This window comes from Aulonocara sp. 'chitande type north' Nkhata Bay, linkage group LG15, assembly GCF_057382095.1.
Source record: "Aulonocara sp. 'chitande type north' Nkhata Bay isolate Kocher_YH1m ecotype deep benthic linkage group LG15, A_spYH_male_GT1.1, whole genome shotgun sequence".
In the NCBI taxonomy this organism is placed as follows: domain Eukaryota; kingdom Metazoa; phylum Chordata; class Actinopteri; order Cichliformes; family Cichlidae; genus Aulonocara; species Aulonocara sp. 'chitande type north' Nkhata Bay.
Genome location: NC_141358.1, coordinates 14303940 through 14364575, shown reverse-complemented (window position 1 = coordinate 14364575; position 60636 = coordinate 14303940). Strand labels below are relative to the sequence as shown.

Below are 60636 nucleotides of genomic sequence, written 5' to 3'. Positions count from 1 at the left end.
AGACAGAATGGATTAGACCTGCAAGTACGAAAAATTATTTTAGCATCTGGGCAACATGATGAACTATTACATTATGTATGATGAGTGCCAGTTGGCTTTAGGCTGTTCTAAAAGATTTATTCCAGTGGAGCCCACTCACTCCACATGCACTTGTGAGATAAAGACGGACCTATTCTGGTATAGTTCAAATGGTCTCTTAAAATACGCTGTAGTCAGATGTGATACTGCTGACGGAAAGATGGCTTCAGTGCAACTATAACAACTATTTTTTTAGTGCTGTTCGGCAGTTTAAGAAAAAAAGTACTAATACTACCAAATACTAAACCTTATTGTTTTTAATCCTTTTTCTTTCAAATTGATTGATTTACTTTTAAAGACCTGGTCAAGATAGCATCTGTACATCACTACTGTTTCTGACGCACTTTCTATATCAAAGTAAGTCTGAATAGTTTTTAATGACGGACATCAATGAACAACATAAATCAACAGAGCTACTCATTGAAATGCTGTTAATGTATTATATTATTGTTATTAAAGGGTTTCTTTTAATGCATCACCTTGAGATTTTAAACATACTGTATATGGACAATCAATAATTATCACAAATGGGAATAAAACCATTGTTTCTGTATCGTTCAGATTATTCTGGCATGTGTTATAACAGTTGTAATTAAAGGCTCATGAAAACGTAAAGCCTTCCACTTAAAACTGTATTTATAAATCTACAGAACAACCATATATACTGGATGATGTGGTGCTGATTTATACAGCAACACTTTGTGTGGTATGATACAAAGAGAGATCTTTTAATGTGTACACAAATGTTTACACACACGCCTATGACAATGATCAAGAAGCAAATTAGAATTAATCACGAAGGATACAGCATGCACTTTCCTCGAATGAAATCCCAGTTGTCATGACACCAGTTTCCTGTCCACATTAGTATTTGGATTTTGTCACTCGCAACAACACACGTAGACACTGCTTCCATTACTGCATGTGAATGGAAATATTATCCAGGGTTCACTGTGAAGAGAAAAACACAAGAAAGGAAATGAGAAATCCCAGGTTGCTTACACAAAATCCACACCTACATTTGCTAGCTAAATGTGTGAAGACCAATTCCTCAAAAGTTGGGATTCTGTATGATCTAAATAAAAACAGAATGGAAGGATTGGCAAATCTCATAAAGTCCTATTTTATTCCCAAAAGGACAGAGAAAAGATATCAAATGCTTAACATGAAAAAATATTAGTTCACTTTGATGTAACATTGCAACAAAGGGCTGGAAAAGTAAAAGAAAGGAACATTTTACAACTAATTAGATTAGCTGGTAACAATTAACATAAAATGAGCACCTTAGACAGGCATTTCTCAGAAGTAAAAATGGGCAGAGATGCAAAATAATCCACTCACAAAATATGGAATAATTTCAGGACAATGGCGTAAGACTTTGAATATGTCATCTTCTGTATTACATAATATTATCAAAGGATTCTGAAAATCCAGAGAAAAGTCTGTGCGCAAGGGACAAAGCTAAAAATCAATATTGTGCAGCCATGATCTCGAAAGGCATATATACCCATCCAGAAGGCGTCGTTTTCAGGATGCCTCACATATTTCAGCGAGACACTACAGTTCAAGCCAACAAATGGAAATTTGGCACATCATGAAACATAAAAAAAGAAGACATAGGACTTTTGAGCAGCTAGAATTTTAAATGAGACAAGAATGGGACAACATTCCTCTCCCAAAAGTCCAGCATCTCAGTTCCCACATTTATAGACTATTGTTAAAAGAAGAGATGGTACACAGTTGTAAAGATGTTCCAATCCAAAGATTTTTTTAGACCCATTTCTGCCATCAAATGAACTTAAAAAAAAGTACATTCCTCATTTTAAACATCTGATATACTTTCTCTGTTATATTGTAAATAAAATATCGGCTCATGAGATTTGCAGATCATTGCATCCTGTCTTTATTGACATTTTACTCAGCATCCCAACTTTTTTGGAATTCAGGTTGTACATAAAAATCACTCAAAAACCCCAGAGGAATCTTTATTTGTTTAAGTTAAGCTCTCCCTGTAGTCCTGAGTGAGCACGCTGACCTTTGCAGGGTACAATAACGTTCTCTTTTTTATCCAGGTGGTCCTTGTGGAACTTGGTGCGGCAGCAGCGGCATTCGAGCGCTGGCGGAGGCTTAAATAAGTCCCACAAAGGCCGGCTGCAGACCTCACAGCTGGATGGAAAATGATAGAGTGCGAGGATAAACTCATGGCCCCTGTGGTTGATGTAGGAGCCGCGATCGCCATGCGGCACAGGTTCCAATGGAGTGTCCTGTTCACGCCTGATGTCGTCTTCACTGTTATACTGGATCAGGGGAGACAAGAAGGCAAATGCAACACTTACGATTTACTTGAAGCAGATGGGTAAACTGAAGATTGGATAGCTGATGAGTCTTGAAAGTCTATGACAGAAAGGAAAGCATTGATGGTCCCAACTCATTACCTTTATCTTTGGAATTTCTCTGGCATCTGCACGGTACACATCACTTTGACTTATAGATCTGACACGAACCAGCTTACTGAAACAGGGAGAGAGATGGAGAAGTTAAGTCTAGTGCTAGCCTAGCAAGATATTTACTTTAGGTATAGAATGATTTAAAAATATTGTAAAGAAAATGCCATTAATTGGCAAATCAAGCCAGTTGAGATTATTTATTTCATTACCAACTGAATCATAAATCTTTTCAACATGATTAACTAAAACCAAAAATTTCCAAACAGTTCCTAGATGAGAGTAATCAGAAGTAAATGTTAGAGAAAGGTTAACATTTTGAATGAATTGAAGGACAAAACATTTTATATGGATGTAATTTTCCCAGATTCCTTTTACAACAAATATAAGAGCAACTTACATTCATGCGTTCATATCATATTTCTATTCAAGTAACTGTTGCGTAACTCTTGGGTTACAGGAGGAAAATGTGCATATACATAGACGGACACATCATATTCTATCCTGTGGGAAAGTGAAAAATTACTCATCTTCCAACGACTTTGTGCAGTTATAAGCAGTTTCATGGCCTTTATTGCAGCAGATTTTATCTACAGCCGTTTCTATTATATTCCACCAAAACCTGCACAGCTTTGACTTTGCTATAACTCTTCATGCTCCATACATAAGATGGAAAAGATGATGACAGGTTCACCTGCTTTGGTTGATAGAAGCGGACCCTTAAAAAAACAAAAAGGGTATTTCCTGCAATGCTGAGGTCTGAAAAGTAGAAACAATTAAAATTTGGGATAATGCTCTACATTTTAGACAAAGTTGCATTTGGTAAAACTGTACTGGATGGATTGTGAATGTTTTTGTGTAAAACCTATGGAAATTAAAACCCATTTGCAGATTCCAAAGCTTTTCCCGTTGAGCCTTGCTAATTTTCATTTGTTCAGTATTTTGCATCATGAGGTACACAAAGTACTTCTCATTTAGTCAACATTTTTGAACGTTGCTTTTAATGACTCACTCATTGTCCGGGGTCATGAAAAGGTTTGCTTTCTCTCGATCCAGCTCAGTGTTATAGAACAGGAGCTTTTTACTGCTCACCACCACATACTGTAGTGAGACACCTATACTGGTGTAATACAAATGGTCACTTTAAATACACTCATAGCTGTAGCATAACATAATTATTTGGTACTGTTTTGTTGTTTACCAATATGATACAGAATAAACTGCTTTTTCATTAATATTAACACTAACAACTCAAAAATAGTCACATGTTAGATATGGGTTGAGAGACCATGTACTAGCCCTTGTTTCCATGTTTTGTTTCATACACCACGTTAATTGATATAAATCATTTCCTTTTAGACCCGATCAGGCAGAGGCTGTATATCGCCAATGCTTTAGATGCACTCTCTACAAATTTCAAAAACGTAAATAATAGGCATGCACAACAAACAAATACGATCACCAGAGGCACTAATTGAAATGCTTAAGTCTTGATTTTTTACATTTTTTTTAATGTATCACCCCAAAAATTCTACACATGGGATTTTAAACATATATGAACAATCAGTAATTGTCATGAAGCGCAAGAAAAACAACAACATTGTTTCAGTTGAGTTCACATTGATCTCTCGCATGTTATAACAGATGTACTTATAAAGGCTCATTTTTAACTCAAAAAGAAGCCATAAAACCGTTTTAATACATTTACAGGACAACCATATATAGTGTGTGATGTGGTCATAGAAACAAAACAATCATATATACTATTAGCTTCACGTTATGTGCTACGATACACAGATATAGATATTTATCGTATATACAAATGTTCAAACACATGCGTAATCTTTTTACAAACGCAAAGAGAAAAAGAAAATAAAGTCTTGTCATAATTATGATTATTAAAAAGAAAAAAGGGCAGTTTAATCGTGAAGATTGTCGCATCTTTTCACTGGATGAGTCACTGTAATGGGAAGACTGTCCTGATTCTCCTTTTGTTAAAATGACCAAAAAAATAAATCCTTTTTCTCATGACGTCAGCCAGTTTTCTGTCTGTATTAGTGTTTTTTTAGGGCTTTTTGTGGTTTTTTTTTTTTTGACAGTCTTCTCTGAAAAAACATAACACACGTAGGCACCGCTTCCAGACCACCATTACTCCACACGGATGAAAATATTAGCCAGGGTTAACTGTGAAGATAGAGGAAAATACAAAAAAGAAGATGAGAAAAACCTGGTATGCTACCAACAGTATGGCAGGACTTCAAAGGCACGCCCACACAAAATCCACACATAGACTAATAAACAAGGAAGCTACCCAGTAACCACACAATGAAAGTGTAGATGCAGGGAAAAAAGCAGGCAGACACAGTTATATTTATTAGTGTGCATGTTTGCCCAAAGAAAAATAGAAGTAGAAGAAATGGTTTAATATTACAGGGAAGACGCCCATTCGTAGACATATAACAGCCGGAAAACACGTGTTGCTACTCACTTTACTTCTATTCTTTTTAAGCTAAAGAGCCTCAATTAGTGTGATTAGCAACAGTTGTGTTTACTTGCTATTTCATGTCAAAATGGCTGCTGTGAAAGGGGTTAGGCTAACTATAGCAATTAGTATAAAGGAAAGAAACAGGGACAAACAACTAGCACCCGTCTCACTTGAATATAACCTACTAATAAATATTGATCCCACAAATTATGAGAATTGCTGATTTGCACATTAACTGACATTCAAAAGAAATAATCTGAGGTTCATGTTAAGCTAACTAGCCACTTTTTGTCATCTTAAAAGCAAGACTTAAAAGAAAAACTTTATATTATTTCATGGATTTACTCCTTCCAAACATGTCGAACCAGAATTTTCCCTAATATTTCTGATTTTTTGGTGATATTAACTGAAGCATTTTGTAACTTCGGGATTAAACAGCGAGGTGAGTTGCATTTAGCTGTAAACTTGGAAAGCACACAAAAGCATGCCTCAATACGTTAAAGCCACACATCTCATGCAGAGGTCCAGTTACCCTCTGTCCCTCCTCTTTAACTTTCTTCAGAAGAACATATCATCATCATCATCATGATTATCGTCATCATCCAATGCCCAACTCCAGTCTTTGAGGTCAAACTCAAACAGTCTGAAACATCAAGTATGAGGGGTTCAAGGAGCCTTTAGTGGTCAAAGAGCCTTTAGTGATCTATGGAGTTTGGAAAGAAAAGTGTCCGGACTTCTTTAGTTTCTTGAAGACATTTCGCCTCTCATCCGAGAAGCTTCTTCAGTTTTAAGAGCAATTGGTGGTGAGGCCCAGATTTTTAAGCCCAATTGGAAGTGTCTATCAGGACCTTCCTTAGGGACACTCTCAAAAGGGAGAGTCCTATTGGGAGAGGCGAAACGCCTTCAAGAAACTTAAAGAAGTCCAAACGCTTTTCTTTCCAAGCTCCTTAGACTATGATGACCTAGATGGCTGTGTACCTTAACAGACAGCCTTTAGTGATGCGTTAATATGCTAGACAACACATGCCACTGTCAGAAGGGGGCACCAGTGGGATGGTTAGTGGTTCACCAGGTACTTTACGCTGCTTTCTATGAAGAGTGGGTTAATAGGCACGGCAGCGATGCAGGTGGAGAGGGTCACCAAGCTATGCTACTTACAGTCTCCCAGCATGAGAGACGTTAGAAATGGTGGGGTCAGAGGTGAAGAGATCGGGGGTCAGTGGAGGATGATACGGAGCATGGGGCCAGTGCTGAAGGACAAAAGCAAGTTAGGGTGTGGCTGAAAGTTGAAACTACTAACTGCATTAATGTTCTCATAAAACAAGACAGATACAGTTAATTAGTCCCACAAAAGGTTTGATGCCATTTTCTACTCAGTTAAGTCACTGCTGATGCTCGGTGAGGTGCTGTGTGCGAGCATTAATGCTGCATCATTAATGCAGATGGGAAGGTTCAGAAGTCAGTTTAAAGCAAAATATTGTACATCAGCCAGAGCTTTGGGTTTGTTTCAACTATGCAGAAGCTAGACAATGTAGTTAAGAAACAGCGTTTAAGACCTTTACCTGCATTTACCTGCATGAAAAAAATAAGGTATTTTTCATGCTAACAAAAGCTCAGAAAAGGTTCAGACAATTGAAAGTGAGAAGAGAATAAGGCCAAGAAAGCACAAATCAAAACACAAAAGATCTCCTGATGAGCACTAGATTAGTCAAGTAAAATAACAAGCAGCATCTGCTGCATATTTATTTCATTTAAATTACAAATGCTCATATTATTTTTATTGCATAAATATTTGAACAAATTGCATTTTTATACTTCTGTTGTTAGTTTCTTAAAACATCAATGTTGGTGAAGTTTCTTAAACATGCTCAGTTTTATTATTATAATAATAAAAACTGAAAACATTTTTCCTAGATGACTGTGAAGGGGATACCCCCATACAGTATGTAAAATTAAAGCTTATAGTTAAGAATAAAGTAACATTTCCAAACTTGTTTTTGTGGGTTTCTCACCTTGGCTTCCCCGATGACGGTTGCTGCCGGGTGGATTGGATCTTTACAGCGCCTCGATGGGACATGCGAGGAGAGGACTTGGGCGAAGGTCGTGGGGATACTTGTGGAGAGGAATGGGGTATTTTTTCAGGGGAATTGCGTGCCACAGGGGGAGGACTCAGTGTCGGGTGTTTCGGGATGCGCTTAAGGAGGTGACTGACCCAGTGCTTCTGCTCCGTCTGAGAGCTGGTCAGGAGGAGTAGTTCTTTGGCCGTGGAGATGTCATAATTCACTGTTAATAAGATTTAAAAAAAAAGATTAAGAGAGAGATATTTCCTTTTTATGACCAAGATTAGATTTTGCAGCTTTTCATACATCCACTTTAGCTTTGATCTTTTTTAGACATGTAGACATGTGAGAATGAATATTGGATGCAGTAGATGGGACATTAAATGGGTTTAACCATTTAAGTTTTGTGTGATATCTGATTGCACTCTAGTGTCTTCTGCGTGTTGTGCACTCCACCCAGGCAGCCTGTGTGAGGTGGATTATATCCTGATGTGTGTGAGAACAAGAAAGAACAGCTTTGGACCCACCCACCTCCCCCACCCCAATATCAAGTCTATGATGTATACATAAATCTATTACATGATGGTGCCATTCTAATCTTGTGTTTTTGTGCGTTTTCTTTATTTTGAATCGTGACAGCAATTCATTTTAATATTTTGGGGCTGTTTGTTAACCAGGTGTTTGAACCCAGATGCATGTACTATGTACAGATTCTTGGGTAATTTTAGTGCAACCGTAAAAATCAAGTTTCCTGTTAAATCCTGAGTGAGCATGCTGACCTTTGCAGGGTATGATAACTTCTTTTTTATCCAGGTGGTCTTTATGGAACTTGGTGTGGCAGCGACGACACTCGAGCGCTGGTGGAGGCTTGAAGACGTTCCACAAAGGCCGGGTGCAGACCTCACAGTTGGATGGGAAATGGTAGAGGGTGACGATGAACTCGTGGCCCTTGTGGCTGATGTATGAGGCGCGATCACCAGAGTTTGTGGGTTCAGCTCCAGCATCCTGCTCACGCTTGCTCTCACCTTCATTGTCATATAGGATCTGGAGAGACAGAAGGCGGCAAATGCAGTTAAAACTAGAGATGGCACGATACCACTTTTTTATGTCCGATACCGATACCGATATCATAAATTTGGATATCTGCCGATACCGATATGAATCCGATATAGTGTTTTTTAATCAACAAAACTGTTTTTTAAAATATCTTGCTGCATTTTGCAAGTCTGCAAGTTCATACTCAAGTTTAAAACAACAACTACACTAAAGCTATTCTGTTATACCTGTGTACAAAAAAAATATTTCATAGTTCAGCAATACTGATCAATCTAATAAACTTAGACCTACACCATCCTCCCTATTCTGGTATTTTAAAGAGTACTTAGCGTAAATATTAAGCAACCTAACTAATAGGGTTCCAACTCCCAGCAACAACAAAAATAAATAAATAAAAAATAGGGAACCACCCCTCACGCGCCACCTCATGATGCTTAATCGACGTAATCAACCTTAATTTGATGCAGCGTGAAAAAAAATGCACAGAAATCAATTATTTTTCAAGAAATATTAAATAGATTCAACATCTTTCTTCAACAAAATTGCAGACTGCACAGTAATATATATATATACAGTAATTGACTTCTATTCATTTTACATCAAATTAAAACTTTGGGTGTCAGATAATTATTTATTAAAAGCTAGACATTTTAAATGAGAATAAGAAAGAAAAGTATGTCTTTGTGCCCCCTTTTCCCTGTTAATGCCCTATCGGCCCCCCTGGGTAAACTTTGCTAGATCCGCCCCTGCACAGTTACCAGCCGTCAGCTACGTAGAAAAAGATCCTCCAGTAGAAAGTAATATTAAATAAATTCTAACAACAGCTTATCAAGCTTAAACGTGCTGCTGTTGTTCAACCGCTGGTTTCCTCTTTCTGGTGCAAAGTGGGCCAAAAACAAAGACGGACTCGCGACAGAAAAGCCGATCAGCTGATCATTTAAGCAGTTTCATGATTGAAGTAGCAGCCGGAGAGCGAGAGGCAGTCGCTCGTTAAGCTTAACGCAGGAATGCTTTACAAACATTCAGAGATGGACTTACACACTTGCTTTACTTCTCTCGGGGATAACTTTGTCGGAGATGAAATGCCAGGTTGCTAGCGAAGCTCCAAATGCTATCCAGACCACCGACAGGTCCCGCATGCCACAGCCGCTCTATCACGTGATGCATACTGCTCCGACTGCTAACGTTCTGAGGTGAGTTACGGCGTGTTGCAAGTTTTGTGAGGTGCTTTCGTGATATTTAATGGATCGGATTACATTTTTTATTTTTCTCCGATATCCGATCCAGTCATTTAGGTCAGTATCGGACCGATACCGATACGTAATATCGGATCGGTCCATCTCTAGTTAAAACTTAAAGTTACAGAGGAAGTTTTGTCTTGAAGGTCCGTGAAAGCAAGAAAATAAAGAGAAGGAAACGGGGACGGTCTCAACTCATTACCTGGAAAATCCTTGGAATTTCTCTGACATCTGCACGGTACACATCAGTCTGAGTTACAGGCCGGACATGAAACAGCTTACTGAAAGAGTGAGAGAGATGCAGAAATTAAGTCTAATGCCCACCCAGTATGAGAAACCTACTTTATATAGAGTGATTCAAATTTATTAAAGAAAAGAAGACTTGAAATGCAACAACAGATCAGTTTTGGTTGTTTTTATTGTCTTGCATTATTATCAAATCCCATTGTTTACAACGGCTTTAGCTTATTCCCATGTTGCTGTTTGCCATTGCAAAGATTGATTATTCCCAGAGGATGAATCCAACACCCGGCAACATTCATCATTTTTAGTTTTACCTTAACTTCCAGACAAGGCATACAGTGGGGGAAAAAAGTATTTAGTCAGCCACCGATTGTGCAAGTTCCCCCACTTAAAATGATGACAGAGGTCAGTAATTTGCACCAGAGGTACACTTCAACTGTGAGAGACAGAATGTGAAAAAAAAAATCCATGAATTTACAAATCCTACCATGTGAATTCATGGATTTTTTTTTCACATTCTGTCTCTCACAGTTGAAGTGTACCTCTGGTGCAAATTACTGACCTCTGTCATCATTTTAGGTGGGGGAACTTGCACAATCGGTGGCTGACTAAATACTTTTTTGCCCCACTGTAAAGTAGGACAGTATTGAGAGATGTGTTGTAACTGTGGCATTTAACCCTCTGATAACTGAAACTCAAAGGTTTGTGCTGACTTCCACCTGCTCTGTGTAGTTTTGTGGTCTTTATTTGAGCTGATTTTTTCTATGGTCATTTCTATTATTTTCCACCAAAAATCTGCATAGCTTTGACTTTGCGGTGAGTCACCATGCTCTCTGTGGAGCATTTGATGGAAAAGATGGTGACTTAAAATGTAAAATGATTTTTTATTTTTTTAAATTTGGACAAACAAAAGAAAAAAAACATGTTCTGAGTCAAATTCAGTGTTATATTTTAGATGATCTCAGTTATTTGGGATTCAGATATTTATTTTAGTATGATATTGCAAAGCACTATTGGCTAACAATGATTGGTGCTGCTCTCCCAAAGTGTGAGATTTGACAAAGGTTACAGTTATGATGATCTAGAACTCTAGACCTGGCTTGAAAAAGGTTTTACAGCCTTAAAACATCTATAATAATCGCGGGTTATTTTTAGAACGTTAATCCCGCGATAAACGAGGGACCACTGTATTTACTAATGTGTTCCATGTTTAAAAGGTGCTTTTAATGACTCACTCAAGGTCCAGGGTCATGAAAGGGTTAGCTTGCTCTCGATCCACCTCGCTGTTATAGAACAGGATCTTCTTACTGCTCACGACCACATACTGTAAAGGAAATGGAAAACAATAAACAATATAAAAATATATGGGGAAATTATTATTATTTTTTTTAAATGCAAGAAATATTGGTGGATTCATTACTTTTTTGTCCCAACCAAATCGCTTGGTGTTCTTGGTAGGAAGTGAGATCCAGCCCTCCAGCCTGGAGTCTAATGAGTGGAGGAAAAACAGGAAGGTGTTAACATACAAAAACACAAAAACCTTTAATTGTGCGAGTCACTTAAAAGCAAATATTGACAGTCTCATGCTTTGGTGGCACTTTCTTTAAGAAGAAAGGAAATTCTTCCTCAGTAATACAAAAGGGCAAGGCACAGGATGTCCTATTCTCTGGTTTGAGACTATTACGTGAGAACTACAAGATTTCTAAGAAACTGCAATTCCAAAACATAACAAGTGCATAGTAGAGATATAAAAAGAACGAAAGTAACTTAATTATTAGTAGAAATCCACACACAACTTCACTCTCCAAATCTTTTGTAGTGGAATAAATTTCAGCAAAGCCGTGCTGCATCAAGCTGTGTGTGTTTGCACAGCTACACACAGGGATTAGCTACAGGTTCGCGGTGTTAGGCAAGGGTTTGGAGTTATTTTATTCCAAACTCACTCAAATTAGAGAAGAAAATGAACCCCCCATCCATAATTTTATGGATAAATATTGTAAAAAGCTCTTTCAAAAAAAATTTGCTTTGCTTTAGTTTCAATCCACATCCTGGCTTTGAACTGCCATGCAGGGTCACCTCTAGGTTCAGGTTCGGTTTCAGGCTCAGAGGACGGTTCATAGGTAAGGGCCAGGGGAGTTTGGCCCCGCTCCTGACGCCCATCATGCTCTTCTTCGTCCTCAGAGTCAGAGCCAAAGAGAGCGTGAGCCGAGCGAAGGTTTGGCCGAGTGTCGATGCAGACGGATTTGTGTGTGCGCTGGTAGGTGAAGGACATTGATTCTGAGGTGTGAGAGTGAGTAATGCGCACTGCACCGGACCATGAAGAGAGAAGTTAAGGTGAAATAAAAGGGATGAAAAGGAAGAGGCATAATGAGGAAAAAGAAAGGACTGGAAGAAAGGTATAAAGAAGTGCTTTCGGGCCCTGAATATAAATGTTAAAGAAAATCTTTGCGATGATGACAGCAGGATGAAGGGTCTACCTGGGTATCCTTCTAAATCCAAGTCGTTGCCACTGCTGATGCTGGTGGAGTCCAGAGAGTGAATGCTGAGGGATGTGATCTGGGATCGCAGCTGCTCAATGTCGCTCTCTTTACTGTCCAGCGTCATCTGAAGATCTAGACGCATCTGGTTCTCTTCTGCCATCAGCTAAATAAACAAACAGCTTGTTAGCTGAACTCACTTTCTCACTTCTAATGCAGAATATTGGGGAAATAATTAGAAACACAGAAACGATGGATATTTTCTTCCAAGAATATAAAGTGCATATTTTTTCAGTTTGATCTACATGGAGAAATGTTTTCCCCTATACAATTTCATAGCATCTTAAATGAAGTTAAAAAAAAAAACCCAAAACATATCAAGCTGCAATTCCTTGAATGGCCACCTGAAGCTGACTTGAAAAGAGCCCATCTGCAGAATGAAAGTGCCCAACTTTCCAGCAGAAATAAAGATGATTAGAGATTAGTAGTTAAACTTCCACAGTTTTAAAATAAATACACTAATGGACACCAGTGCTACTCCTCAGCCTCCTAGTGGATGCACTTAAGATATCAATTTGAAAGTCCTACATCACCTCGTTCTTGACTTACTGTATTCACAAAGTTGGGTGTCCATGCCACCGCCGACAATACCCATCAACACTGACAGTACTGCTCACAAAGTCGCTAAATGGAGCTCTTGTCTGTGTTTGGGGCTGTCGGTAGCCTTGGAAGCATTTTAAATGCAATTAATCAGCCAAATATTTTGGTCTCCGTGTGTGTGGTTAACTGAACAAAAAAACAAAAACAAAACTGTCCAAGAAGTCTGTGATCCACCGAGTATTATTTGGGAATTTACCACTATGAATTGGCCATCCCTACCAACCCTCAAACACTTTTCATTCAAATATGGCCATTTCTGGCTTCAAAAAACCAAGATGCTGAGGGAAATAATAGAAAAATTGAGGCTTTTAAACAAAAGTAAACAAACCAATAGATAGTAATAAAGCTTCATCCATCTTCTATGCACTCTCAGCTCAGGTCCTGTAGAAAGCACTCCAAATCTCTAGCTGACACTAAATATTGAGAAATTCTAGAAAATCCCAAGTCTTTTCCCCCCCAGTATCTCTGTCTGTCCGTCTCCTTCTCTACAGTAAGAATTTTAATTGGTAATCAACATTCAGCCTCTCTCAGTATCTCACTGATTCTTTCTGGCAAATGTATCTGCTTATACGCCGTGCATTTATTTTCTGGGAGTGTGGGCGTACTGACCGCCTCCATTTCAGCCAGCTGGTTCTGGTATTTTACGATGGCGGTGCTGAATTTCTCCTTCTCTGCTTTCAGCTCCAGCTGCAGTTTCCTGTTCTCCTTCTCCTTCTTGTGCACCTCGGTGTCAGTGCCTTGGTGGCCTCCCCGCACCTTCTCCCTCCTGTTCATCACCTCAGCCAGTTTGTTCACAGCCTGAGAGAAAAAAAAATTAATCATGTAATATATACTTTTACAGAGATCTATTTATGATAAATACAAGCCTGGTAAATTCAACAGGAAAGCCTGCAGCAATATGTTATATGTTTCAGTAACTTTTACCCAGAGTTCAACACAACCAAGAGTAGCATGCAAAAAATAAAGTGTAGCAGACTTTCCAGACCTGTGCAGGCACCCAGACACACACCTGAATTTTTAGCGTTCTTTCGTTGCACAGCTGCTTATCAAAGGACTCTTTGAAATAGTTCTCTTCATCTTTTGCTTTCTGGAGTTCTATAAAAATAGCAAATCAAAACTCATACATGTTTCTTAACACAATGTTTCAGAAATTTGGTTAACAATTTACAGGACAAATACTCTGTTTTTCGATAAACACAACAGTGGCTACTTTTCTGACAATTTTACATCTTTATCTGCGTAAATAATGCCAACTTTTAACACACATTCTATAACTTGGAGGAAATGACTTCTTGATAGAAATTTGTTTTATCGGTTGCTCATTACAGAAGAGTGACGCTCACTTTGTTGCATTTCTTTCAGCTGGTTGTTGAGTTCTTCCTTCTCACTGGCCAGGTTGGCTACATCCACCGTCAGCGTACGATTGGACTCTTCCAGCTGTGAAGGTGGATAGAGCAGAGGTGAGGCGATGTTATCAGTGGATACTCTGCATAGCAGTCAGGTGACAAGAATACTTTAACTCATTTCAAAACAAAATGTACTTTGAGCTTTCCAGAATGAATAAAAGGGAACAAAGCCAAGCCAAACATTAGTGACTCTTATTGTTCTTAATAGTTTATGTGGTTGCAAAAATGATGGTCTTGAGGGTAAATTGCTACTGACATAACTAAATATTTTCCAGGGCATTAAAGATACCTTGCAGAGTTTCTAGCTACAACCAGTGGTATACAGAAGTGTCAAGATTTTCTGAGAAGGTGATAAGTTACAAAAAAATGTAGCAACAGCAGGCAGGGACTTCATCCAAACAGCTAACAAACATTTTTTGGCTCGAACAAACAAAACTTGAGCCGATCTTACCGAGCTGATGGTGGCCTCCTTATCGCTGAGCTCCTGCTGGTGCCTCATCATCATGTCGCTGATCTCTAGCTCCTTCATGATCTTTTCTTTCTCCAGATTGGAGAACTGGTCCTCAACGACAGAACGAGCCAACTTCTCAGCGTCTGCTTTGGTCAAGCTTTCTTCCAGCCGGGTTGTCAGTGACTTCCTGCAGAGGGAAAGAGAGCATGAATTACCATTATCTTATTAATTACCAGAGCTGTATAAATCCTAGAAAGACAGGAAGATCCCTGCTGTTATTACCTAAAAATCAACAGCCTGTAGTGCTACCATGCACTGATATTTCTGGGACTTTTTTGTCTCTGCTGAATTTGAAAGCATTATATGTCCACAATAATGTTTGGCTCGAGTGCATCTGGGACAGCTGCTAATCTGGTTCAGCTTCATTCAGTCTGTGAAAGGTCGTGTCCTTCTGTTTGGCTGAGATTAATTTGAACAAGGGAAATGACACTAATGTGAGAAGACTGCTATATTCTTCAAGTACAGATAAAATGAATTTTGTAGAGTTGAGATACATATATTTAACTGCCACTTTAAAAACTGCAAGTTTGAATGGTTCGTTTTTTGCTGCTTATGTCAATTTCCATACTAATCTGGTGATTAAGTGTTTACAGTGTTTTTATACTGAATGCAGAGTCGGCTTATCAAAGCACAACAGCCACAGTTACCTTTCTTCCTGGTATTCTGCCAGTTGCTGCTGCACCTCTTCGTACAGCTTATTCTTCTCATCACGCTCATCCGTCAGCTCACGGATCTGCGTCTTGTAAAGGGTCTTTGATAAAGAAATCATGTAGACCCAATCAGTTATTAGATTACACTTACAGAGTAAACGTGTGAGGAGCTAGGGAAAGCCAATTCACTTAAATGTACAACTGAAGTGATTTGGCTGTCACTGCTGTTTGCAGATAGCATGCACAAAAAGGAAAAGAAAAGAAAGAGTTACTGTGAAACAGTGCTGTGCCTCCAGTTGGTCCTTCAGTTCCTTCAGCTGGCCATCAGCCTCCTGCTTTTCCCTGAAACAGGACCAGAAATCTGTCAGTCATTGCTGCAGGCCAACTGAACACCAGAGCCAAAGCAATCCCTTTAAATCAGAGGAAATGAATGAGACTTGCCAACAACATTAAAAAGTCACTAATACTCTTGCTATATTTGTATATGCATATTATGCTCATTAGATATCATGGGTGCAGTCCAATACTCATACTACCTACTTAGTTAGCCAGAAAAAGATTTAGTATGTTCGAGTACACTGTATTTTAAAAGTACCAAGTTGTGCAATTGCATGTGGTTGCATTCTGCATAAAGCGAGCCATCATGCTTTTCAGGGCATTTTGATGCACAATCCTCTGCAATGTAGACGTGTCAAAAGTAGTATGAAGACTGTATGTGCTATTAAATACTTCCTAAGGGCAGCTGCAGTATATACTGAAATTAAAATGAACAAGTATGCAGGATATGGACATGTGTCTGACCTCCGTAGTTCCTGGTTCTGTTTCTCCAGCATCTGCTTCATGTCTAACAGTTGGTTGAGTTCCTGTTTGAGCTGTTTCTCAGAAGACTGGAGCACAGACACCTGCTGGTTTTGCATCTTCAGTTCACTCTGGCTCATACTCCGCTTGTGCATCTCCTCCTCCAGACGTGAGGTCAGGTGCAACACCTGTAAAGACACAAGCAGGGATGCAAAGCAGTGGTTAATCCTACTAGTAGCTGGTTAGACACAGAGGGTATAGCTTCAGAACAAGTGAGCACCACTTTGTACAAAATGCTTGAAAATAAAATCAAATGCTCATTACAAGAGGCCGTTGGTCACCCACCTAGCTTTCCTCATTCATCACCACAGAATGTAGATATTAAGTCTGTGATAATGTTTTTTTTGTTCAGTCAAAGCCATGACCAGGTGCAGAATATGATTTTACCCCCAAATGAATTTTTCTTCAGTGAGTAAAATCACAATGTGAAATTTCAACAGTCTAGAAAGTTTACGTCAAGCAGTGTGATGATTATTATATACATAGTACACATACTGTAACGATGATAATACCAACTGAATGCATTGCAAGGCACGATTTCTTTCCATGGCACACCTTCCTTGTTGTAGTCATGATCACTGCACACAATGGAACCAGATTTTCTCCTTCATTTGCTACTTTGTTGACTTTTATCTATTCTGTTCAGGTTTGCTTTGTTTTTCCACAGCAATGGATTAGTTTACCTAATCCATTGCTGAGTGGATTAGGTAAACACCCTAATTTACTTTAATTTTAACAAGTGTGCGAAAAAGTACTGTTGGATTTATGAAAAGTGGGAAAGAAAACTTCAGGTTTAGTAAAAGGTTTTGAGATGCTCGCTGTGACACAAGTTAGAAAAAAATGTTTAAATCCTGAAATATTAAATGATAATGATAATAAGAAGAAGAAATAAATAAATAGCATCTGGGTTAGTGCCAGGAAATGACAGTGTAAGTGATGATATCCAGAAATGATGGAAGTCGTTTCCATTTAGTATTTTATTTTATTTTTTGAGGATTTTATGGCTTATGGACTTGGAAAACTGTAAATAATGACCCAAAAGTGGTGTGGTAGTAATAGAAACCAAACAATAATATTATTAATAACAATAAGGGTTACAATGATAAGTAGTAGTAGTAGCAGCAGTATTCATTTTAAAGACTTATGATTAAAACTCCTAGAACAGCCAGGCCATTTGTTTGTATGCATGATCAGAAATACATGTAAATTTGTTCATGCTACAAAAAAAACAAAAAAAACCTTCAGATCTAAAAATATTAAAACTGATTTGTGTATGAAAGATTTGTGAGCTCGATTCATGAACAGATTTGTGCGTACACGCCGTTAGTAAATGAGAGCTGTTGTGAGGTTGTTGTTTTAGAGATTGCTAAAATGGGTAACATTGAAACTCTTAATATTTGATGTAGGATCATTTCTTCAAAACAATGTCTAAAGTTACTACTTTGTCGTTCATGTTTCATTTGGGACAAACCTCTTCAGAAAGTTTCTCCTTCTGTGCCTGAAATTCATCCAGCTTGTTCTCCGCCTGCTTGTAATCACAGTCCAGCATGGAGTAGTCCTTTTTTAGCTGCAGCAGCTTTCCCTCCACCTGCACCTTCAAGCTGCGCTCCTCCTGCAGGGTGCACTCCATCTCTGAACCGAAGGAAATCGCAAGGAAAGACATCAGCAGGACAATCTACACTGCACTCGACACTGGAGTATTGCCAGATCATTGCTGTCTTTCAGTAAACTTGCTTGTGGCATGAATTAAATGGACTAGCATGAGAGGGACAATCAGCAACAAATCTAAACATCAGTCTGTTCCGAGTTTTCTGTCAACCTGCTGGGAATGAACTAGAATTATTTGTCAGTAATGTTTAACATCAATCGACCCTTCATTTGTTTCTTCAACAGCTTTTAAAAGCAGCAGAAGTCACCTTTTCCCTTTCATGACTGGCTTTTGCTTAAGGCAATCCCTTACTTTGGTTAGGTGAGTTAAATACGGTGTAAACCATCACTTTTACATTTGAGAGTACTCTCCAATCAACATTCCCTCTTCCTCCCTCCCACTTCCTCACCTTTTAAGGCCTCGGACTTTGCCTCCTCTATGGATTGGTCGGTCTTCTTTTTATCAGCAAGCTTGGCTTTGGTGGCCTTGTGCTCTACCTCCTCCTGCTCCAGACTCTGCTGCAGGGACTTCAGCTTGAACGTAAGGTCGATCTCTTGGTTGCTCTTTTTCTAAAGGGTCAAAAATGGATATTGGAGTCGTAGTGTCTTATTTAATGAACAAAAGGAGGAATACTTCTCCCTTCAATTTGGAAATTTGTAATGAGTAATCAAAAACAACCTTCTCAAGCTCACTGAGCTTCTCCTGTAGCTCCTTTTTTTCAGTCTGGACCTTGGAAAGAGATGACTTCACTTCTTTCACCTCTTCTTCCAGCCCTGAGATGCGTCCTGTAATGGAGCAATGGGAATTGTTTAAAAGAATGAATAACATTTATTACATGTATTCTTTTTATTTGTCAAGATGCTACCATAATGAGGCTCTATACGATGTGACAGTGTTGAGCCAAACGTGTCGTAAATTAAAAACTGTGCCTGAACTGTTCAGCTTCAGACATTACATAATATCCCAGCCCACATACATCTTTAAATATGCAGAAAACATTGCACTCAGTGTTTCTTTTCCCTGACTCCACCCACACAGAGATTCTGACATGGGGTGGGGGGGATCATCAGGCATCACAACAAACAGGTAACACTGTGGTCTACGTACATCCCCTCTGACCTCAGCCAGTGGCCTCTCTGCCAGGAGTGAGCATGCTTAAGTTTCCACAAAAGGTTCTGGCTTGGGTTTTCCTTTGGCTTTTACGGCCACTTGCTTCACTCTCAGGCTTTTGAGCAGATGTTTCCACCTATGATCAGACATTTCCCAGTGCCCGATCCAGAAAAGTGATTCACATCTAATGTTGAGCCTTCAACTCCAACTTGCATAACATCTTTTTTTCCTGCTGTTTACTGCAGCCACTTTTAGGGAGTATAAAGATCACACTGATTACCTGTGGTTAGGGTGAGTAAATCAGTATTTCACTGCAGAGGTATTCATTCGATGACCTTTAACTATCTGACAAAACAAATCAAAGCTTGATGATGAGGTAACTGCTGAAAAAAAGATTAACTATAGCTTAACATAATTTTACTTCTGAACATTGCTAATGAAGGCTGTAGTTTACCTACAACTGGCTACCAACAAGAGAGTCCAAACAGAACTCACATAACCTTTAAATCTGTTTACGACTATGTTAATACCTCTTGCTGTCAGAGTGTAATAGAGAGCCACGTCTCACCCTGTAGGTCATTAATAGTTTCTGTCCCCATGTTGCGGCCTCTCCTCTCCTCCTCCAGTTCGGCCTGCAGCCCCCTCAGCTGCTTCTCCAGCTCCATCTTGCTGTTTTCAAGCTGGCTGCACTTTTCCTGCATCTCCCCGAGGCTAACCTCCAGGCTCTGGGCTTGTTTCTGCACCTCCGCCTGACTCTTCTTTAACCGCGCTACAGCCTCTTGCTCAGCCTGAAGCACAGCATTGACGTCCTCAAGCTACGGATATTAAGGGAAGGAAAATAAATAACGAGAAGATGAAATTGTTTTTATGCTGAAGGCATTCAGAATTAGGGATTACCAATTTGGTATGTTTTTATTAACATGAATAAAAACACATATTAAACACAGAAAAAAAAAAGTGCAGTGATACGGAAAATTGAAAATAAGAGAAAGACAACACCATGTTAGGTGACTTTAAAAAGCTTCCCTCACTTGTTTTTGCAGCTGGATGTTCTTCTCATTTGAGATGTGTGAATTCTGGTTCTTCTTCCTCAGATCCTCTAGCTGGTCCCTCAGGTTGTTCACTGATGAGTAAAAACAAAGTCATTTTTAGTTAGTGTAGTATAAAAAATTTCATCCATCCATACGATATTATAATACTGTCAATCCACAACTATGAATATTTCTGAGCCTGACATATAAATACACAATTTGACTTGCCTGAGTCGAATATAAAATCAAATGACAACCAAAATTATGGAAAGATATTTCACAAGTTATACATCTGATGTTTAGATTTGGTGCTGTGCAATAATCTTGAGCAACTCCTTAGATTTTAGTAGGAAAATGGGTGCAACATGTACAGTTTGTACACTTCTAACAAGCTTGAAAGTCAGTGCTCGGCGTGACGACTTTTATTCTTCAAAGCAGCCTGAACTCCCTTAGACAAACTTTCTTATAGTTTAAGTAGTCTTCAGGAATATTTCTCAAGACTTATGAAGGATGTTAGAAATTCTTCTGTGGATGTTGGCTGCCTTTCGTTGCTGTGATGCATCACGTTTTTGGTTAAAAGCTCTTTGCTTTGCACTTTGTTTGTGCAGAAATATTATTTTATTCATTTTATATTTGGAATTTTTCATAGATTTAACTAAAGAAACGAAAAACATATGCGTTTTGGATTTTGTGGCTGCTCGTAACAAAGTGGCAACTTAAGATTGTGAATCATCAGGCTTAAAGAACCAGTGTTACGTAGCTTAAACGAAAAAACAAAGCAAAATGAACAAATGGTCGGGTACAAGGACTGGACTGAAGACGAGCAAAAAAAAAGAACAAAAAAAAGAAGAAGAAACGACAAAAAAAAACAAACTTCAAAACTTCTGCTCAAAATCACTTTAAATAAAATAAGAAGTCCTCCTTTGAAGCTCCTTTTAAGCAAAATGTAAAGAAATGAAGGACAGCTGAAGACTTTTGCACAGCACTCTACATTTGTTCATAGGTGCTCACACTCGTTCTCCAGGCTGCGTTTCCTGTCAGTTTCGATCTCCACCTTGCGCAGATTCTCAGCACTCTGGTGCTGCAGCAGAGCTCTCTCTCTCTCCAGCTGCCTCAGTGAGGCCTCGACTTTCTGCCTGCTGTTCATCTGATGAGAGAGGAATTCGCACACAGTACGAGTGGAAACAAACTCTGACCTTCTTTATCCCATCAGGTACATGGTTGAAATGCACCCGCTCTTACCTCCTTGTCTAATTCTTTGGCGAGTTTGTCTAAACGGTTGGTAGCATTTCTGGGTGGTGGAAAAAAAGATTAAAATTTTTCACAATTAGTTAAAAATTGTCTTTTCAAAAATGTATTTATACATTGAAATTCTTCTTGCTTTTTTTTTTTTTTTTCTCTGCCGCTTTTGGATTTCCTTTAACGTCTCCTAATATTGGGATTTCTAAAAGCAGCTTTGAGGATGGGATGTCACTTCCTGTTTTACAAAACACTTCTATATATCTGGAAGGAAGTGACACACCATATAAAAAAACTCTTCAGGGAAACCAGTTATCCTTTGGTGATGTCTAATTTAAAAACCTTTTAACCAAGACATTTAATAAGCTGACTGAACGCTGATTAACATATAGCTAATTTTTGCTATATAACTTTGCACTGTCCACTTTTTGCTGTAACAAAACAAATTGCCAACGTGTGGGACTAATAAAGGTTATCTTATCTTATCAAACAGGATCATATGTTTTATCTTACCTGCACTTTTGCTCCAGCTCATCTTTGGCCTGCATCTCATTGTCGAGCTTCTCTTCCAGTTGGGAAACCTTTTTCTGCAGCTGCTCAAATTGACAGATGAGTAAATACAAAAATAGCATTATTTGATTTTCATTTTCACCTCTCCCCCCCAAACAAACAAAACAGAAAACTACCTCTTTCTTATTGTCTGAACAATTCTCCTTGTCCTCTGAGATTTCCTCACAGTCCTCTGAATCTTTTGCAGAACTGCTTTTACTTCCCTTTAGCAGCCTGAGAACGAGAGATGGACGGTCAATAACCATGAATGCTTGTAACTGAGTCAACGTCAGGTGGATTTCCAACTCTGACAGCATCACACACCATCATCAGGTCCACATTTCTACAAGCACGAGATACATTTTGTCCCAACCAGATCCATTAAAAGACATTTTTTGTCCAGTGTTACGTGACATTAGAGAGCTTAGAAAGCACTTACAGTGATACCTATAAGCCTAATCCTGAAACCATACACAGTGGAAAAAGCAATAAAGTGTTGAGATCTTTTTGGTGTCTTGGCAGAAATCTTCCAACCCACGCACTTTTTGCCAACTGTTAACCATCTCGGTGGGCTTGTAGTGGTGGGAATTATTGAGTGACTCGGCCACAGGGGCTGAATAACAACTTAACTATGTAAAGCCTTTTTATGACACCAGTTTTTGCAGAGTGAATTTTTAAAATAAAAATACCTGTGCTTAACAACACAGACAAATTAAGGGTGATTTTAGAAAAGGTACACACTAATACGCAATTAGACTGAAGGTACGAGTACGCACTCACATACAACGCATTCACCTTTTACATGAGAAAAAAAAAAATCAAGATCGGAAGGAGACACATGCTAGAGTACTCTTAGTGTCGGCCGTGAGGTTGGATAACTGGTTTTGTCAGAAAGGGCATCCAGCATAAAATCTTTGCTAAATTAAACAAGCAGATTCATCCGCTGTTGTAACCTTTCTGGAAATATGTAAGAATTATAATTAGCCTGATCATTTTATACTGCTTACAAATAGCTTTCAATTAAGTCTACAGCATTACTGCTCAAACCTTTTCAGCTCCCCTCGGTTAAATGTAACCAGAGATGGGCAGTAATGTGCTATCCAATTCCTTTTTTCAAGTAAAGATTAAAGTAAGGGATTGTTATTGCAAAAAAGTAATTCGATTACTGCTACTTTCCCGTAAGCACGCTGCGTTACTGTGTTACTAAACCGTGATTTTGTTTGTGAGAGTGTCTCATGACGTATGAACGTGCGACGTCTGTGGCAGCAACAGACGTGTGTAGATAAACAATGGATAATATGGAGTGCGGGAGAGAGTACGAAAGCTTGGAAGTACTGACATTACTTTGAGTTTTAATCTGTACAAAGTGACAAAAACATTAGAGTACGCTGTACACTCTGCGTGGGAAGAAAACTTTTTTCCACAGAGAAAAATTAAACTTTAAATCTGAGCAGGCACCTAGCAAGCCGCCACGGGAATGTGAAATTCACAGGGAAACCCCCGGATCCCCCCACTGACATGACCGCTGCGACACCGGACAAACCTCCACCGGCCCCACTCCTGCTAAACAGGTGACAATAGATTAAATCTTTGACTTTATTTGTCTTTTGCCGTGTTTTACTATTTGAAAGAGCGAGTGTGAACACATATGCAGGAATATGTAGAAAATAGGTTTAAATGTTCAACAAATTTCTTCAGATTTAATTTTTTCTTGATGCAATGTGCATAAAGTTAAAAGATTTAAACTAATAAAACAATTTTTAATAAGGGACTTTTTCATTTGATTCAATTTATATGATGGATTATGCAGAAAAAATAAAATTGGGCTGAAAGGTCTGCTTTATAATGTTTTCAGGTTGTGTATCATGCTAAGTAATAAAGTAACTAATTACTTTTAAAAACACGTAATCAGTAAAGTAATAGGATTACTTTCTTGGAAAAGTAATCAGTAATTAATAACTACTATTTTCAAGTAACTTGACCAACACTGATTGTAACACATGAGCCATTTAATTGAGCTGTTTTACTGCAGAAGCAGCTCCTGTGGTATTTGGGAATAGCTGCACTGTTGTGTAGCCAGATGGAAGCGACGTTGGTCAAGAAAATGACTGGTGATAAGGGGCACCGGCTGGTTAACCACAGAACAAATTTCAAGGCTCAGTCTCCCACGCACATGACTGGCTTAGCTGTTGTTAACGCTACGAAAAATGATCACTAATGATGTTGCAAAGAGAGAGAATGATATCTTATTCTGGTGGAGAACGCGTTCAGCATACCTGCTGTCTGGGTTTATTTTGAAAATGTGCATGTGAGCATAGATGACTCATGTACAGAAGACCAAATGTACCTACGGGTACAGAAAAGGTAACCTGAAGCTCATCTAACTGACTAGGTCCAGAAGCGTGGATGAGCAGCTGTGATAAAGACAGGTTTGTTTCTTTATCTTTTGAAGTTGAGTTATTTTGTGAAGTTTCTATTTTGTTTTTGATTCTTTGCTTATTGAGACTTGACTTTGTGTGATTATGGCAGATCTTTAAAGGGTATAAATTAATCTATTGAAACGGATTGTGAGCACAGCGTTTCATGTATGACGATTAGAAAACTGTGGGCGTTTTTGATCTTCACAACCAACTTGCCTTAGCCATTTATAAAGTGAATTTTATCCAGATAATATGTCTTGAACAATAAACGCTTCCATTTTTAACACAATAGCTTTGTTTGGGTGATTGCTGCCTTAACGGCGGTTGAACCTGCAAGTGTTGTTTCATTCTATTTTTTGCTGAACAAAAACAGGGTTTACAAAGCAGGATTCATCACAGGCGACAAGGGCAGTTAAAGAGGCTGTCAGAACAAGGCAGCAGTGTGGAGTTTTAACAGGCCTGCAGTGTCTGACTGGTGAGGCATGGGCGTGAAGCTGTCTTTTTCTCTCATATTTTAAGCACAGTGTTGTTCTAAAAGCCCGTTGCAAAATATCTACACACGTTGAGCTTTGTAGCACAAAAATCTCAATTTATAAAAAAGAAAAGAAAGGAAAACTAAAAGGAACGCAAACATGAACATATCAAATACTTAAGAACAAAAGCAGAGTTAAAGTAAAATAAAAATATGAGATTCAAACACTTACTGATCCTCCTTGAAGTAGGTGAAACCAATAAATGGTAGCTGGTTGCCAACAAAGGCTTTGGGTGGAGGAAAGGTCTCAACATCTCCTTTCTCAACCTCTATGTCATCGAAGTTACTGGTGTCTATGTCACCTTTCAGCTCTGGCACAACTGGGGCCACAGCTGGAAGACAGGAAGAGAGGGAAAGAGTCATGAAGCGAAAAAGGGGAACGAAGGAGGTGCAAACCAGGAGGGTTAAAGCAAAGAGAAAACTGCTGTTTTACATAAAATCAGACTGAAAACAATCCTGTGCTTGGGGATTTAAAATTAAAATACATCAAAGACATTTGAGTACAATTTTTTTTTTCAGCAATTTGAATAAATGCATGTCCATTTTGGCTTTGGTTACTTTAGGAGTCTGCAGGTTGGCGTGAGCCTGACACCACTCCTTTTCCCGTACAGTGCTTGCTTTGTGCCCCATACACAGCACCTTTCACAAGCCATGCCAAGAGAGAAGGTTCCTTTTGCGCTCTCTTTTCACAAGACTGACTCTAAAAGTCTGCAGACAAAAATGTGTTAAAGGGCCAATCAGATAAAACTAAGCAAGCCCTCGAGCCTAAAAATAGATCCTAATTAGAAAAAAAAAAAAAAGCAGCGATTTTGGATGAAGTTCTTCAGACCAGCGCAGTTCTGGCTCTGAGTAAAGAGCTTATTACTGCGGGTCAAGACAGCCCCCAGTGTGACAAATGTGACTCAAAGATGGTGCAGAAAACACAGAGAGAAATCAAGCGCAGGGATGAAACAAATGAGGGGGAAATAAAAAGAAGAGATAGAAAAAAAAAAAAGCCAAAATGTGGTGAGACAGAAAGAGACTCAGGGCGCTCAATGGAGGCCCTTGTGGCATAACTTCCCAGAATGCTCTCTGATAGCGGGTGACTAATGACAGGCAGCCACGGCCACAGAGAGAGTGAGAGAGCGGGAGCAACCCTCCAAACTGGGACGCCCCTCTCATTAGACCGGTCCACACAGGCCGCACAGCCTGCCCCACCCGCCGCTAAGGGGGGTGCTGCCTCCAGTCGCATCCATCCATCCATTCATTCATTCATCCTGCCAAGCATCCATCCAACGACCCGTGGTGCTGGTTTCGTTGCCTTCAACCCTGTGCTTAATAAACATGAAGACAACTCAAATGATAAAGCGCCGAAATCAGGGCCCAGACGCTGCGGGAAGTAATATCACCCTTAGACACAAAGGGCCGAGAGGGATGTGCAGCTCAGCGGGACTTCACAATGGAAGCAAGGTCGTGTTTGGAGTGGTTGCATGAGCGTGCACATGCAAACATGAAGAGAGGCGAGCAGCAGAGCAATGGTTTCGTGTTCCAGATTGCCAGGCTGTGATCAGAAGTTCTGCCTTAATCGGAGCCAGGTGAGGCTGAGACAGGGCGAGGCAACGAAAAAGAGTCTGAATGTACTTACGTACAGACACAGAGGTCCAGCTCATACTTCTAATATATCCCTTTCTTATTTTTTTCTCCTTCTTGTTTCTTTTGTCCTTCCTGATACAAACAGTCTAAACCTAAATTTAAAAAAAAGAAAAGAAAAAATATACTAAAGTACAAACATTGGTACTGATTTAACAATTATAGTATTAAATAGCTAAGATTTTTTCTCTTTATTCTTTTCCTAATACACCTGTGAGTAAATAATTCTGTTATATTATCTATCTATCTATCTATCTATCTATCTATCTATCTATCTATCTATCTATCTATCTATCTATCACCTTAAGCTACAACATAGTGTTCCTTTTATCCAGTCACATGTGGTGCAGGACTTCAATATGTTCAGTACACTCACCAATTTATGATTTTAGACTGGTACCCATACGTAGCTGATTATTCTGCATAATTTTCTCTCCTGCTCTGCAAAGCACCCTGTCATATACTGTCAGATATGAATGGCGAGCATATGGAGAGCATGTGTACCATACAAGTAGGCTTAATGACTCAGGAGCTGGAAATAAAATTCGAACTCAGACTGAAGCAAAACAGAACTGCAGAGGAATGGGCTGGAGATGATAAGAGAAGCAAAACAATGGGAACGGCAACAAACCGTGAAAAAGAAAAACATTTGCACATTACCAGAAATGGAAATGTATGATGCTCCTGCATTGTGGCATAATATAGAGAGAAGTTTTAAAGACAAGTATATGGATACACTTACTGTCACGGATGTTGTCAAAGGTCCACTGGTTGTTCTTAAAGAAGGGGTGACATTTTATCTCGTCCACTCCGGTGCGGCCCAGACGAACCTTCCTGCACACAGCGACAGGAACAAGCAGTCAGACGGTGAGCAGGTTTGCCTAAGTGTGACACAGTGCAACGCAGTACAGCACACCCCTTTCCTCCTCTCCACCCACCATCACAAACATGTCATCCCAAACACATGGAACTTAGCGGCGTGACCACTCTGCACTGACCACACTGACCAGCATGGAGAGCCACCAGACCGCTGTTGGACAATGGATACGCCTGAAAACCTCTTCAGTCCAAGTTCCAAGCAGTAAAGACAGGACGACTGGATACCAGGCAGGAACATCAACAATTCTGACTCAAGAACTCCTAGATCTTCCCTCCTTCTCTTCTCTCTCTCTCACTGAATCTATACACACACTCATTTTCCCTCTTGCCTCATCCCCTCGCCTCCCTCCTCCACCTCTGGGTACAGGGTTGGAGGGGTGGGGCAGTTTGGGCTTGCCACGTGTGGGACATTCCAGATCCAGCCAAGGGGAAGAGAGGGCAGAGGTGGGGAGGAAAAAAAAAAAAAGAAAAAAAAAAAAAAAAGGAGCGACTTTAAAACCTCTGCATGAAAAAGTGACATGCAGCCAAATCAGGGTTACAAGCCATGTCTCGATGCCCAGAAAACTGCAAAGGAGAAAGTTACAGACGAAAAGGGAGAACCAAGAAATGGAAAGTGGGACAGAGAAAAGGTGGAGGAAGACATTTACGAATGAAGCGATGAAAAACACATGGTGAGAAAAGAGAGATGAAAAATTCCAAAACGAGCAGGGTGGTTGTGCTTACTCATGTGATTCAGCATAATGAGGAGACAGTGATGGAGCATGTAGGTTAAGTGGTGAATGCAGTCAGTAGTCAGTGTTCAAGGTGTGTGTGTGTGTCAGTCGTACACACATGCGAGATTCTGTCTGTGGTGAGAGAGCAGTGAGTGAGAAGGTAAATAAACTGAGTGAGGAAAAATGAAAGGCTGCTCTGTACTGAAGCAGAAAGGGCCTGTGTTCGAGCCCTGTCGTGGGCAGAGTTACTAATGTAAACAGGAAGTGGTTTCTTCAAGGGGAGGGGACACTATTCGGAAACATGACCCATATGCCCATTCATCCAACTTTTACCTTTACAACTAATTTGTAAGGTATCTTAATCAGTCTTCAAGCAACTTAAAGAAGTCCAGACGCTTTTCTTTCCAAGCTCCTTAGACATGCCTCTCAGTTACTTTGTGAGTCATGGGCAGACATCCCTGTGGTTAACAATATATGTCCGGCAGGAAATCTAAAGTGCAGGATCAATCCAAGGAAACAAAGAACAATACCACGATGATGTGTATTTGCAGGCAAATATACGTCTATGTTTTTTATCACTTAGTGCTTTCCTTTGTCTTCCGCTCACCCCACAGGCAGCCACGGCAAACAGCTGCTTCTCCCTGAACTTGGTTCTGTGAGGATTCTTTCTGACAAATTGTGTTCTTCCTTCCTACTGTCGTCGAGTGCTTCCTCATAGGGGATTGCCCGATTGTTGGGGTTATTTCTCTAAACACTGTGTGCTAATCAGACTTCTTGGTGGTCGTTGCATTACATTCAGAATCGCCTGTGCTTTTGCTAGTGTTGCTGACATATGGTTCACCTCATTGCTTAAAGGCTTTTTATTACAGTGTTGTATTTATCTCTAATGTAAATTCATAAACCTTGTTAACAAGGTTATATGTACTATGCACTATTTGATCAGTTCTATGCTTTACTAACATTTCAGCCTGCTAATTAATGACAGGATTTATTTTTTTTAAAGGACAGATATCCAAAAAAGCCCCAAATTATCGAGTATTATTTGTATATAAAAGCTTGAAATAGTCCTTAATATAGTATTTTCCCTTTTTACTAACAAATTCTTGTTACATTACAAAAACAAGGGCTTACAGTATAATCTATGGTTTCATATACAAACCTGTCAGTAAGGAAGGCACAGATGAGATCTTTGGCATTTTGAGACATCTCTACATCATCTGGGAATACGAGCGAGTTCTGGTGGTTCATAATCTTTCCGTACGTTCCGATAAGGGACTCGGCATAGAAAGGAGTTTCACCTAGAAGAAGAATGAGAGGTCAAATTCTCAAAACACAGATCCGAGAGCTTGAGCAAAAACTTACATTTTTATAATTACTAACATAAAGGAAGTTACATAATATCCAAACAGCAAGAAAACATAACGTAATGTTGAGTTGACCTCTCATTATCTGGTAACAGTCAGAACAGCCTGGGCTGAATTATACATGTAATGGGAATTAAATCATGTTTGCTTTCTTAATAAAAGCTTAACTGAATGAACAGTACATAACTTACCAACTAGCAATTCAAAGAGAAATACTCCTACAGACCACCAGTCACACTCCCGGCCATAGTAGTCATCACCCCCCTGAGACTGGAGAACCTCGGGGGAGATGTAGTCTGGTGTGCCTACAGCTGTGTCACATTTCACCATACCTGTCTGCAGAAAGATGAATTTACAACATAACACACAGGAAAGCAATAATAAAAGATTGGAAAGGACTTTGGACAGAAAGCAGAAAAAAAGTTTAAAAAAAAAAGCAAAAGCAAAATCATAGTGTGGATCAATGAGCTTGTGAAACTAGCTTAAAATTGTTTTACTATATTTTCTTTCAAAATCTTTAGATGTTGGGACAACAACTATGCAAAAAATTCTTTAAAAAATCTTTACCATGTGGACCACAAACGAAATGTGTTTTAAGACCATTTCAAGTTTCTTTACCAGACTGAGACTAGGGAAGGAATTGCATGACATGCTCTGTCTACTGGCAGATATTCAGAGAGCTCAAATGAGTGAAATGAGCTATTTTGAAATTGCTGTGGTGAAAACAAAAGGATGAAAAACACTTCCTGTCCCACAGCAGCAGAGGCGGGACTGCCGCCTCACTCGAGACTAGTTGTTTAGCACATAACTTCTGTGGCCTTTCAAAACAACATGATGTAAGAGCTTCACTTCACCATCTGAACACCTGGTGGTGCACTGAAGCTCTGAATAATCAAAATGTCATTTTCCTCTTCTTTCAACTAACTCAGAAGGTTTGTGACACAACTAGAAACTCGACATACCGAGTCCATCTTCATGCATGTGCCAAAATCAGCCAGTTTGAGGTGTCCGTGTTGGTCCAGCAGCATGTTGTCAGGCTTAATGTCACGGTGGATGAAGCCCATCGAGTGGATGGCGTCTAGCCCCAGCACTACTTCTGCCGTGTAGAAGCGAGCCCATTTCTCAGGGATGTCGTAGTTCATGGTGAGTGTGACCAGGTCTCCTCCGGGCATGAATTCCATCACCATATAAAGGTGCCGATCATCTTGGAAAGCACAGCATAGCTACAAAACAGTAACGAGTAATTACAATATCATTGATTACTTTTTTATCTCAAACTTAATGCTGATATGGTGCCAGGTTATTACTGAGGTGTATAAACAGAAGGTACTGCTTTGTGATGTAAACATAAATATCATCTGTGCTGTCTTAATATATTATTTGATTACTCATGATGAATGTTTTATCTCCGGGTCTTTAAGGCAGCATTAAATTGGATCTCATTTAACAAGCACGCTGTCTGCTTTTACCTCATCCGATATAACAAGACTCTTACTATATATTGGTTCTATTGGTCTATTCCACAAATCATTTGTTTCATTTTCTTATCATAAAAATATTCTTGCATCCCTACCCAACTGTTTTACTGTTCATTTATTTTAATATAATCTCCATATGCCATTTCTAAACACTCGGACCATCTGATTACACCGCTTGTTTTGACAAAGTGCTTGCCATCTGTACCTACTATCAGTACCTAGTGCATGCAATAACAATAATTCCAAATAAATTATTAAATGTTTTAGAGCTTGGTGGTGCGCGAATGTAATTATTTGATTACCATCTACAGAAACAACCAGTAACAACCTAGTTTATATTTGACACACACAAAAAAATATATCAATATCAACCTATAACAATGTTCTACAGAAAGTTTCAGCATTATGATTCTATGATACCAGTTTTAAAATGCATAAATATAGCACGCTGTAAATGTGTGAACTTCCTTTATTGCAGCATCACTAAGTAGAGACACAAAACAGTATGACCGGTTTTCCCACATGCTGCGTAGGGGTGTTACCAGTCAGCGCTGTATTGACTACGTCACACGGAGGAGCTCATTATCCTGACATCAAGCCAGGGATCGGTTGAGAATAAGCCAAAAACGGGCTATGGGCCTGTAACGGACCATTTTAAATGGCTTTATGTTTATTATTGTAGTGTATTTACCATACAGAATGCTTCAATAAATGCCGGTTAAAGCTAGAGCTTTAACCGGCATTTATGAATGGCACAGTGAACTGTGTTCACAGTCAGTGATTTCTGAAGGTGTTCCTGCGTCCATGTACTTATTTCCATGACCGAATGAGGCCAGTTTTTAATGCAATGTAGTCCGAAGGCCTGAAGATCACGGCCATCAATTACAGGTCTGCAGCTTTCTCTCTCGTGCACAGAGATTTCTCCAGATACGCTATAAATATAAATCCTGATAACATATTTAAAGTATTCACAATTTTTTCATTGAGAAACGTTATCCTAAAATTGTTGCACAGTTGGTAGATGCAGTATGTTTTTGTAGATTGGTGAACTTTTGTCCATCTTTCAGAGAAACTCGGTTCTTTTTATCATGTTATTGAGCCGTTGTTAATTAAACTAATTAGCTGCACACTGTTTCTTTTCAGCATCACTTAATTTCCCAGCCTTTTGCTGCCCTCTCACAACTTTTTTTGAGATGTGTTACTGCCATTCAAAATGGGCTACTGTTTTTCATGAAACGCTAAAACTTTTCAGTTTAAACATTTGGTGTGTTTTCTGTCTTCTACTGTGAACAAAATATATCTATGAAAACCTCTGTGGCTGAAAGGAGTTAAAACTTCTGTTCTATATGTTCTCCAGTGCTACATCTTATGAATATTTGTAGAAAAAAAACAAAAAACACACCTGGACGACCCAGGGGCTGTTGGAGAAGGCCATGATGTGTCTCTCCTCCCAGAAGAAGGCCGAATCTGACCTTTTGATCATCTCAAACTTGCTGAGCTGCTTCATGGCATAAACCTTCTTAGAGGCCTTGTGACGGACCTGCAGGGGAGGACGTGACAAAAAAGGAGAGATGTGAGAATGTAAATAGTGATATGTCAACAAGGACAATATGGACAAGATGGTAAGAAGGTCACAGTGACTAAGATAACGCAGGAGATGAAGAGAAACAGACACAGAGATAGGAAGCCATAATTGTAGGACACACCCATAGAAAGACATGTTTACACAAGATTTCAAACACAAACATACCATGTCCCCCATCCACACCCCCACACCAGACATCTCTCACACACTGAGCCTGTCCAGGCTTGTTTCCACCCAAGAGACTCAGCAGATACCAGATTCTACCAGCATAAGATGCAGATATATGGGAAACTGAAAGTTAGGGAGAGTAAGAAATGTACTGATTGGCTTAAACTTGGAGTCAGGCACGTTGGCAATTTAAAATAAAATCAAAAACAAAAAATCAAGTTATATATAAAAAAAAAATCAAAAAAAAAAAATCACACATTTGGTATTTTTAAAGACTGTTGCTCCCTCTAGTGGTTCAAATATTTCTGGTAGCTGCTGGATTTAGGAACAACTGGAGAAATTCTACCTTTATATCACACTGCTTTGCTCTTCCACAGAACGCAGTTTAAAATTAAATAGCGCAAGTCAACAGACAACCTCTTATTGATCCCTTGAACTCACCAGCTGCACTTGTCCATAAGCTCCTTTTCCGATCAGCTTGACTTTCTCAAAGTCATCAAGCTTCATCTGAAGTTCTCGCAGCTCACTCACTAAGTCTTTATCTGCAGATGAGACACATACACGAGATTAGACAAAGATAAAGCTGATTTTATCTAACACTTTCCCAGTCTAATGAAATCTACTGCAGTAGTTTTGGAGAAAACATGTTATACATGTTGAACAAATTAACATAAAAGTAGATTTTTAAGAAATGAAATGTCACATTTAGCTATAGTCACTACATTCTGCCAGGTTTTCTAGGTTGAATGTGACTGCACCACCTTAAATAAAAAAATTATTGGGGGGGGACAAGGCTATGCAACAAGACCACATATCAATTACTAAGGTTTTGGCAGGAAAAATCTGTTAATCTCCCCAAAAATGTTAATTTGAATAGCAACACCAGGGAAATCTTTCATATACCTCTCTTTTTACCTTCTTAAAGAAACAGTGCACATGTTATATCGCAAATCTGATGCTGGACAACAGGGGAAGTCTTGCACAATCTAAAAAGTCATGGTTTTCATCACTAAGACACACAAATGCAAAACGCACACGAGAACTTACATCTGTTCAGAAAGGACTCTATGTTTTTGTTTTTCCGTAAGGGGGGGTAATTCAAGTCATTGACCAGTGCATTCATGGAATCCTGAAGGACAAGAAAGAGAAGAAGTTTTTATTAGAAATGAAAATTAACATTTAGAAATAGTGGTTAATTAACAACAACCAAAAAAAAAAAAAATCTATGTCAGTGTACAGTGGAAACACCAGTATCATTCAAAAATGGGAATATTCCTTAAGTTGAGCTGAATATTCACAGAAAATTAATGAAATTTAAATAATTTCTTTATCATTATATTGTCAAGACAATTCATGAAAGTCGGGAAGCTCCGACATTGTGCTGGCTAATAAAAGCAAACATCTTTAATGAAGTAAAGATGGCGGTAAGAACACTCCAAAATGTAAACAAGTGGGGAAACAAAATCAGACCGCTAAACCAAAACAAACACAAAAGAACAATGGAGGCTGGACAAGGAGACAAAACATGTCGTGCAACAACAAATAAAATTAGACGCGTGTTCATGTTTCGGTCGCTTCCATAAACACACAGACCCGCCATCAGGCCCACCGACACCAGCTCCAGTAAAGCTGTGGCACTGTCAGAGTTAAAGCTGGAGCCTCAGCAGTGTCATCAGTGCTTAAATCGGGGGTGTTGTGTTTCAAGTTGAACCAAAATGTGCCTGTGATCCACATGCATCAGGATGGCAGGGCAGAGCTGGGTGGGGGTAGGGTGTGGGTGTGTGTGTGGGGCGGTGAGGCGGGGTAGGTCAGAGTGTGCTATGATCTCTGTTCCCTAATAAAACAGGGGTCGTGTTGAGTCATCCAGCATGTCAGCGAGTGTAGGGGCTGTATCTGGTTGTCTGTTTGTTCTAGGACATATGAGTGAGTGGAAAGGGGCATGTGGAACAATTCTGCACCTTTAAATAGCAGCGGTGAGGAGCGATCTCCCCCACCACACATGGGTGGAAATAGACCTAAAGGCTCAGAAGCTATTGTGGGACGAACAGCTTATGGACCTGGATTCAGGCTGAGAGCTCGAGGATAGGTGATCATTTTACAAAAGATCAACTGGTGTAATGGTCGTCGTTATCGCAGCACTATGGGAACTTTGTTTTAAAGAGTTTCAGTGATGGTAATATGCAAATACAGTCTAATGTTAGCAGTTTCAAACAATGGACGCCAAAGACTGGTGTAACCCATTTAGGTATCAGACCAAATTCGTTTGGATATAAAAAGCCATCACGTCATTGTGTTATCCTGTTAGACATCAATTTAGATAACATCAAATTAGACATTTGATCACTGAGTGTTTTTGTTATCAGACGCTGTTTAATTCTAGAAAATCACTCTGTGTGATGTAAAGTGAAGTAAAGGGGTTAAGATTTAAATGCTTCCCCTCTTATTTTAGTCTCAGATCAGTGAAAGGCGAAAATGATTAGACCCAGCATGTTTGTCTTTCACTGGAATCTCGACAAATCTGAACATGATTCTCTAGTTTAGTCTTCATGGCTTGTTCTCGCCTCCTGAGAGAGCACCTTCCACCCACTTCAGTGTGAGCTGATACTGTCAACATAGTCAAGCGTCAACAATGGCTTAATCAAGTTGCTCAGGATGCATCAAAATGTACTCGGCCCATCCAGATCCAGCCTCCACCAGACACAAAACAGACATGCCTTCAACTGTTCTACTGATCCCAGATTTAAGGGTTTTTTGTTCTTATATACGGGGTGTCTGATCCATACACGTTTTTAAATCTTTACTAGGGAGCTGTCACATAGATCTGATTCCATCACTACAAACACTATCAGTCATTTCATGGTTAAGAGAGTAAACAAAAAAAGCACATTTACTGGAATATTCAGTGAATATGTTATAAAAATAAGTATGTGATATGTAAATATGCCGATGAGAAACTAAAAATTGTGTTTATGGCTTCCACAATTGTGCCATAAATGGACCAATGATGCATTATATGGGCAAAAGTGTAGGGCCACGCCTCTTCACATTTGAATTCAGGTGTTTCCGTCCCATTACCACAGGTGTATAAAATCGAGCACCTAGCCATGCAGGCTACCTTTACAAACATTTGTGAAAGAATGGATCGTTCTAAACAGCCCAGTGAATTTGAGCATGGTACTGTAATGGGATGCCATTGTCCTACTAGATCTGTTTGTGTTTAGCTGTAAGTGGTATTATCGCAAAGCGGAAGTATGGTATCGAGGACCACAGCAACTCGGCGAGGAAGTAAACAGAGTTGAACAGGGCGGTCGAGCGCATAAAGCAAAACTACATAAAGGTCAATAACTGCAGGGTTCAGAAACTCCTCTGGTTTGAACATCAGCACAAAAACAGTCTGGCAGGAACTTTGTGGCACTCGTTTCAATAGACGTTTCCAAAACATACAAGACAATCCTGTTTATGCTTTGTATATTTAGTAGCTGACTTGCAATTATTATTTTTTGCAGTCCCCGATGGGCTCTTTAAAGGGGACCAAACTTTTAGCTTTGAACAGCACTACAATTCACTCTGCATGATTCATGGTTAAAAATAACCCTTATTCACTCTATACTGAACCTTGTTATAGCCCATCAGTTCATCCTGTCTAAATCGACCTGTTTAGCTCCTTTTCCTTCGAGATGACTTTTTTCTGATTGGCTGCAGCCTCACAAACAGAAGGCTTTAGCAGCACATGGGAAGGGTTCATGCACTACCAGCCAGAGGGAGCATAATGTATCTGAGATGACCATACTAGGGATATCAGCCCTCTCTGACAGGAACCAATAGATCTAATAAATGGAAATAAACAGTCTAGAACGGAGTGTGTAGAGCAGTCTGAAACATTGCTTATATTTAATATGACCATCCACTATTGACAGAAAAAAACAAAAACAGTAACGAGTTTTAAGTTTTATTGTTTGTGATACTTCTGTGATAAATATGGTGCCCAGGTGTAGCTGACTGGACTAATTATACATGATTTATTTATCCATTTATACTCGTTTGTCAAAAATATATTCTCATGTCTTAAATCCTTATCCTTGCACAATTAATTGCTCAGTTAAAATTGACACAGAATGCCATGACACTGCGCAACAGCTAACATTAATTTACCGACTGAAGTGCATCGTTCTCGATTATAATGATCTGCGACTCAACCACATTATTTTGTTCAGTTACTGTGAACTCATTAGGATTTCAAAGCATTCCATAGACCTCAAACATTCAAACCTTTTCTCTGGGGTTTAGTTTTTCCTTTACTGGCCATCAATAACCCAGCAAAAGCATTAACACAAAAATAAAAGACAACAGGTTATTCTATTAGAAGTCTAAATTTGTATTGTACTAAAGAAAAGAAAAAACAACAACAACGTATATATACGAAAAATAACAGTGGACAAACAGGAAATGGTGACATGAGGGCACAGCAGGTTAATTCCAGGAAGTGACTTCAGCTTCCTGTGGTAGCTCCCTGCATTTTAAGCAGCATGATGGCCATGGAGCACAGTGATAAAAATCAAACATGACTACTAGTGAACTTTGGAGTGATGACTGACACGGGCTAAAATTAATTCTCATCATTTTTTTGGCCTGATTATGTCACAGAATGATGTAACCTGGGTCTGTTGTTGTACATCTGAGGGAGATTGTACTTTTGGATCATGATTCAGCACTGGGAATAGACATGGACCAAAGGGCTGCTTTGTTTAGGCAGCAGGTGCATACGGCATGAAATCTGGTAAACTGTCACATTTGTTTGGACAGATTTAAAAAAAAATATATAAATCCCTCAGCATGATTTATATGTTTTAATGCTCCAAATGTCACTAAAAGACTATGAATATAAGCCGTGGATTATGGTGTTCTGTCAATATCAAATGTGTGTGAAGCAAATGAATAACTTAAACAGTAAACAGACTCTACTGGCTTTTTGCTGAGTCAAAGTGTTACTGCAAACAGCTTACAAAAGTTGATCCAGGCTAGACATGTTCTCAAAGCTAACTCTGGGTTGTCAAGATGAAAATATTAAGCCTATTTTAAATCTGCAGATCAGCACTACATAGAAATGGAAAACTACAGACAGCCTGCTGTGAGATCCTGAATTTATTCTCAAAGATTGAGGCTTGAGGAGTGTGAGCAGCTGAGCTGAATATGTTCTCAGTGCAGGCCACCACACCAGACCCCTGAACAGGTAATCCCAGACAGGCATTGACTGAGTGAGGGAAAGGGAGGAGTGAATGTAGTTCATAGCTGATCAGATTGTAAGTTTCATTGGAACTTCCTTCACTCATTTGAATGACTTCCAGCTTCAGTGAGTTGGAAAACTATCACATCTAATTATTACTATGCAGCATTTTCCATTGAATAATTCTGTTTAGGGAGGAGTGTATGGCATTCCATACAGGAAAGGTGGGGCTTCCCTCTGCTACAAAGGCCAAAGGAGTATGATTAGCTTAACCTTAGTTCTTATCATTTTCTGCGTGATTAAGGCTACAGGTCAACAATTTCACTTTTTCAGCTTTCGGTTGTGTTTTTTTTTTTTTTTTTAATTGTTTTTACTGTAAGACCTTCCTCTAAAAACTTTTTTCTCAGATGACTGACAGACTAATTACTCACAAATATGTGTCTAACTCACTCCCTATCTCTCAGTCTGAAGACCATACTTGTATTAGAGCTTCAGGGTGAATGTAAACTCACCAGCAGGGTTGCCAAGTTTAGTGCCGACTGTGGATTCCTTATCAGGGACTCCAGCTTCTTCAGCCGGCTTTCCAATCTGCTCTCCGCTCCCAGCATTATTACAATGAAGTGTATCCAGTTCAAATGGCATTAAAAATATAAAGAAAAATTTAAAACAAACAAAAACACCTGCGAGCCTGTTGTTTTCGCTCAGGTAACAGGCTGGCGATAGAGGCGCACTTCGCTCTTGCTTTGCGTCAACTCCTCATGTCAGCTCTTGAAACTGCGGCTTGATTTGTCTGGTTAATTATTTATCCAAGGCCCAAACAAACCGTCTCGCCCAGTTTTCATTAGTGGTCACACACACTCGACACACCCGCTTGGTTTTCACTTTCAGATAAGTGTCGTCTTGCTATCAGGCAGGCAGGTAAAACTAAATCAGTCGACCCAACATGCTCAACCTATAACAAAGATTAGTCAAGCAAGGAGAACACAAGTTTGACTTCCGGTTGCAACTATCAACATAAAAGTCGTGAGAAACTGCGTAAATCTTAAGGCGAAGACTTAAATAAGACTAAATAAATTATAAAAATCTGGGAAGATATCAATCATTATGAAATTGTCTTTTTCCAAACCTTGCAAATCTTTTTTGTCCATACATATGGACAGTAAAACAAGTGAATGATAAATCATCTTTCATAAATAACCTAAATAACCTCTCAAGGTCATTTAGAAACGTTTCTATAACATTTCTATTAATATCATTTTAACTTGATTGAATAAAGTTAATACTACTACTACTAATATCACTAATAATAATAATAATAATAATAATGATGATGGTGATAATGATGATCATTATTATTTTATAGCGGGTTTTTTTCGGTTGTTTAATGCCTTTATTTTATAGGATAGTTTTTACATCCGGTTTGTGCTGCCTAATTGTGGGTGACTTCCTGCAAGCAAGTCCCGCACATATCCCCTGCCCTGTTATTATTGTGGAAAACTTCCGTCCTGCAGTTTCAACCCCTAACTTGAAAACCTGGAAGTTAACACCCCCCCCCCCCCCAACGCTGCCCTCCCAGAATCGTCCAGTCACGGCTCCCAGTAGGTCCACACAAAGCCGGAATTCCTGCTCTCTTATCTCATTCATCTGATTTACCGTCACTGCAAAGATGGTCGACTTCCACTATTTCTGGAATGTTGATGCGTTGCCTTTCAGAAAGGCTTCCACTAAAAATAGGCATTTACTGACCAGAACCTGTTAGCACACGGTTTATAAAGCTGTATGACGAGTTTAATAATTACAAAACCAACATGCCTCACAAAAAAGAAGAACCCCCCCCCCCCCAACATTTTTTAAAATAAAAACTTAAATAAATTAAAAAAACAAACAGCAGAAGTTTCTTTGATCTTAGAATAACTTTTATTTATTTCACTTTACAAAGAGGTCTTCACCAATGCTCTTATTTAATCTTTATTTGAATACAAACATTTTGTCAGATAGTGACTTTGACAGGGAAGGTCAGAAAGTACCTCTGGGTGAAGCAAGAAGCAACCAAACTTCTGGTAAAACGGGTTTTCTGTCAAAACTCTGAGGTGACACAGATACTGGGTGAGGTGAGGAAAGGCATTGATTAAACATGGTGAAACTAATGATGGCAGTTTGAATTGTTTACTTTTTGGCCTCTGCCGTCAGAGTCGGAGATCTCCTGTTGACACTGCAGCTATTTGTATGAAGTGATGTCATCACTGCGCCATACAAGCGAGAAAGTCCCCTTACCAGCCAAGAATGACACTGACTTAAAGGCATGATCTGTGGTGGGGGAAGTGGGCTGGAATGAGTGAGGAGACGGTGAAATGTGTTGCCACATATCCGTGCATGCACACACGCATGCCCACAAACGGATAGGTAAGTGATTTTGGAATGATGGCTGGGGTGGGCCACATCTGGCGGTATTCTAGCATCAAGCAGGTCAAAGGGACTGCTTAGTTTAACTCAGGGGAGTGCTGAGCTGTTCACTAAAAGGCGTTGAAATGCAGCTGACTGCACCCTTGGTTTGACACTGCTGTGAGTGTGGCAAATGGCAATATTTGAATTTAAAGATAAAATAATGGCGAGATGTAAAGGAAAAGCCGTCTGCTTGGCTTATCAGTCACATCAGTCTGATGGCACTGAGTGATTTGCGGAGATTGCATTGGGTTTCAGCAGACTGTCTTATGGCCTCCTGGTTCTTTCTGCTCAGGTGCAAAGTTACAAAGGCAAACAATGCCCTCTAGTGGGGCTACAGCATATTAACATATGGACAAGAGGCGTTTGAGAGTTCAGGCACTCATAAAATGAAAATCATCAAAGAAAAAGAACAAAACAAACAAACAAAAAAAGAAGAAATAAAGCATTTTTGTGAAAATCTACAGATGCTTCATCCATAAGTTAATATAACATCAAATAGTATCTGTGTCGACTACAAAACTGAAATCTTGCAAAGGAACAAGTGTTGACAAGCTGCTAAGTGATCTAGCTGGATCAAATCTCAATAGGTATCCCTGATAGCGGGAACTGTAATACTGATCGCTGCATACTACAGCATTTGATGCCTTTGGGTATAATACCACATTTGGTAATATTACAAGGTTGCTTTCCTTTTCAGAAACGGCTGATCAAAACCAGCATCATCCACAAGAAAATCAGAATTAGGATCATTCATTCATGAATGGCAGGGACGAAACATGCATGGCATTCGGTGGTGAAAGTGATTCAAACTCTGATTTGCTATGAGAGACTTGGTAGATTAGGTGAATATTGAATGAGGATCTGTACGTTACACATTCATGTACCAGCGTCATCAAGACGTCTAAAGTGTTCACAGACCATCTCAGCTACTATGTATCAGTAGGTGTACCCTCATATATTCAGTTTAAGTTTACATTGTTTAAGAGGAGGGGGAGGAGACTCTCCCCAGGGTTGTTAGGCTGCTCCATCATCTGTCTCAACAGCCCGGCCGGACTCTCGTCAGTGAGTAAACTGGATGAAGTCTTAATGTCAGCAGACTGTCTTTCTTCCCTTGGAGGAAGTGAGCTGAGTAGGGAATCACAGGCAATCACTTGTGAGGGATAAAACCTCAGAACTGGTGCGTACCGTATTTAGATTGGGCGGAAAGGTGGAGGAGAGAAGGGTATACTATATTCCTGGCTGTCGGTCAAAAAAATAAAAAAACTGATGAAGTCTGAGCCCCCGTCGGCCAGGTAACCCAAAACCTGGAGTGGGGAGTCAGCGTGGGATATGGGGAGAGGAACAATGCAGCTCTTTGTGCAAGCCGGGCAGAGAAAACAAACCGTTTCCCCTGGAAAGAGATCATGTTCAGGCTCCATCTGAGAAGACCACACAAGGCTGATCGGAGCCCTGTCTGCTGTGCGGAGCAGGGAGGGGAGGAGGAGGAGGAGGAGCAGCTCATCTGGGCTGCCACACTGACTCATGCGCGCATACACACTTTAGGGCAATGTCAGACAGGAAGAAGATCTGAGATGCTCCTTTTAAAGCGCTTGCTGAACACAATGTAACACACACGAGCCAGCGACAGCCTTTTGGTCCAAGACAAAATGTGTGACTGTGTTGTGTTCTTCCCCCATGTTGGCTTGTGATGACTTGGCCATCTGGACTTCTTCCTGGGTTGGCACCCTGCTGGTCTGCAGGCAGAGCAACACTCTGGTGGGCCAACAGGCTGAGGGACAGGCTAGAGGGTGTTAGCACTGGTGTTGTCCACAAGAGGGCATGGCACTGAATCTAGCACTGCCGTACAGTGCTAAACAGGGAGTCTGTTTATTAGATAGACAGGGTAGGAGTACAAAAAAACAAGAAACAGAAAGAAGGAAAGGGAGAAAGAGAGACAAAGTAAGTTGTGAGATATCATATATTTTATTCTGTGCAATTTCCATTTACACCATATGTTATATCAACCTCTGCAACCCTGGACACTCATTCCTTAATCTGCCCTTTCTATATAAACACTGAGAATGAACCTTTTAGTCATGTCAACACTCAGATAACTGTTGCACGGGGCACAATCAAACTAAGAACATCTGGCCTTTTTTTCCTCTCTTACACACACTTACACAGGCTTTCATTCAAACACACACATTAAACACAAACAGACACACACACACATGCACACGCACACACGTAAGGGCCAAACCAGGGTTCTGTACTCCCTCTGTCCCATTGCGTTTTAGTTTCAAACGCTCAGCGAATACCCATGTGGTGGGATCGGATTACACGGGCTATAAAATATCCCAAATAAAGGCAAGGAAAACTGAGACAAAAAAACTGGCTGTTTCCTGAGGTGAAATCCTCCAGTTGGCTCCTGACTCTGTCAGTGTGGGAGACTTTTCTTCTTTTTTTAAAAGACTTTTAGCAGTTCAGACAATAGAACAGGACAGCAATGTTTAGGTCAGAGCACAGAGGTGGCGAGCTAAAGTCACTCACATACGACAGCCAGCTCCCATTACACACAACACAAGGCCATAAATCCTTCTGCACAGCACAAGCGGCACACTGTGATTTCATATGTATTGGTTACTAAGGCAATGCATGGAGCCACAACAAATGACACAGAGTAAAGTGGGAACTCATTTAGTGAAAGGAAATCTTGTTGTGCTTCAACACAAAACATCTGGGAGTATGAGATAAAGGTTTATGTCGTGCATCCGCGACCAACAGCTATCCGTTTTTAACATAATTACGAAGGTGACCCCTGACCTTTTGAGGCTTGGAGTGCAATATGGAGAGAAAAGCAGGCCAGGTGAAATTTAAACCACCTCTGTAATATCAGCGGATTAATCTCGGGACATACAGTAAAATGGTAACATGATCTTGTTATGATGAGATACCAGCTGGTGAGGATGACGGCTGGTGTTACAGCCCTTTGGACTAGTGACAAGTGAAATCAAGAGGGCCTTTGATTGGTCCAAAGTAAGGAGGCTTTCCTGCTGCATTCGAACAACAACATCTGGTTGGCAGAGGATAGCAGTGCTAAGTGAAGAAAAGGAAAATGACTGAAAAGGGATGGGGGGGGGGACTCGAAACTTCTACATATGAGAGGTACGAGCCAAAGCCAGAACAGGGTGTCATTATGTCATGTGTAAACGGATCGCTCTGGTTCTGCCCCTGTGTTTTCCTAATGAAGCCCCAGAGCTCTATCACAGCTGAGGGTTCACTCTCAAATTGCCGCGCCTTGTAGTCTGCCTGACAATCACCTCTGTCTCTACAGCACCCCAGAAAGATGTCTGCACTGCCTTGTAGTTACGGCCGCAAGGAGCAACAGTTTGACTTTATGGTCACACGGAGAATTGACCTATCTCTCTGTGTGAATGTCATTCTGGACAAGCTAACTCATAACCTCAAGGTCACATATTTGATTCAGCAGCAGCCATTTATCTTTGTCCAATACAATGAACCTTCTACTTTCTCCCACAGTCATTTTCTCCATCCATCTGAGAACAGACGTATACTCACATACCTTGGCAAATGGGAGCCTAAAGAAGAGGCTGCGATGCAAACAAAGAATTGTGACTGTCAGTCAGACTGTGGTGAAGTGATCGCCTTTCAAAGTGACTCTCACTGCCTGTGCCCTCCACCTCCTTCCCTGGTGTAACCTTAGAGCACTGGGGAGTGCCAGGTTACTGGGATTCTCTCTCTTTGGCGCCATGCTGTTTAGTGACCATGCGCATGCTGTTAGACCTGTGATTAAGCTTGCCCTCTGTATGTGCGAATGTGTGTGTCCACACATTTTCCAGTCCCTGGTTAAATGGTGTTTAAAAATAATTGCTGGTTTTTATTTAAACCAATGTGGAATACCACAGAGCGTTTAATGCAAAAAAAGTTGGTGTCAACTTGGTTTACTGTGACATTTATCTTGCCGATGTATCAGTAAGTCTGACTTCTGGTCTTTACAAGATATAAATTAAAAAAGCCATTAAAAACTGTGCTATCTGAATTTTGCCTCACTTTACATCAGAATCTCTTACCTCCATCCTCTACTTATTCTGATCTCTGATTCTTAGACATCTCCTCTTCAGAGCTGGCTCCATGTCTATTGCACTGGGCACATTGGCAGGGCTCCGCAGACTACCCTTGTCCCTGAGTTTGGGCAAGAGCAATGGGCCAGTGGTCCCACCTATCTTTGGCGCTGTGGGCAGAGCGTAGGCATGGTCCTCATCAGAAACATGAGAGTCCTCTCCTATGTCCCGGACTACTGTTAAGGGCTCTTCTGACAGAATAACTTGCCCCTCAACCCGCACTGGGCTAACAACAGAACACTTGTTCTCTTTGATAGCCTCCAGCTCACTAAGTGACGGGTCAGGGGGCGGTGCTGGTAATCTCTGGGGTCGGGAGTCCGGAGTGGTAGTTGTTGGTGAAGAAGACATCCCATTTTGACCATGGTCCTGAGATTTTTGGGCAGAGGATGTGGCACCATGTGGATGGTTGAACTCCTTGGGGCTGGCTGGGGTGCAAGAAGGTGGAGTATGGGAGTCCTGGTGCTGGAAGACAGTGTCGTGTGAAAGTGATGGTGACAGAGGAGGTGTGGGTCTGATGATATTGTGAACCCCTGACCTGTTAACCTGCCCAGCTCCCAACTCGCCCAGCCCTGATAGGTCCACCACTCCATTGGTGCTGGGCTCTAACTTCACTTGAGTCCTTTGCAGAACCCTTTGGATGACTTGTCGCTCTGTCTGCTGATGCTTATATTCATTTATCCCGTCCGACCCCGGGGCTGAGCAGGGGGATTCGTTGGACTGGGCTCTGGGGGAGGATGCTCCACTTTGGGGTGTGGATGCTGGGGACAGAAATGGCCTCTCTGATTTAACCCAATCTGTGTCCCTTGTGTTCAGGTCACTTGGTGAGGATAGCCCTTGAGGCAAAGTTCCACCCATTTTGCTGACTACCAGTCTGCTGTCTGCCTCAGAAGTCTCTGGAGAAGATTGCCTGGTAGACCTGGATTGAGCCCTGTCCAGCAAATCTGGCACAGGCTGAATAACTCCGCTGTGACTTGGAGTTTCTAGGGATGTTTTAGGGGGGACTGGAATAGGGATAGGAATGGGTATCGGGACAGGTAGGGGTACAATGATGGGATAAGGCACCAGGACAGTGGGCTGGGGCAGAAGAGGGCTAAAAGAAGGAATACCAAAGTTCATCATGGGAGGCATTGGGACAGGACCTCTTGGCATCATATTCAGCGGAGGGGAGTGTAAGCCAGGAAAGTAGGCTCCTGGGAAGGGGTGTATCAGTCCAGGGGGATTCATGGATGAAGAAGTAGGGGGCTGAAGGTGAGGAGAGTGCGGAGCTCTGTGGATAGGGCTGGAAGGAGGGCCTGGATGTCTGGGAGGAGTGGCAAGGGGGCTTTTTAAGCCCTGAGCATGAAGGGGAGGCCTTATAAAGGGCATGGGGATTTGAGGTACTGGCTTTTGCTCCAGAGGGGGGCGAGGAAGAGGTGGAGGAGGAAGGGAAGCAGGATGGGGTGACACATCCACAGTTGAAGGAGGTGGGGGAGGCTGGATGGATCTCTCTAGGGTCCTTAGACCAGAGACAGGGACTTTTGAAGTAGAAGAGGATGCTTCTGAGGGAGACATGGAGGATTCTCCTAATCCACGGATTAGTGCAGGCCCTTTAGGGGAGAGGTTTCTATTACGGGCTTCCCCAGTACTGTTGTTGTTGTTCCAAGATTCTGGAGTGAGTAGCTTTTGCCCAGCTACAATGCTGTCTATCCTCCCCTCCTGATTGGTTCTGTTTGGGCTGGAACTGGTGCTGGTGAGAGCTGCGCGGGCTTCCCGGTAGAAAACATCCATCTTGTACTGGTTCAGACACTTGGTGCTGCAGAACTGGAGTCGCTCCTCACCAGATCCAAAGTCCAGGTACTCTTTAGTGTGACGAACATGCTTGCACCAATCGCATACCTGTGGCACAGGGGAGAGAGACTGTGGGGGGTCACTGGAGTGAAAGATTGTATGTGAAAACAGATCTTTGTGTAGAAACAGAAGATTTCCCCACTATTCCTGCTTGTTAAACCTTGTCATTTTCATCGCATATTTATATTAATATCTCACAGTGGAAAACAAAAGATGCATTGATAGTGTCCTCTTACTCTGACATTGGTGTTTATCTTCAGCACCAGTCTGGGCGAGTCCTCTGTATGGGGGTGCTGAGGGGATCTCTCACTATGGAGATCTTCATCTCTGGCCTGACAGGGGAAAACCACAGTGTGACAAACATCACATGAACTACCGTCAGTCAGGTTTCAGACAACAGTTCATCTACAAATACTACACTGGAATCACTCTGCGGTGTCTGGTCTCCAAATGTGAGCTTCTTACGTAACAAGTACAAAATATAGTTTTAAATAAATCGCCTTGTCATGAAGCATAGCATTAGTCTGAGCTTCATGCAACAACCAAGCCCTAAAGGTCAGTGCAACAAAAGAAAAGCTGTGTTGCGAAACTGATACAATTCTACAGCCAAGTGGGGAAATAATGCAGGTGATGTATTGTCGTATTATTAATGGTTCTGCCAGTATTAATATAGGAAATTCTTCTTGATTCATGTAAGCTGATCTCATGTGGATCTGAGTGCTCCCCCATCTCTGTGACCCATTGAGTCGTGTTGAGTTACGAAATATGAGGCAGCTGAAGGTAAGGTATGCACTGAAAGTGGACACCTCGCCCCAGGCCTCCTGGCCTTCCTCTCAGACAAGCAGCAACAAGCCAACAGAAATGCTTTCCTCCCTGCCTCCGAAAAACTAGAGGGCTTGTTGCGCGCAGTCTGTTCAGCCCCCCCGCCCTTGTGTCTCCGTTGTTGTGTGAATTCACCCACCACGCTCTAAACAACACTGAGGGTGAAAGCTGATATAGCTACTTGTCACCCTGTACCTCTACAGAAGGTATATCCATGTCGCAATGGAGGCTGAAAAATCACAGCAAGCGCATCAGAGCGTTTCTCTGTCGTTGCAGCACTCCTGTCCTCCAGACCAAAGCCACTTAATGGCTGGTCCCTTCTCCATTAACGCGAAACTGATACTAAGTGTCCCACACAAACTTTGACCTCCCTCCCACCATTCCTAAACTGGATCGACCATACGCACTAGGAATTGTGTTCTTAGAGATCCACCCTTTTTAAATTTCTGTAAACGAATCCATCAGTAATGACCTCACGAGATCAGGAGTATCTGTTTCTGCTAGTTTGTATACCTGCCAGAAACCACTTGATGCCCATTTCCCTTTGTGTGATGGGATGTGCCAGGGCTGAGGCAAACTGGATATAGAGTACCTGTGTTTGCTTAAATGTATATGGTTGTGTCAGACTGACTACTGAATTTACAGATTACTCATTATCATACAGATACCAGGATTTACAACACCTCACCAAGAAGAGGCCAACATGAATTGTTTTTGACCCTCAAATGTAATGATAATGTGCAGTACATTATATATACTAACCTTATTGCGTTTGAAGTAGGCCCGTCTGCAGGCAGCAAAACACTTCTCACTGCAGAAGCTCTTGAGCTCTGATCCCATACACAGAGAGTAGCGTTTTACACCTTCCTTCTGGCACCACACACATACTATCTGCACATTTTGTACATCTTCCACTGCAGGAGGGAAATCAGAAGAAAAGCTATGTTAGATAATCTTAAAAGCACAAGAATAGTGTGAAACAGCTACAACTGGGTGCTTTTTAGTCTCACAAAGGAGAGCGCACTAAACAGCGCGCATCCAGCTGTGATCTAAACTTCCTGTATGGATGTACCTCACACTGAATAAATCTCAGATTAATATTCTTCCAGGGAACACAGAGATCTTGCTGCATCCCTCTTATAACCTTCACTATGACAGCGCTGTTATTTATTTATCCATCTGTAACGGGTGAACCCATTTTATGCTTATATTCCTGTACATTTTAATCGTACAGCAGAATACCGACAGACTTACAATTCAAGCATTGTTAATCAGGGATGCCAAAAACCTTCAAACTAAAAGCAAAAGCCGCAATTTATTACCATATGTAGTGTTTGTTTTTCAAAAAAACAAAGTCCAAACAACAGAAGAATTACACAGTCTACACAGTATAAAAAGGTGCAGCAGCATTAGTTCTTCTGTTTAACTTACTTTACTCTTAATAGGCTACAAATGCTTACTGCATTGCACCATAATTGCATGCTGAGTTATCTCAGACTGTTATTACACAGTTATTACCTTTGTGGCAAACGTGGCTTATATCACGGGACACTTTACAGGTTATCTCTCTTTTTCAGAGCTTGTAGCACACAGAATTTCTCTTTATTTTGTAAAAGAATCTAATTTTTAATATACATAATTATTATATATTTACCTATAATAATTTTATATATAATATAATTACCGAAAGAGGCACCAAAGCAAGCTCAAACTACTGCACCTAGCAGGGATGTCTCTTTATCATTGCTCAGGAGTCTAGTAGGTAAAAACTGAACCTGCACCGTCTTCTGGAGCTTGACACTACACTCTGACGTGCTAGCACATGAATATCAAACTAATCATCAGGGTAGTAATACTAAAAGCATATGTATAAGGAACGCACAACAATCAACATTTAATCTCCTCATGTTTGCCCCTACAGCCTGCTACCTGCTGATGGCTTTATAAGGGGGACGATGACAGGGGCACTCTTGTGCTCCTTTGGGGTCGTCAAGGATGAGCTTGTTGAGGAAGAGGAGGGTGACGAAGACGGGATGCCGGAGCACTCTCTCTCTCCGCTCTTGTTCGGCAGGACCAAGTGGCTGACTTTGGTGTCCAGGCTTTTGGGTTTTGGCAAAGAGTTTTCTGCAAGACACAAACAGATTCCAGTGTTAACTTGAATTCGTCGAGTAACGTTACACCGTGCAGCAAATCTGCAATACGGCCTACATGATACTATAATAACTTTTTCACAAACAACAGATGTATCTGAATGAATGAAACTCGAGAAGTTCTGACTACAGGAAGTTATGTTTAGCAGATTTGTGCAGTGACTCAATGTCTGCATTACAACCTGCAGAACCTGTTAGCGTAAATTTAAGAACACTGCACCAATAGTGAACCCTCGACGGCCGCCCTCACCTTTCAGCACAGACACATGCTGACGCCGTTCTCTGTAGTTTCTGATCTCGTTGGCCTCTGAATCTCTGAGATCTACCTTGTCGTAACCGTACCATCCAAGGAGTTCATTCATGGTGCTTTCTGCAAAAGTCTGCATGAGAAAAGAAATCAGTGATTAGTGATAATCTACGCATATGGATAACTGAGCTATGCCTGCCTACAAATAGGAAATTGTCAGCATGCATCTACAGGTTATTAATGGACATTTTTATCCTATGTTAAACATAATCAGACCTTCCTTCTCTGAATCAATGTGAGCGATTCTTTCTCAGCCACAGCCTGGTTGGAGAAATGAATAGGGGCACAGAGGAGTACAGTATGACACTTTTTCCATGATGTATTCAAGTTGTTTACTCTTGCTAAATCTGAGACGGAAAGGTTTAAAACCTAACACCAGTGTGAAATCTATGAATCATCCTTTGTTTATCTCTTTTAATTGGAAAAAAGAGGGAGAAAGAAAACTTTTCTCCACAGATGGGATGTGTGGTCTCAGTTTTTTTTTTTTATTACGACCAGATGAAAAAAAAATACAAAGGTCTCTCTCTTTATCCACCCACCTCTCTCTGTGGCTTTGGAAGAACTGGATTGGAGGAGAAACCTGATCCAGAATGGGCAGAAATCAGAGCGGGACACCCTACACCACAGCCAGGTCCCACGGTTCTCGGAAATGCCCCACTCTGCTCTCTTCTTCTCTTTCCAATGTCCACCACTCTCTCCCTCTCTCTTTCTCCAGCTTTCCCTGTCCCTCCCTTTGCCTCTTTTTCTGCCCCCCCCCCCCCCGCCACCTTCCATCTTCACCATCCTCCCCTCCATCCCAGCACCTTCCAGCCCTGACACCCGACACAGCACGGCCTCTCAGGTTTCACCCTTTTCCAGCACAGCCAGTCTGCTGTGGTGGTGGTGTTGTAGTGCTGTAGTACTGACTGCACATTCTTTCCCCTGCTTTCCTCACTCCGACCTCTGTTCTGCACTAGGGCCTCAAAGAAATGGATCTCTCCCTCGCTTGCTCACTTTCTGCTGTGTGTGTGTCTGGGAGAGTGTGTGGGTGAGTGCAAGCAGAGGTATCATATCCAGCTAAATATGCCTAACGATGATTAAAGTCAAGTATCGGGTGTCTGGTGCCGTGCTCGGGGTCTGACGTGGAGGGAGTAGGTCCGAATGTGGTGTTGAAACAGATGTATTACAAAGACAACACTGGGACGGACCTCAGCTGAGCTAGAACTCAGCTTGCCAGCCTTCCTGCCTGTATTTCCTCCACAGTCCCCCCCCCCAACCCCCTGCTTTTTCATCATTTGACCAGTTTTTAAGTTGCACATCTTATGGGATTTTACCCGATAATTTGAATCTTATATGCTTCCCATCATGCCTAATTTTGATATCTTGATGTTCTCCAGAAGTTCGACACTGATGGCAACTCTCCTACCGTATCTACACAAACAACCCAGTGCCACTTCTTTCTTTTTTTTTTCTTCTTGTGAACGAAAAGACGGGCAATATTTTTTCTTCACCCACCCCTCCACTTCCCACAATGTTGTTTTTGTTTCTTTTTGGCAGTTTAGACAAACATCTGCTTTGCGAGAGTGACAAGCCATATCCCAAACCACAAAGAGAGTTGCAGCCAAAGGCAACAAACTGGGGCCGACCCTGAGATTCAGCCCAGGCAGGCTTACATCAAGCGGGGATAGCGTTTCACATGTTTTGATTAAAATTAGTTAAGATGTAACTCTACACCTCCCCTGGATATCAAACGCTACAATCCAAACCACTTACACAAAAAGAGCACATTTCCTCTCTCACGAAGGCCAGAATACGACCCCCCCCCCCCCCCCCCCCCCCCCCCCTAAGAAAATGACTTTTTCAAATTTTATTTCTCAGCTTCAGCTTGAAGAAGCCTCGAGTATTCCTTACCCCACCACAGTCAACAGTCTCAAATATCCAGTGTCCAAACCCAAACAAAGCAGACAACCCATGGATTAGTTTCCATGCAGTAACAGGCTCATAATAGTGGGAGGGAATCCTGCCTGTTACTGTGATTTAACTTATTACTGCCTATGCAGTGGCTCTCCTTCTACTCAAAGAACAGTGGGGAGATTCTTAAATGACATGTCATCAGTGAGCACTTCAAGCGGGAGCTTTCGTTTAATGTGATGTTTGCATTCTTTAACAGCCTGTGACAGTGATTTTAGAGCTTTCCCAAGGAGCGGGGCTATTTAAAGAATATAGATGCCCTGTCTCTTTTTCATGGGGGCAAGCCTCTGTGGTACAGCAAGTGAGCGCACCGCAGGAGCGGGGAAGAATTGACGCACATCTGGATCTCCGCTGGACAAGACTGCGCGTCCGGCCACAGCTGGCCTGACATGGCGTCACAAGAAGGCAGAGGTCAGACTACTCTTCAGCACTAACATTTATATAATCAGAAAATCCCGTGTCTGTCTTTGCGTCTGTTTCAACTTGTATTTATAAACACGTTTATTGATATTTTCCAGTTGTCTTCCTAAAGATGAAAACTTTCGAGGTTTTTCTTATTTTGCAATACAGCTTCACGCAGTAGGATATAATTGCTTACATAAAAGACAGAAAGCGAGCATTCATTAAAAGCATATATATTTTTTGATAGTATTCCCCGCACTGATTTGTGCGTAGCTGACTCACTCGCTGCTGTGTGCTGGAAGACGTGTGCGCAAAGAAGTTATCGCCCCGTCTCATCTGATTACAATAATAACAATAACAATAATAATAATAATAATAATTTTTCAGTGGCACACAAACCCACTCTCACCTTCATCTCCTGGTTGATTTCCCTCTTTACGGGGTGCGCGGGTTTCCTGCTGCGTTTATTTTCCGGTGGTCTCCCTTTCTCCATCTCTGGCATAGTCCCGGTCTGGCTGGATCCGTTGCGGATCAGTGTTGAGTGTCGGCTGGAGTAGTTTCAGTGGAGTATCTCAGAATGAAAGCTGTCACTCCTGGTGACAGCGGCTGTCATTCCCGGACGTCCGAGTCCCTCATTTGAGGCTTCACACCACTGAAGTCCACTGAACATGCGTGCACTGTGCGCTGGAGTGTCCGCCGCTGAACAATCTCAACTCCCTCTTTCCCACTTCTGTCAAGTTTCTACGGAAAACCAACATAGGTCTTCCGCTTTGGATTTTCAAAATATGACAACTGTCAACTGTTTCTTGAAAGCATATTAGAAACGAATCCGCAATTAAAAACAAAAACACAATTACGCCAATGATTTGCGTCCCCGCGAAAAATTTGGTTTCCAAATTTTAAACACTCTTGCGAGAAGTATTTTAACTTGACTGAAACATGAACCAGCAAAAAGTTTCTCATCAATCTAATTGCATTTGGTGGTTTTTGCAATATTTGAATGTTGCAGTGTTGGTATAATATAAAAAACTAATTACATCATAGCACGGTGCTCTCTCAAAGCTCATTAACTCTGTTCAAAACCTACTAAGGTTTATTATGTCATTTGTTTTGTAAAGATTAATTGGCCAAAATTATATGTTATCAGTTACTTAATGTTTCCCCTTCAGCTTTTATTATGAAAGGTGCATCGCCTGGTTACCGGTCTCATTCGTGCGCTCTCTGTGAGGGGAGGGCTTTGATTTGATGTAACCCAACACCTGGCACCCACCCCTCCCAAATCTCAACAGATACATTTCATAAGGAATGCAAAGACTGTGTTTTATCTGAGGGGGCACAGAACAAACACTGTCTCTAGACTCTTGTCTTAAAATAAAGAGATGAAAAGAGCGCTGCGAGTTAAAAAAGATACCAGAATGTTTGGAGCTTTCTCAAATGGCATCCGTCTGATCCGCGCCAGTCTGTGTACGAGCGTGTGCGCGCAACACATAAAACGTCCACATTTGGCCTCTGAGCAATCTGGGCTTGAGGAAAAGTGCCAAATGCCCGAGGACAGGATTTGCACAAAAAAAGAGTCGTTTGTTCGTGTATGTCTGCGCACAGATGAATGTAAACATTTCCCACATGTTTATCGCTAATGCGAAGGCCAAAGAACTTATTTCCGTATCAAGTTTCTCTGCTGGTAATGAAAGCATTGAGGTTATCTGATTGCATTACGCACATAAACAAATTCAATTCGTTAGCTGTAACAACTTTTATTTTATAACTTTACTACAATTTTCCTCATTTTGTCCATTAACACGTTAACAGTGCAGTATGGCCTACATTAGGACAGTTGGTTTCCATTGCTCTTCTGCATCATTGAAAGCCTCTGTCTCGCAGACCTCACAGTGTCGCCGAGCTCTGTGCAGAGAGACAGACAGGTACAGACACAGCCGTGACAAGAGGGATAATTCAGAATTTTTTCCCCCCTCCTTGTCTCGAGTTTACCTCTGGTCTGCTCTGGTTTGAGGAATCCAGGGACCACGCTCGTGTAAACAGAAATCCGACCCACTGCGCAGGGTTTGGGTTTCGCCCCCGATGATGATACTCGATCCGTCCCGGCTTTGGGAACAGGGCTTATCTGATGCCTCACCCCCCTCCTTGCTCCCCATAACAGCGCACATCTGGTGCCTCTGCAGGGAGCGTTGTCCCTTTAGGTTCCTCTGGTGGGGGTGAAAGCTGGAATAAGAGCGCCTCACTATTCCCTCAAGAATCCACTTGCACAAATGACAGAGGACTAGAGAAAGTCTTTAGGTCTAAAGTTACAATCCTCAACATCTGGAGCGAATCATAAAAAGTTATCCACTTTGTGTACCGTTACTTGCATTACCGTACACGGTCACATGATTAAAGCGAACGTATACCCTGCAATTTAGAAAACGACAATTTTGGTGTCTGTGTTCAGCGTTAATGGAGGGACATAAAAGTTTGATCCCCCTTGTGGTTTAGTGGTGTGTCCTCGCCGACAGAGGGCGACGTCTACCCATTAGTCTTGAATAATTGTGCAAGTGAATATAGCCCGGTGTTTTCCCTGCATCAAATTACATGCAAATATAGTCATCATGATAGGGGCATCTGTGTTACAAGCCTGGCTAAATACACCGACGTGTACCATGGAAAATGACTTAATTTGTCATTATATTCACATTTGCCTAAGCAGTTAGGGTAATTATATAGATATTCCAGCATTACTTTTACTCTGCATGGAGAAGCAAAACAACAGCCATAACAACAAAAACTGACTATATATATATATATATATATATATATATATATATATATATATATATATATATATATATATATAGATAGATAGATAGATAGATAGATAGATAGATAGATAGATAGATAGATAGATATACTGTGAAGCAACAGGAGGATAGGTCTGGGTTAAGGATTTGATTTTATAGTCTATAACTTAATACAAAATGAATACAAAAATGCAATAAATAGATAGATGATTTTTTTTTATCTATTAGAACAAAATTTCGAGAAGTCCAGATATTTAATAGTTTTTCTGAAAGCTTTGACACGGCCTCTATGAGGGAAAGCTTTTACCCTGAACACTAGGCGTCGCTGTTGCCACAATTATTTTATCAAACGTGCAGCGACTGCTCAACAGGTTGGACACTATTCATTTATCAGTTTGAATTTTTTTCGCTTTTTTCTCCGGGAACAGTAAAATTCTGAACAAAGCACCACATTCTTCAGCTCACAACAGACATCTCAATAATCAAAAATCAGGGAAAGCCCAAATCAGCAGCCCGACCCCATCAGCAGCCCGTCACCATGGCAACATGCAGGAAAAGTGTGGAGGTTTATTCAAGTGTTCAGAGAGTTTGTTCCCTGCGGTGGTAAAAGCGAAGTATGTTCAACAAGCCGCTGAGCAAGGTTTTTACACAGGCACACAAAGTAGGCAAACTCGGGATCGGGACGGAGCATGCGCGCCAATCCCACCTCTCCGAAAAATACTGTATTTATAATAAGCTTAAAACGAGCCATTATTGCGTTATTCTGGCCAAATTACCTTAGGTTATTATATTAAATTTTAAAACACTATCCCTAGCGTTGTCCCTAGCACACCGCTAGGGACCTTAACGTCACAGACCTGCAGCTGGTATAAAAAGCTCTGTCTGATCCAGCCTCCACATTAGAGAGAAGCAGCGTCTGAGAGCATCGTAAACCATCTGGCCAGGTTACAAAGAAAAAACAAATGTGCAAAATGACGAATGTTCAGCTAGGAGTGGTTTTGCTCGCCATATGTTTATCAACACAGGTAAAATGATCTTTATGTTACATTTAAACAGCATTTTAGCTGTGGGATTGATTTTAGTCAGCAGGGAGTAGTGGGAGTGTGTTTTTTAAGGGCTTGGGGGATTGTGTTTTTATTCATTGATGGGGGTGAAAAATAGTTGTGTAGTTTGTTTAACTTTAGTCGTGTTTTAAGACATTATATAAAGCGGCTGATAGTCTGGATTACAGCCGGCTAGACATGGAGATCTCTTGGGAAATTAACATGAGTCAGTCATCTTCCAAATTTGTGGCGTATCTTTGGCTCATTAAACTATTGTCCTTTTTTATTTGTATGTTTTCCCCTTTTTCACTTTTTACTTCTTAATGAGCGTGTGCTTGGGTGGATTAATGATTCAGGTGCTGCTTGCTGTCTACATTATGCAAAGGTGGAGGAAGAATCTAAAGTTTCTTTTAGATGCAGTCTGCCATAGGGAACATGACACTCAAGCACAGAACCTTGGTCTCTCTTTTCTTCTTGGTCACTAACCAATCCTGCTATGTTGTAAAGAAGAGTAAAGTGTTGCAAAAGAAAACTTTTTGTAAACACAGACTTACATTTTAATGAATTGATTTTGCCATAAAGTTTTTTTTCCTTTTGAATCTAACTTCCTTATTTCAATGTTCGTCAAAAAGCCTGAGGGAAGTTTACATTTGTTGGAAAAATAAATTTCTCACTCTGCATCCTCTTTTTTTCTACTTCTCCTTCCTCCAACAGATGGTCTCCTGGACTGCAATGGCAGCCAGCAACAACAGCACAGCTATGACAGCAGGGGGGAACTCCACCTACAACGCTACCACTACTACGGCCACAGACACCTTTGGCGGTCCAACCAACTCCACCTCCACTACTGGAGCGGGCGTCTCACTGCACACATGCACCTTCACTTTCTTGATCCCCTTCATCATGGCAGCCTTTCTCCTCCAAAGCTACTGTTGAAGCCCGGAGCCCACAGCCCCCATCTTCTCTGCCTCAACACTCCTCCTCACCTCCCACCCCATTATCCCATGCAGTCCAGCCTCTCTCAGAGACCACAAGACTAACATGGATGGGCTCTGCAACCTTTCTACGTCCTCCTTAAGTAATGCTAAAAAGTATGTAAGTCAAGACATTTCTTTTAACAAAAGGGGGGTTTAGCCTATAGCAGGAGATCATCACCAATCCAACTTCCTTCAGGATTCAAAAGGAACAGTGGTGCATCCAGCTTCCCTTTTTGGCTTGCATTTCCTTAGTCATGCCATCACATTTTGGAGATGCTCAGGGCTGCGGGTTTTCATGTCACGTGTCTCGATTGAAATGCGGACCACTTGAGTGTACAGAGGTTCTTTTTGTGGCTTCTAATCGACCTGGCAATCAATATCACAATGTGTTTTGTTTGTTAAAGTTTGGCAGTAGGAGGTTTGAGAAAAAAGTATGAGCCAGATGACCTCTTTAGTTGGTTTTACAAACAAAACAAAACAAAAAAAAATGGCTCTTCAGTCTTTTTATTAGAAATGTCATTGAGATGTATGTAGCAAAAAAGTTGCCACACGATGTGTCAGTTTTGCCTTGTGATTTTTAAAGAGCTGTGGTCTTTTACAATGAGGGTTTGATTGACACCTTTGCTCCCTTCATCCAACGGTTAGGTGCAGGAAATGAGTGTATGTGAAACCATATGGGAAGGGTTGATGTTACAATTCCCCCTTATAGTTTATATTTTGTATAAATGGAAATGTTGTACTGTTTATTAGTTTGCGTAAAGATCAATGAAGAAACAAAAATGTACAATAAATTATGAAAAACTACAACTGTAATCGCTTCTTTGATTCTCATTTTGTTGTAACATGGCTAACTTTCCTGAGGAAACATTTAACCAACTCTATCTAATCCTTTGGTTTTCCCGCCTCCAAACGTGCAGGCCATTTATCATCCTTGTGCAGTGTATAGAATTAAAGGGTGTGGTGCTATTTTATTCATCATTACTAAGCTGCCAGGCAGTCGAGACAGGCAGTTGCTGAGCTGCAGGCCAGAGAGATGGACTCAGCACTCCCTTGTGCCCCTAAAGATCTACTCTGGATTTGTGCCAGAGCAGTACTTACCTACTGGATACAAAACAATATCAGCCCCTATGGTGCTCTAGTGACGAACAACATTTAGACAGATGGATGATGAGTCTTCAATTTTGAGTTTATAAGAGGGAGGGAGGCCGTGCAACAGCTGATAACATGCACAAATGGGTTATTTCAGTCTGAAGTTTGAATACCATTATTTTTATCCGTCAATATCTGAAAGAAAAAAGATGATGTCAAAGACCTCTCCAGGGAACACAATGTCAAATTTGATTATGTACATAAACAGGTTTGGCCTTTGGCTGTTACTTAACACTGTCTAGTCTTGTCTGTGGCTTAATTCACCAACAGCTGCAGAGTATAGAATAATAACTGTGGAGGCACAATATCAATTGAAGTTCATATGATTCTAACTGAAATATTTTCTGAATATTTAATGTTTTCAATACAAGAAATGTTTCTTTTCTAAATATGCTCTCTTGGGGAATACATGAACAACAGATTTAATTAAACTTAATTAAACCTAAAGTCAGCTCTTCTATTATCCCATTTGAAATTGTGCGTTTAGGGGCGTCATTATTTGTACACGAAGCTTCAGATTTATACCTTATTATTCCATTTATCCATTTCCTTTTTGAGGTTTTTGTAGCTTTCTGTTATTCACTGCTAGTCTGGCAAACAAAAAAAAAGCTACCAACAAAGGCAAAAAAATCAACACATCACATACGAGCGTGCCCCTACGATGACAGAGAGTAGCGTGTGGCTCGGAAATGCCTCAGCACCAGTAAAGCCAGCCGCATGACTCATTAGCCCAGTCTATTGTTTCTCAATCCTCTCTGCACTGTTAACCTCTCCTCACGCTCGGTCTCGCCTCTCTTTTAACATCCCTGTTCCGGATCTATCTGTTTAATATCCCCCAACAGACTAGTCTGCAAATGCAAGTTCTCAAAAACGAATGAGGCTTTTTCTTCCCATAATGCAGCTGAAGTCATGATTTTACAGTGACGCTAAGACTTTCAATGATACATTTCCAACAGTTATACTTTTTTCGCACCTTCAGTACTTGAAAACGTTTTGCAGACTGCTGACTTCATATATAGTACTGTCCAAAACTCAGCCACATTTCTTTATATTTTGCCAGGAAGAGGGGGATTTAGTGCAGTAATTTATTGAAAAATGTGCAAACATACATGAAAATATAGCACATGGTGCAAAAATAAAGTCTGTAGGATTCTAATGAGCTTGAAAATCAGTATTTTGGACCACCTGGGATCTTTAACAATGTGTTTGGGATCAATGTCATGATACTTTTCAGGTGGTATTGCATGGTGGATCATAATCTGATGGTACTTTTCTGCATTTGTAATTCTATCAATTTTAACAAGATCTCAAAAACCACTTGCTAAAATGCAAACCACAAACCATGACAGTGCCTTATTTTACATGTTTTATAGATGACTGAGTCATTCCAGTGTGAATAGATTGGCTGAGTCATTACAGCCTCATATATATTTGTATGCATATTTGCCTCAGGGAATTAACCAATTCCCTAAGCTAAAAACCAAACATCTAGAAAAAGATATGCCAGCCTTATCCCACAAAAGGCTTTTTATTGTTTTTTCATTTTCAACCTATCAGCGGTGACTAAGCCACTCATATAAAGCCCTTCCCATTGGTGAAAAAGCAAATTTGTTTTGCTTTATTGTTTTTAGTCCTTCCTTATTATTCTGAATAAACCAGGATTGCTGCTTCTGATAACATCAAGATCATCACTTTGATGTTATTCGAAAAGACTCTTTAGACGCAAGGTATTACCAACATCATGTAAGCTTTTACCATAAAAATACAATTAAATTTTGTCTACACAGCAGTGATTAGTAAAATAAAAAGTTGAGAAATGGAGCAAATCTTCAAAACAAACAAGGCACAGGGAAAGACTATTATGGATCAGACCAGATGCTTCAGTAGCATCCATTCCCTCCCAGCTTTACTCCGTATTTTCTAAGTGTTTGACTCACTGTTTATTCCTTTAGCATACAGTCACCTGTGTCATAGTGTAAGGCGTAACACCCAGCAGACATTTAATCATTGATTAGGGTGATGAATTATTCAGACATTCACCATTGTTGCAGGGACAATGTCCCACACTCTGCCCCACTTCTTACCCACACACATGCTCTTCTCTTTCATGTGTTTCTTTGTTGTGTAAAAGCAACTGTTGATATCACATGGAACATTTTTCACTATGCACTATGCTGCCACACCGGATCCAAGAGTTTATGAATGAATAGTCACGACTGCTTCTGAACACAGATAAAGGTGTGCATTTTTGTGTTTTCACGAGGTAATGACTGATATTAGATCCCCTTTCTTTTAATATGGTCTCAGCCTGGCTGCCTTGTGTCAGGTTTCAAACAGATCTCGTAACAAAGGGAGCAAAAGAGCATCTTTTCAGAGGTTCAGTATTTATGTCAGATAAAACTTCAGTTATTAAACATTCATATGACTTTAGTATTTTTTTCTAAGTGAAAATTTTGGCTCTGCTCTTATCAGAAAATGGTTTTGAACCCCTGATGTTGTTAATCTGAGACTAACATGTAGATAGGTGTTACACCTAACACCTGGTTGGCTAACTGGCCTTTAGTTGGCTTAACCATGAAGAAGAAAACCATCAGGTAGCAGATTCAGTAAGCTTCAAAACAAGCTTTTGGGCATGATAAAAAGTGAGAACAGTGTTGAAGTGAAAGCCTGGTTTGTCCTGTACCTGTAGCACTGGTACAGGATGTAGGCAACACACATAAAGAAACTGCATAATAGTACATTATGGTATATAAATGAAACAGTTAATAAACACTTACCAGTGTATTAGCCATTTAATTTTGACCTTCCAGGTTAAAAATACTATTAGCAGTTTTTTTGGGGTTTTTTTTTTTTTTGGGGGGGGGGGGGGGGGGGGGGGATAATAATGTTAATAATATATTATAGATAAAAATATGA

The 60636-nt window shown here is 40.6% G+C and overlaps 2 protein-coding genes across 9 annotated transcripts; both read right to left on the bottom strand.

Annotated features, from left to right (window-relative positions):
- Positions 1-769: 769 nt before the first annotated feature.
- On the bottom strand, positions 770-38612 carry LOC147312763 (rho-associated protein kinase 2-like). 7 transcript variants are annotated; one of them, XM_086264414.1, is made up of 35 exons: positions 38248-38612; positions 33559-33640; positions 32953-33053; positions 32161-32298; positions 30243-30503; positions 29472-29616; positions 29076-29214; positions 27067-27158; positions 24868-25027; positions 21881-21977; positions 21708-21787; positions 21198-21246; positions 20967-21102; positions 19956-20047; positions 19493-19739; positions 18493-18599; positions 18224-18383; positions 17638-17798; positions 16110-16294; positions 15581-15650; positions 15306-15409; positions 14599-14785; positions 14085-14178; positions 13751-13836; positions 13351-13539; positions 12082-12247; positions 11681-11908; positions 11025-11092; positions 10840-10928; positions 9564-9642; positions 7847-8111; positions 7020-7290; positions 2514-2589; positions 2114-2375; positions 770-1029 (listed from the first exon to the last, which is right to left on the bottom strand). In XM_086264414.1, the coding sequence occupies exons 1-35, from the start codon at positions 38341-38343 to the stop codon at positions 1016-1018; spliced, it is 4776 nt and encodes a 1591-aa protein (XP_086120540.1). In that variant the 5' UTR covers positions 38344-38612; the 3' UTR covers positions 770-1015. The 7 variants fall into 7 exon arrangements, 6 of the variants coding, with proteins under 6 accessions (XP_086120540.1, XP_086120541.1, XP_086120539.1 ...); XM_086264415.1 differs by lacking the exon at positions 11681-11908; XM_086264413.1 differs by lacking the exon at positions 770-1029 and having other exon boundaries at positions 1080-2375.
- A 1032-nt stretch (positions 38613-39644) lies between these two features.
- Positions 39645-52449, bottom strand: LOC147312762 (sine oculis-binding protein homolog). Of its 2 annotated transcripts, none has more exons than XM_086264407.1 (7): positions 52169-52449; positions 49351-49480; positions 48880-49074; positions 47713-47864; positions 46365-46460; positions 44251-46197; positions 39645-42042 (listed from the first exon to the last, which is right to left on the bottom strand). In XM_086264407.1, exons 1-6 carry the CDS (start codon positions 52259-52261, stop codon positions 44260-44262), a joined length of 2604 nt encoding a protein of 867 aa, XP_086120533.1. In that variant the 5' UTR covers positions 52262-52449; the 3' UTR covers positions 39645-42042; positions 44251-44259. The 2 variants fall into 2 exon arrangements, with proteins under 2 accessions (XP_086120533.1, XP_086120535.1); XM_086264409.1 differs by having other exon boundaries at positions 44251-46176.
- Positions 52450-60636: the final 8187 nt, after the last annotated feature.

Excerpts from the sequence above, each read along its gene's own strand:
- LOC147312763 (XM_086264413.1), bottom strand. The coding sequence starts at position 38,343 with ATGCTGGGAGCGGAGAGCAGATTGGAAAGCCGGCTGAAGAAGCTGGAG. Across the intron at positions 14,179-14,598 it reads AGGAGGCCACCATCAGCTCG|CTGGAAGAGTCCAATCGTAC; the intron begins GTAAGATCGGCT and ends CCACCTTCACAG. Across the intron at positions 2,376-2,513 it reads GAGAAATTCCAAAGATAAAG|TATAACAGTGAAGACGACAT; the intron begins GTAATGAGTTGG and ends CCCCTGATCCAG.
- LOC147312762 (XM_086264407.1), bottom strand. The coding sequence starts at position 52,261 with ATGCCAGAGATGGAGAAAGGGAGACCACCGGAAAATAAACGCAGCAGG. Across the intron at positions 49,481-52,168 it reads AAATCAACCAGGAGATGAAG|ACTTTTGCAGAAAGCACCAT; the intron begins GTGAGAGTGGGT and ends TTTCTCATGCAG. Across the intron at positions 47,865-48,879 it reads CCTTATAAAGCCATCAGCAG|TGGAAGATGTACAAAATGTG; the intron begins GTAGCAGGCTGT and ends TCCCTCCTGCAG.